Here is a 72089-nt window from a genome sequence, read left to right on the forward strand (position 1 = left end):
ATATTCATGTGCTTACAGCACATGAATAAAAATAGCATGCCCCTCCTCAGAATAAAATTCCTGATTTTTTGACACCAAATGTAAAAAACAAAACACTTTATTTTAAAAGTTCACATTCCACTTCACCATAAAAAGATAGCGATTGCTACTCGGTGAATCATGGCGAAAAAAACCTTGAAATGTATTCGCCATGTGGTCATTGAATAGGGTGATTCACCGTTTTTGTCAGAAATTCGCCAAACAGCACAAATTCGCCATAAAAACATGGCGAATCAGGCTCATTGAATACCGCCCATTGTGGTGGAAGTGGCACCTTTCATTACTATCTGCCGTTGGTATTCTCACAGCGCCAGCTGGAGCCATAGCTCTTGTCCTGAGAGAGAGTCATGGAGGTGGTAAGGGCACAGGCCCAATCACATGCTGACTTGTCTTGGTTATGTTTGTTGCTTGTCTCACGTCAGATGCTGGAGATATTGGTCTGGCATTGCGACAGTGTTGCTTAGGCGGATAGATTGCAAACCTATCCGCAATACCTTGGTTATAGTTCTTGTTTGTTTTTGCATTGGATTCGCATTATAGCAGTAAAGTCTGCAAATCCTGTGTTCAGTCCTTGTCTGCAAGGTTGCATATTCTAATCCATGTTCATGTGCAAAGCTTTGTTATCTCTGTGTTGTCTACTCAGTTACTCCTCTTACTAGTACCCTGACTCGTCTGGAAGTTTTCTGTCACTGCGAATGAGCAGGTGGCATCTGAGTACAGGGTGGAGCTAGTCTGCCCTGGAAAGGCAGCTATTAGGGGCAAAAACTAAGACCTGAGCAAGTGACAGCTGACAGGGTATAGTAATAGAGGCCCTTATTCTGAATCGTGCGGTACGGCCCGCGTGCGGCCGTACCGCCGATGTTTTCAGTCTGCACATGCGCAGAGGTCAATCTGCGCATGTGCAGCCCAATTCGCCGCAGACGTAGTTCGTCCGCCGCAAAGGGGGCGTATAGGGGCGTGAGGGGCTTCATACCCTCATTTCCCTATGCATACGCCCCGCGTTTCATGGGCGTTCCCATGCAAACGCGGGGCGTATGCATGCTAATGAGGGTATGACGCCAGTGATGGGGGCGGGAAGCTGACGTCGCCGGATGTCAGCTCTCAGCCCCCATACAAGCTATCACACGGACGATTGTCCGTGTGGTCTCAGCTTGCGGGACCTGGTGGGGCGTGCGGCCCTGCCTTCGATGGTCGCCGACCATCGAATGCAGGGGGCAGCTCCCACCATGGTGGAGGCGTACGCCCCACCATTTTCTTGCGGATCGCCAGCCGTCCGTGTACGGACGGCCGTGGCGATCCGTATCGTGGGCGGGGATTGGTTTGTGCGGCCGGAGCACCGTGTGCGGCTCCGGCCGCACAGATCTGAATAAGGGCCAGAGTCTGGATCAGGCTCATGTGCTGCTGTGGCTTCACCATCTCGGCCACAGAAGAAAAATTCAGGCTGCAGTCAACTTGCAAACCCAATGTAAAATAAAGTTTTAATTAAAAAAAATTCATTATATACTAAGAAATGGACTCAAGAATGATTCTATAGGAGCATGCGGTGAAACATGCTAGCTTTGGGGGAAATTTACCAATATGAAAAACATAGTTTTTCATATTGGTATTTCCCCTACGGCTGCATATGACTGTTTCAGTCGTATGCAAAGTCGTGTTCCGGAGGGGGATTTACAAAGCAGTCATATACGACTGCTTTGTAACCCTCCGATGGTGTAACCATTCGTATTAGCTGGCCATATATACGGCCGCTAATATGAATGTTTCTAGCAGTCTGCACGGATCAGTCAGATCCGTGCAGGCTGCAGAGTGTAAAAAAAAATAGACAAAAAAATAAATTAAAAAAAAAATCGGCGTGGGGTCCCCCCCACAGCCGAAACCAGCACCAGGCTGACGGAGCCTGGAGCCGGTAATTAAAAATCAGGGAACCCGACAAATAGGGGTTCCCCGATTTTTAACAACCAGCCCCAGGCTCCTGCTCTGGGGCTGGTTCCCAAAATACGGGGGACAAAATGACTAGGGGTCCCCCGTATTTTGAGAACCAGCCCCAGGCAAAACCAGCCATCAGGGTAATGCCACAGCCGGGGGGAGACTTTTTATACAAGTCCCCCCGGCCAAAGCATTCATCCCTACTGACCAGTCAGCCTGGCCAGGGGCCCTGGGGGAGTGGGGACCCCCCCAATGAAGGGGTCCCCCCCCTCCAGGACTTACCTGACCAGGCTGAAGCCTGGTACTGTCCCCGATGCCCCTGGGCGGTGGGCATCGGGCTGATTCAAGTGTAAAAAAAAAGATGAAACTATTGTTTTTTACTGTGGCACTACAAGTGCCAGCAAGCCTCCCCAGCAAGCTGGGACTTGGAGAACCACAAGTCCCAGCCTGCTGGGCATTAAAGGGTCCGCTGGCACTTGTAGTTCCACAGTTAAAAAAATAGTACAATAAACACACACTGACACAATGAAAATAAAAGTTTAATACATACATTACACACATACTGATACTTACCTTTCTTGATCCCGTAGGTAGCCTTGGTCCTGATGTCCTGTGTCGTCCTCCAGGTCCATGTCGGCGGTCCGTTTCGTCCTCCAGGTCCATGGCGGTGTCCGGGTCCGAAGAAATCAATGTTGGAGCTGTGGAAGGAAATCCTACTCACCTGGTCCTGCGCTGAAGAAGTCTTCTCTTGGTCCGCCGTAATCCAGGTAATGTTCAAGCTGTCGCCGATCCCCGCAGTCTCCGCATCGCACTGAGGAGAGATGCTGAGATATTTCATACTCGGCGCCTCTCCTCAGAATGAATTCTATTGGCCGCCTAGCGGCCAATCAGGAGCCAAGAAAGTCGGCTCCTGATTGGTCGCTAGGCGGCCAATAGAATTCATTTTGAGGAGAGGCACCGAGTATGAAATATCTCAGCATCTCTCCTCAGTGCGATGCGGACAGTGCGGGGACCGGCGACAGCTTGAACATTACCTGGATTACGGCGGACCAAGACAAGACTTCTTCAGCGCAGGACCAGGTGAGTAGGATTTCCTTCCACAGCTCCAACATTGATTTCTTCGGACCCGGACACCGCCATGGACCTGGAGGACGACACGGACCGCCGACATGGACCTGGAGGACGACACAGGACATCAGGACCAGGGCTACCTACGGGATCAAGAAAGGTAAGTATCAGTATGTATGTAATGTATGTATTAAACTTTTATTTTCATTGTGTCAGTGTGTGTTTATTGTACTATTTTTTTAACTGTGGAACTACAAGTGCCAGCAGGCCCTTTAATGCCCAGTAGGCTGGGACTTGTGGTTCTCCAAGTCCCAGCTTGCTGGGGAGGCTTGCTGGCACTTGTAGTGCCACAGTAAAAAACAATAGTTTCATCTTTTTTTTTACACTTGAATCAGCCCGATGCCCACCGCCCAGGGGCATCGGGGACAGTACCAGGCTTCAGCCTGGTCAGGTAAGTCCTGGAGGGGGGGGACCCCTTCATTGGGGGGGTCCCCACTCCCCCAGGGCCCCTGGCCAGGCTGACTGGTCAGTAGGGATGAATGCTTTGGCCGGGGGGACTTGTATAAAAAGTCTCCACCCGGCTGTGGCATTACCCTGCTGGCTGGTTTTGCCTGGGGCTGGTTCTTGAAATACGGGGGACCCCTAGTCATTTTGTCCCTCGTATTTTGGGAACCAGCCCCAGAGCAGGAGCCTGGGGCTGGTTGTTAAAAATCGGGGAACCCCTATTTGTCGGGTTCCCTGATTTTTAATTACCGGCTCCAGGCTCCGTCAGCCTGGTGCTGGTTTCGGCTGTGGGGGGGACCTTACGCCGATTTTTCTTTTAATTTATTTAATTTTTCTATTTTTCTACACTGAAGCCTGCACGGATCTGACTGATCCGTGCAGGCTTAAAGCAAATACGACAGGGAAAGCAAGGTGTATTTTCCTGTCGTATTTGCGTGGGTGTTTTACACCACTTAGCAGCCGTATTATCAGTACGGCTGCTTAGTAAATCAGGAGTCACCATTCTTTTGAATGGTGATTTCTGTCGTATCCTATCGATGGTGTAGCATTCGTATTTGTAAATACAAATACAAATGTTCCATCTTTAGGAATATGAATTGTTGCATTTTCGGGATTGTAAATCCCGAAAATACAAATTCGTTAAAAAAAGGTGTATTTCTGCCTACGAATACACCTTTTTTCTACGAATCCATTTTGGTAAATGTCCCCCTTTATGTCAACGTAATACATCATGAATGCATTCTGGTTTGGCCTCAAGTTCCTAACAGTCAGTGCAACATCAGAATCACAGGAGCCATAAAACGCAAGTATGGCTCGACCTGGATTGGGTCTTAGCTGTAACCGAGGTGAACTGCTGTTTGATATTCTGATGGAAATAGAAAATAGATCATATACCATAAGTGGACAGGCCGGTAACACTTTGTTTTGTATGCATGCAGCACATGTATCTCTTTCAATATATTGGGGCTTATGCATCTGAGTTAATCAAGTTCATGGCTGAGAATAAAGCAATGGAATGATCATATTTACAGGAGCATTTCCTACCTAGTGTAGACCAGCAGCATCTCCTTCTCGTACAATAGAACTGGTTCCTAGCAGAATTTCGGAGCCAGCAGAGAGCATTCCAGGAATGTTGTGTATATTATGAAAGCACAAGTCTAGAATCATTTCTCTCAATTTAGACATATATTGTTACGCGTTATTATCATGTGGAGGCAACGAGGTCATATGCTGCCGGCACCTGCTCCGAAGGGGGCACCTCTCCTTCCTTGCAAGTTTGTAGCAGTTAATTGAAAGCCATCAATATCACTTCTGTGGCTGACTCCCCCTCTTAGCAGGACCATTAAACAATCTTTATTTTAAATATACTATACATAGCATACATACTTATATATAAGGTGGTGTGTGTGGGGGGACACCATTATTGCCTCTGGGCAACCGGGATGAACTTACGCCACTGATTAGCCTTACAGTGGACAATCACATGGCCCAGAGTGGGTGTGACATGCAGTGTAGGGACCTCCAGTATCAGAGAAGCCTTAACGAATGCCTGGGGGCTCACCATATCTTTGCAAATGTATGTAACTAAGATCTCTGAGTTACCTACTACCATGTGGATATTTAAATCTTATAACTAATGCCACTTGTTGTGCTGGAGGAAAACATGTTTTGTGTCTTTCTAGTCTAGAACTAATGCCCCCCCCTTTGAGCACCTGAGGTACATTTACCAGTCTGTTTTTTTAAAAGCATTTCTTACCAACTTATTTATAACTGGTCTGACCCCCCCCCCCCCCCCATGCCATTGATAAACGATTACATAAAAGTACAGCAATTTTCAGCCAATCACAATGACATGAGCTGCATTGTGACATTTCTAACTTCATAAATGACTCCCAACGGGGGAGCTTTAAGAGAGAAGGGGGCCCGTGTGCATGCTCCGATTGGGCCCCTTCTACAGCAGCGGTGCCCCGTACCAAGAGGTCAATTTCTCTAGTGCCCTTCTATGGGTATACTGCCCACTACATAGAGAAATCAAACAAAGATGGCACTTGAAGAGGAACTTTACTAAAATGGGATTTCTATTTCACTTAGGATGTTGCTATGGGAAACCAATCAGATACTGCCTATGCTAAATAAAAATGAAAAACATCACAAGGGAAGTAGAACTCCCATCTTAGTCAATTTCTCCCTTAATATCAATGAAATAATGTAATCGAGAAACCACAGTAATCCCGATGAAGGGGGCAAGTTCCCTTGCAGATGTGGTAATCGTGGCACACACTCAGTCTCATGAAAAAAGAAGCTGAGTACACGGAGGTACAATGTCAACGTTTCGGGTTTAATTCTGTTCTCAGCCTTGACAACGGAATTAAACCCGAAACGTTGACATTGTACCTCCGTGTACTCAGCATCTTTTTTCATGAGACCGAGTGTGTGCCACGATTACCACATCTATATATATATATATATATATATATATATATATAGATACAGAAGTACCAACACACTCGCCATTCCTAGGAATGGGGTGCAAACAGCACCCACATCCCAGGGTGGGGTGCGGTGGCCTGTGACCACACACTCTAGTAAATACAAACACAGGGGGCCCAGCACTCACTACAACAAACTAACTCACCTTAACATTCAAATAATCAATTAAATAAATAATGGGGTTTTAGTTCATGAATTGATTAATGCATTTAAGCTTGCAGCCCTTGCTAGCTTAAATGCATTGATCAATTCATGAACTAAAACCCCATTATTTATTTGATTAATTGTATACTAAGGTGAGTTAGTTCATTATGGAGAGTGTTGAGTCCCTGTATTTGTATATATATATATATATATATATATATATATATATATATATATATATATATATATATACATATATATATATATATATATATATATATATATATATATATACATGCTGCACAACATATGCTGAAATCTAACTTTTAAGTGCCACATAATTTATATAATAAAAAAAAAAAAAAAAAAACATTTTGATGAAAAAATTATAAAATGTTTTAACTCCTGTCGTTGCTAAGTCTGTAGAATTTTCTACCGTTCTCCATGACTGTGCTCCATATCCACCAGCATTTATATAAAAGAACCTCATGATAAAGTTCCTTTAATCAGGAGAGAATAATTGCCTCTTGTGCGACTGTGACAGTAAAAGAAAGATTACAGGAATGGCGAATGCAAGATGAAAAAATAAAGAAGAATTTCTTCTTGAATTAAGATTCCAGATTAATGATTTCAAATCTATTTTGTTTGTTTTTATTTATTTATTTTAAACAAAGAGCAGATCTCCGTACTTCTGTTCCTAACGCTCATCCCTGTTTAATTGCCCGTAAGCCTCGGCGTCGTATCTTTCACGGGCCATTATCACAGTCTCTCCACCCTCGTCGGCCTTTTAATCACCAGAGATGTATCTGCCTGTAAATTATGGAGGATTTCTTTCTCTGAATGAGGTTAGCACGCTTCTAGGTCTCCCTCTTGAGGATTTCATTCCTCGGTCTCTCTGAAACATTCAGTATCAAGTATATAAATCCCCCCCAGAGTAGTATCACTGGCTGGCGGAATACATTTATTTTTATTCCTGGAAAATAAAAACTCTAGTCTATTTACTATGTGTGAGCCGTAACGATGCCTGAAATATTTACATGTTTCATTCTATAGGAATGGAAGGAATACATTTTATTCCTCATTTCTTTTTATATCCCGAGACTTTGTAGTGATTCCTTTGGTGTTTATAGAAAGGGAATCGGTAACGCCATAATTAAAATGTATAATGCGGTACGGCGATACATTCCAGGATTGTTACGACGGACACATTTCACGTAGAATTCCTGTTTCCGTCAAGGTACATTTCCTGGAGAACACATTCTATCATCGAGTTGTTGCCTTTTATTATTTTTATTTTTATTGGATTTGAAGCTTGCAAATTCTATGTATGGATGATATATTTGCACCTTTTTTTTTTCTTTTTTTTTTTTCAACAGTGAGGTGTAAGTTCGGGGAGCAATGGATGACCCAGTCGTTAGGCATTCAACTATGACATTGCATTCTACATGGTGCTACTATGTACAATGCAATGTCATCTATCAGTGGTGTACAAATTTTGAGCCTCCCTGCCAAAAAAGTCCCCCCCCCCAAAAAAAAGAAAAAAAAACTTTTAGTTTTTTCACCTACAGGCTCATTGCCATAGGTTTTATGCTCATTGACAGAAGATACGTGGTCATTAACAGGGGTTTCATGCTCGTTGCCAGGGGTTACATGCTTGTTGCTAGGGGTTTCCTGCTTGTTTTCAGTGTTTTCTTTATTCATTGCCAGTGGTGTTTTGCTTGTTACCAGTGGATCCCTCTCCAGTATTCTCCGGTAACCCATGCACAATCTATAGATCATGCCTGTATAGTAAGGGCCTGATTCAGACCTGTTCAATAAGCTGCGTATACTCGCTCCCTAGTAAACAGGCCAGTGCAGCCCGCCACTCTGCAGAACACCTGCCACCCCCCATTATCACCCGCATCGTCTGCACCCCCTTGCTAGCATGCAAGGGGATGTGTACGAGAAAAGGGGGCGGGCGCTGGTGTCATGTGATGTCAGAAGCCGCCCGCAGCAGGCTGTGGCCCGCCTGCGTTCCCCCACCCACTCTGGAGCTAACAGCCCGGCGAGTGTAAAATTCCTCAAAGTCGTTGGTTCCTGGGGTTTGAACATGCGCATACCTCCTCACCATTGTACATGGGGTGGAATCCGGCCCGCTACAAGTGTGTCCGAATTGGCCCCTAAGTTCAGAAGGCTATTAAGTGTTCTTTATTCTGCTTAAAAATATGTATCTATATGTATTTATTATTTTGTCCTTTTCTTTCATTAATCCCTGAATAAGCCTACATTGCAGTTTTACTCTCAGTCACCGTTCTATACTCTTGTGTCCATAGTAACTATGTACATACCATGGCATCCCTTATAACTGTTTAATCAGGTTAATTTAGTTTTCACCTTGTGTCGTGTTTCATGTTTATATCTTGTGTCGTGTTTCATGTTTATATCACAATCACGTAATACATTATAGCTAGGGTAGCATTGTAAAAGCGTAGTCAACACCATAGTCCTGTGCAGTAAAATGTAATATATGTATAATATATCATTCAGGTGCACAGTCTGGAACATGATCCCTTGAGATTGGAGTGAAGCCTCAGGCAGAGGGAGCAGCCAGGGATTTCCCCCTGTACCTCTGTGGGCCTGTCCGGCCCTATCTGGCTGTAAGGGAAAGGTTTGCAGAGAGGAAGAACTGTACATGTGTTCCTGTATCCAAAGGAAAAAAAAAAAAAAAATTCCATACATGGTTGGTTTTGGGTGGTGTGACATTTGACCTTATTCTGGTCCTCCTGCAATGCTGTGAAATTTGCAGCGTTGCATGTGTACTAAACGCCACCAGCAGCCCAACCCCTCCCCTCACATGCCGCGATCCCCCGCATAGCTGCAAATGGATGATTTGCATAATTAATCATTCACAGATGTTTGACGACTATTGAATGATTTCGCCAGCGCTCACAGATCAGAGACACCTCTATGGTGTCTCTGATCTGTGACAGCTAGGGCGGAGTGAAAAAGTTGAAATTAAGATATTCAATATTGGCTAGTGTGGAAAAGTTGTGACTTGACCTGAATAAGAAACGTGCAAAAGTGTTTTGCTCTAAGTCAGGGATGTCCAAACTTTTTGCGACGAGGGCCAGATTTGGTGAAGTGTAAATGTGTGGGGGCCGACCATTCAGCCTGACATTCCTTGAATCATTAATCACATCAGAATGGTCCCCCAGCCTGCCCCCATTCACTCTATGTCCCCCAGCCTGCCCCTTCACTGTATATTCCCTAGACTGCCCCCCCTTCTCTGTATTTCCTCCAGCCTGCTCCCATTCACTGTATGTCCCCCACTCTGCCCCCGTTCACTCTATGTCCCCCAGCCTGCCCCTTCACTGTATATTCCCTAGACTGCCCCCCCTTCTCTGTATTTCCTCCAGCCTGCTCCCATTCACTGTATGTCCCTCACTCTGCCCCCGTTCACTCTATGTCCCCCAGCCTGCCCCTCCTTCACTGTATGTCCCCCATTTACTGTATGTTCTCCACTCTGCACCCATTCACTCTGTCCTCCAGCCTGATTCTCTTCATGTCCATCAGTGCCTCCATTCATTGTATGTCCCCAAGCCTGACCCTCCTTCACTGTATGACTCCCATTCACTGTATGACCCCCATTCATTATGCACCCCACTCTGCCCCCATTCACTGTATGTAACCCACTCTGCCCCATTCACTGTATGTCCCCCAGCCTGACCCTCCTTCACTGTATGTCCCCCACTCTGCCCCCTCCCTTCTCTGTATGTGTCCCAGCCCCGCCCCTTGTGTGAGCCAGAGGAAGGAGAGGCAAAGCAGGCACTGCAAGGACAGGAGATGCTTGGGCTCCTGCTGCTGTCCTCTTCCGCTCTGCATGTTACGGGAGCAAGCTTCCCCCTTGCTGCCCCCTCCCCAAACACTGCTCTCACTGTGATTGTGGAGTAGGGTGATATACAAGTGCAGCAGCAGGGGTAGGACACCAAACACATCTGACTGTGGCAGCCGGCACCTCCTCACTGCAGCAGACAGCAAGGTAAAGGTGCGCTCGCTGGGGCCCCACCTTTAGTGTCCTGTGCTGTGCTTCCCACATCTGATGCTCTGCCCGCTTCCAGCTGGAGGCAGCGGGCCGCTTGAAATGACACCACGGGCCGCAATTGGCCCCCAGGCCTGACTTTGGACATGCCTGCACTAAGTCAATATCTTCTGTTCCGACAAGACACCTGAAGTTTCACTTTTTAGATGAAAATATCAAAACGTATGGAGAAGCTCCGATCTAGTTAAAATGATGTCAGGATGTCTTAGAGTGGTTCATTAATATACTTTAGCATAGTAAAAAAGAGTACAAGCTTGTCCTAATGCAAAGTGACTGACTTTGTCGGGAGAAAAAGATCCCTGATAACTGACACGCTTTCATGGTCACAATTGTGAATATTGTGTGTATTCACCCAAAATGTTTTTTTTTTTTTTTTGGAGAGGATGCTCTGCAATTGAAGTGACCAAGAAAAATAAACTTGGGTCAAAAAATCAGGGAGCATGTGCCAGAAGAGCAAGGTGGGCAATGTGGCACTGGGGGAGAGATACTAGTTGGAATGCAAGAGTATTACAGGTCTTCTGTGAAGCTGGAGCTTCCAATGAGAAATGGTAAGAGACGTTATTCAACCAGGGATGATTTGTTGACAGTTCATCATGTCAACATATGACGACTTACTGAATGTAAACATGGTCACTGTCGACAAGTCATATCATACCCATATGCTATGCAAAGATTTGACACCGCAACTTTCAAGCCAGAATTCTAAAAACAGATATATTGTGTGTATTGAAAATAATAACAAAGTCTACTAGATGCTATTAAGTTATTCATTCTATCAGTGGTGTCCAGCAGTACATACAGTATGTGCCAATCACTGTGTTAATTACTAGGCAGGATTGATCAGCAATACTTTATTTCCTTTTCATGTGCTTACTGACCCAATTTAACAGTCTAGAAATAGTTGACATCAATCACAAGTGTATAATACTGAACTGAAAACACAACATAAAAAAAACCCTATAAAATGTGCCCTTACACGGTGCGATGAACTCCGTGCTTTTAGTACTAGATTGCATTGTATCTAGTACAAAACGCATACAATGTGCTACAGAACCATTCTTTTTGTACTAGATACGATGCAATCTGGGCTGGGCTGCACAGACTTTATGTGCTGTGCAATGGGATGTTCACGGGAGTGCGCATCTCATCGCACTGCCCTGTCGCACCGTGTATGGGCACCTTAAAAAGGCAATACTGTAAGTGCAACATCTTTGAAACTTGGTATTTTTTAATCAATGTTCTTGGTTTTATTTTCCTAAACATTGCATTTATTTGTTTATTACAGCATGCCCTTCAATGTATATAACTGTTAATATATTGGCTTACCTTTTGCATAATTATATGCTCTAATGTAGCCCAATCATTTTCCCAGCACAGGGGATGCAAAACCGTTTTTCAGACTAATCCATGTTTAGAATAAATTGCCACAATTAAAGACAATAAACATAAGTGTTTAAACTACTGCACCTAAACAACAGAGTGTAATGCATTGTTTACTGAACTTACTGTAGCATTCAGTATAGAGTTGGACATTAGAATACACAGGGTGCACTATTCTATTAAGGGCAAACAAAAGGAATAAACCCTGATTTTTTGCCCCAAGTTTTTTTTTTTTTGTTGGTCACTTAGAATACAGAGCACCCCCCCCCCCCAACCAAAAAAAAACCACATTTGCACTAGGACAAGCTCAGACTCTTGTTACTATGATAAAGTATATTAATGAACCATTCTAAGACATCCTGACATAATTGTAACTAGATCGGAGCTGCTTCATACGTTTCATTATTTTCATCTAAAAAGCGAAACTTCAGGTGTCTTGCTGGAACAGAAGATAATGCCTTAGAGCAAAACTCTTTTGCACGTTTCGGTACTTATGTAATATCTGGGCTCCCGTTTTTCTTATGAGACCACGTCCCCTCGCGGGGCTCGCTGCGCTCGCCACGCTTCGGGCACGGTGGCTCGCTGCGCTCGCCACACTATATAAAATCAACTCCATGCGTAGTTGGATAGTAGAGGTATAAAAAAATGGGGTGCATTTAACATGGGAGCCCAGATAATACATAAGTACCCACGTTTCTTATTCAGGTCAAGTCACAACTTTTCCACACTAGCCGATTTTGAATATCGCAATCTCAACTTTTTCACTCTGCCCTAGTGAGTGCCCTGTGAGTAAAGCAGGCTGGCAGCTGACATCTGCTGACAACAGCTGCGTCACCGGACGATTACCATGGGAACTCCCAGCATTTTAATGGGGCCTGTACTGTAGCTTGCAGTGCCCGCTCGCACCCTTTGTCTGCAGAAATATGCCTGCTCATGCACAGACGCAAAACATGCAAACGCGCGGGGGACCGTTCAAATGAGAATAAACCCCATTATCCGATAGAATTATTCTGAGCCCGCTAGGGAGATCATCAGTGTATATCAGTGTCCTCTAGCTGATAGTGTTGTGCTGCTGATGCAGCATTGGAAACGTGTTCAGTACTGCAGATATAATGCCATCATACACGTGGGTAGTATGTGTAATATGCCTGAAGTAATCCACAGCACTCATATACATAGGTGAGAATAGAACTGATAAGATACATTCATCGCTCCCAGCTTCAAGAAAACCTGTCACTAGGTATGAAAATGGTATTTAACGGCAATTTTATATATATATTGCTTTTTAAAATCGAATTATTTTCTAAACAAACCAAAACAGAAACATTTGCGTGTTCCCTGGCAGGTCCTCCTAATCCCGCCATGGTTCCATGAGTTGGACATAAATGAAAGAGTATGAAGGCTGCTGGATTAGTTATAGTAACTTGGCGATTGGAACACTGGACAACTCCTTGAGTAAACTCACTATCAATTTTTATGCCAATCGGCAGGCATTGAATCCCGCCTGCCGAATAACAGGCGAGCAAAATGAAAACGGGTCAGAGTCCTGACTGTTGGGACAAACCGTTAGTCGGGACCTGGAATTGAACCCCCCCCCCCCTCAAGTGTTAAAATTACTAAAGCTTTTAAAAATAAAAAGAGATGATGTTGCCCATAGCAACCAATCAATTTATGTATTTCAATTCTCTATTGCATCCTAGAAAATGATAGACAGAATCTCATTGGTTGCTATGCATCACGTCTTTTCATTTTTAGAAGCCTTATTAGATTTACCCGTAAAACATGAAGATTGGAGACTTTGGGCCCAATTCAGACCTACTCGCTAGGCTGCTTATTTTCGCAGGTAATAGCCGCCTCACCGTATGCATGGCCCCCACCACCCGAATCCCTGAATTGCGCTGTGAACGGACGTGTACGCTTACACATACGCTTGGCTGCACCCGCATAGAAAACAACCATCGAATGATTTTTACTCACCGAAGGCAATTCACCGAAAAATTCACCAAAGGCGATCGCTGCTCGTCCCACTCCCCACTGGGGACGAGGATGAATCGGCCCCTTTGTTTGAGTCTAGATTATATTTAGGTGGCCTGATTTCCTCTTCCTTATTATCCCCATTTACAGTTTTGTTGTGTTGTTTACGTTAGCAGTTTTGCTTTCAAAGGCATTTTATTGTTGTAGGGATTTACAGGAGTGGTTGTATAAAGAGTAATACAATTTAAATCGGTTAGATCTGTGTGATTGGTGGATAAATCTCATTGCCATTAATGGGTTTCTTATTAGGTCTACGTACTGTTGATGTTTTTCTGCTTGAGTTAGCCGTGCGCGATAGGATATTTTCAGATTAATTACTAATTATTTTTTGCTTTAACCCAGTTTGTGTTTGGAGTGTTTGGTTAGGTTTCCAACGTTTGCTTGGTTTTAGTTTATGCTTCCTTGGAGTTATTTTTTTTAATAAAAATATGTTGACTTGGTTTTGTATTATGACTTTGTGTTGATAATTCTTGATTGATTTTTTTCAATTTGTAGATACTTACTAAAATGAATTGGGCTGTCCCATTGTTCTGTTATTGGGGTATGTTCAATGGATGCCAGATGCATTCCGAAATTCTTTTGATGGAATGGATCCGTCATCCATTATTCAATACTGTGTATATTTACAGTATGTCTAAAGCAAGTAGTATGTGCTTACGCATGTACTTACAGTATATGTACGCATGTACTTACAGTATATGTATCTTTCGCCCTCTAAAGTACTAGAATATTGGACTTGATTCCCCCCTCCCTACTCCAGTCTCTTCTCTTTTGCTGTTCTGCTCCCCCATACTGCTCCATCCTATTTTACATACGTGTACATATGTGGATCCCCCTACCCAAAATGACCCTAATTCACTCCTCTAGTGCCTAAACCTGAACCTCCCACTGTGCAATGAAATCCTAACCCCCCTTGTAAGTGCCTAAACATACCCCCCTCCCTGCAGCTTTACCCTAAACTTTCACCTCCACATAGCTTAACCTAATTCCCCCCAACTTGTGCCTAACACTACAGCCTAACCTTCTCCGGTATACTTACAATCGTGATGTCTACTGTCGATATTCCAGCATCTGCATCCTAATGTGTTTCAAAGTTCTGCCCCAAGTGGTCGGTATACTAAACACCAGCATTCTGACACCCGGGATGCTGACCTCATCCCATATATAACTGACATTATGATGTGCAGAAAAATATGCAAGGGACTAAGGGACATTACGGTGTGGTATAATGTGTAAGGGGCATTACAGTGTGGCAAATGTGTAAGGGGCATCACAGTGTGTGGCATAGTGTGTAATGGCCTTTACAGTGAGTGGCATAATGTGTAATGTACATTATAGTTTATGACATATTCTGTTATGGGCATAATGGTGTGTTGAATAATGTGTAATGGGCATTAAGGTGTGTGGAATTATGTGTTATGGGCATTTCGATATGGCATAATGTGTAATGGACATTACCGTGTGGGCATAACGTGCAATGGACATTACAATGTGGTACATAATTAATAATGGACATTATAGTGTGGTATAATGCAGAATTTCAATAAAAAAATTCTCTCCTAGCGTCTGGGCAGTAACCCACCTCCCCCCTTTCTCCCTCCCTCCCTCTCTATTCCCTGCACCGAGGCGCACGATAACTCTTCAGCGAACACCACTGCTCTACAGAGCAGAGCAGCAGCAATCTCCTGCTTCCACCAAATGTCCCCCAACCACCCCCCCCCCCCCCCCCCAGAAACACACACACGCCCAGGGGACATTGTTACCCACGGGAGGGACACCGGGAAAGTCCCCAAATAGTGGGACTGTTCCGTGGTAATTGGGACAGTTGGGACATATGCTCTATCACTATAGTAGTATAGTATCACTATAGTATTTCCTGTTACAGGTCCTTAAATCCTTCATGTACTGGACCTTTATTTGTGGGCACAGTGAGTAAATCTTTCAGCACACGCTTTTCTAGCTCATGTACATGTAATTTATCAGTCATTGAATAAATAAACTAACTCTGTAATATAATGGTGTTTTACAGGTTGAATACTTGTTCTTTGCTGTATTGATTCTCTGTAAAATATTGGTGAGACTATAGATATTACACTCAAATTTACTAAAGATCAATTTCAAATCTGAAATGAATCAACAGCGTGTTTCGGGTGTAAATGACATATTTACTAAAAGACAATTTTGAAATTGGTTTTAAAAAAAAGCCTACTGTACTGTACGTCAATGTTGGTTGAATGTTTTAAGTCTAAGGGAATACATTTATGTAATTGTACATAACAGGGCAGCATTGCATAAAGACACGTCTGTAGACATCATAATGTAGGTTTAGGCGACATTAATATTTGTATATAGTTTGGTTGATTTTGTGTTCAATTTTCGAGGATTATACAAACCGACTTTTAGTGAATCTCTGATTAGCATTGACTTCTATGAGAAATCAATGATTGATTGTTTTTCTGATGTTCAGTTGTCTTAGGTAAATCTTCAGTTTGCAAACTTGACTCAAAAATTGGAGGAAATACAAAAAATTGACCTTCAGTAATTATACCCCGAGATGTTTTCTACAATCTTGATTGGATATGTGTGCATCATTTTGTGCATCAATTTGTTAGTGTTTAAATGCACAAATAGTCCTTCAGTATTTTCCACAGAGCTCTTGTCTGCATTCGGGGAAAGATGGGCCTAGTAATGCACGGATCGCTATTCTGATCACAGATGGAACAAAAAAGAGAGAATTTGTGAATGGATCCCTAATCTCCATAAACTCACAAATCCACAATTCCCGAGCGCGGGGGGGGTTGATTACGCTACAGCCCGGGGGGGGGAGGGGGGAGCTGACACTACAGCCCGGGGGGGGAAGCTATGGCCAGGGGAAGGGGGGGCTGCTACCCTGGGGGGGCCGTGCTAATGCTATGGCCTGGGGATGGGGGGGTGTGTGTGGACACTACTCACAAGGCACCGCCGCGCTTCTGTCCGCTGGTGACGCCATCCGACAGCGGCTGCAGCCTGGTCACAAAGTGCAGCATAGCCCAAAACATATATGTGGTGTCCATAATTGTTTTGGGCTATGCTGCTGTTTGTGACCAGGCTGCGGCAGCCCTGGAAGCACGGTCGGCGGCCCAGCCAGAGGGAAATCTCCCGGTTTTCCAGTGGGCCAATCCGTCTCTGGTTGACACCCCAACGGTCGGCCTTGTGTCAGTCAAACTGCTAAGAGATTGCATTTTTATATCTTATATTTTATACCATTTAAAGGACTGGATACCCATGTCCAGCACTAGCTAGAGTATGGGAAGTTACTAAATGGTGCATCCCCAACTTTAGAGCTTATCTTCCCAAACAAGTTGTGGATGATCCTCTACTCCTGATAGAAGCCTAACGTTACCCCTCTGGTCCATGCAGATTGAGATATAGTTCTCATATGGACACTGTTTTAGACTTGGAATGGTGAATACCAGACCGGGAATTGGCTTGACCTGACTCAGGGGTGGGGAGTCTAACCGTTCCGGTGGATTTCGCCAGTGACCCCTCTGAGCAGGATTTGGGCTTCGCTGCACATAGTACACCGGTCGTGGTCACCTGATCAGGTTTCCCACGTGGTGCTGGTAAACACTGGGCGTAAGGCAGAGTAAGCTCTGGAATGCTCATGGTCAGACTAGCCGGGCCAGGAACTTGCGGACAGAACCAGGTAATGAAGGAGCAGGCTTGAGCAAGAGTCCAAGTACTAGCCGGGTCATGCACTGGGAGTCACAGGATTCAATACACAGGGAGCAGGCAAGAGAATTGTCACAGAACAAGCTGAGGTCATACACAGGATGTCATGGATGCAGTACACAAGGAGCAGGCAAGAGAATGGTCACTAGGATAGCCAAAGTCAGGAACTGGCAGTCACAGGGCATGGTACACAAGGATTTAGGCAAGAGAGTGGTCACTAGGATAGCCAAAGTCAGGAGCTAGTAGTCAATGGGCAGCGTACACAAGGATTTAGCAGGAGAATGGTCAGGAGAACAGATGGAATCATGCACTGGATGCTGCCATTGATGGCCACTTGTACTATCACCAATGCTGACAACCACACAGATTGCCATCCCTTATATGCGCATTGCCACAGTCAGATGATGCTAGGTTTCAAGTGCTGCACATGAAACCTAACGACATTGGTGGCAATCGCAGTGTGTACAGCAAACCGGACGACAACCGTCATGTTTGACCGATATGACGTCATGCCACTCCCTACAGTTACAGAATACACTGGTACACACATTTCAACATGAGCAGTTCTATATAGGACACTATAGAACGCCATAGGGAACGCTAATGGAATACTCAGCAAGCCCACTGCTTGTCACCTCTCAAACCTTATAGCAAAGCCGTGAAACATTCTACACAACTTGCTCACAATAATAAAAGAAGATGCAAACAGTCAGCACAATGTAACCTGCCCAGAGTCACGTCTATGTCTTCATAGTCCCATTCATTATTACCAAGGACAGATTTCCCCTGACACCAGCATGGTAATATAGATGCATATAGCATACCCTACCCTGAATACTAATATCGTACATCTGTATGCATCGCTCAGCTGCCATTTATTACCAGTGAGAAGTAATGGCATACAGTATCATCTTATCCTTTTATCACATGACAAACACTAACAGACGCTGGATGGAATGCCTAGGATATGCCGTCCATGTAAAGGGGCAGACTAGATGGGCCAAGTGGTTCTTATCTGCCATCAAATTCCATGTTTCTATCAATATACATTGTGTTGCAGGAGGTGACATGCTCATTGATTTCTATGCTTGTTGCCGAAGGGTATATGCTCGTTGCCAGGGGTTACTTGATCAGTGTGCTAACAGAATCTGGCACTGCGCTCCCCTGACAGACATTATTTCTCGAACAAGTTGGCAGACATTTTTGTAGAACCGTTTTACCATATTCTATGTGGTGGATTACTGAACATGGTCAGGAAACTGCTAGGCACATTATTGGCCTCTGCCCCCCCCCCCCCCCCCCCCCCCATCGTGTCACTGCCTCTTTCATTTTGCAGCCAATCCTCAAGCCATTCCAGAACCACAATTTGCTGCCGATTGTCACAATACTAAGTGTTCTAAAAGAAAATATTCTAAAAAGTAAGTCATAATGACATAAAAAATAATCACAATTATCAGCCTGATGTAATGCGCCCCAGCAAGTGAGACCGCTACAGTCTAGGTGCAGGTTTGGCGTCAATTATGATAAAACTGTCCTGCAATATATTGATCAATGCACACAGTCCCCACTCTCTCTGTTCTCCAGGTAAGCTTCATGTACTGTTCCCAGGAGGGCACTGTGATCTCTACTGAGAAAATGCAGCGACCGTCTTGTCTTTTACTGAGTGAGACTGTTATAGAGCATCAAAGTGGAAGATATAAGAGTCCCACCTAGCACCAAAGTGTCCCGAAAATACATACTGATATGTTCCAGCATCCCTGCACCACTACCCGTTTGCAGTACACACTCACCTGCTAGTAAACTATATTAGTCCTCACTCCGCACAGGGTTCACAACATCACCACCAGTGTACATGCAACAGTGAGTACAGCTGTGTCTATCAATAGCACCACTAGTTAAGAAACTCTGCAGGTCTGATAAAGGACATTTTTACTGTATTCTTCCAGCCAACTGAACATAGCCCATAATTGCATCGGCATGTCTACTGTGAGTACTGAATATGTTAGAACAGGGGTCTTCAAACTAATTTTCTCTGGGGCACTATCAGACAATAAAACTAATGACAGGACCCCAGCAATTTATTGGAATTGCACATGAAACGCATGTACCTTTGCTCTGACCGCACTTGGGTGTGCTTGGTTCTGAATCACGGGCTGCCTGAAAGATTGCAGGACAAAGTCCACACCCAAGGGGCAATTCAGACCTGTTTCTTCAGGTCCGAATTCACTCCGCTGGCTGTTGGTGTGGGTTTGTGCAAAGCCCAGGAGCGAACGCCTTTGGCGAGTTTCACACTTATTGGGGCATTCACAACAGGATGGGCAGGAAGGGGGCGGACATAGGAAAGACACAGGGGACCACCCAGTGTTTTATGGGCTTGACCATGAAAACTCTGGGCATACCTTTGCGAACGCAGGTGTGCCCATGCATCCTCGGGGTGGGCGGCTGACATCACATGGCGTCAAGGCCCGCCCCCCAATTTAGCGGATAGTGGGCATCTGAAATCTAAGTATAGACTTACTTTTCAGAGCAAAGGCTGGAGAAATCATTCAATAGTAAGCGAATGATTTCTCCTCCGTGCGTCCGCATGCGAGTGAATGTGTAAGCGTACACACCCGCTCGCATGCTAGTGCGGGGATTCGCTTGGCGGGGGGGGGGAGTGCATTTGATGGGGCAGCGTTTTCCTGCTCGCTGGGCAGCGGATATACCTGCCTAGCGAGCAGGTTTGAATAAGGCCGACAGTCACCAGCTCATCTATCCATCAGCCCTAAAATAAATCCCTTCACTAATTATCTCCAATGAAAAGAAGCATTCATCCCTAAGAGTAATTACACTCATTAATTATTTCCCTATGTTTAATTCTTTCTGCAGCGAAAATGAAATAATTGGGACTCTAAATGGGAAATTAAATGATCAAAATGTGTTTCCCTTTATTTTTCTTTAACTTAGTAGTAGTAGTAGTACGTTTATTTATAAGGCGCCGCAAAGTGTCCGCAGCGCCGTACATAGCAAACAAAAAACTAATTACAAGGTAACGTACAGGGTGTGTTGAAAAATACAGTATGAATAGGGGTATAGCTGGTAGAACTATAATCAGCATCAGTTCTGAAGTAGGTGTGGAAATTGTCGAGGAGACTGAAGATGAAGTAGAGGAAGGGAAGAACAGGACAGGAGCACAGGTGAGGTAAAGAGGTAGGGTGAGTACGTGAGGAAGGCGGGCCCTACTCATAAGAGTTAACATACTAAAAATAGGTGGGTGGACGAATGAAAAACAATAGGAGAAGTAGGAACGGAGGGGAACGGAGGCAGGATAGGAGGATCAAAAGAGGTTAGGAGGAGGGATAGGCTAGTAAAAAAGTGGGTTTTGAGGGAGCGCTTGAAGGAGGTAAGGGAATCAGAAAGCCTGATGGGTGGCGGGAGGTTGTTCCAGTGCAGGGGGGCAGCGCGAGAGAAGTCTTGGACACGGGAGTGGGAGGAGGTGATTAGGGGCCAGATGTATCAAGCTTCAAAAGTGATAAAATAGAGAGTGATAAACAGCCAGCCAATCAGCTCCTACCTGCCATACCACAGGCTGGGTTTGAAAAATAACAGGTAGGAGCTGATTGGCTGCTTGTATATCACTGTCCACTTCATCACTTTTTGAAGCTTGATACATCTGGCCCTAGGTGAGAGGTCAGTCGGCGGTCAGCGATGGAGCGAAGAGGACGGGAGGGAGTGTGGATAGAGATCAGTGAAGAGAGGTAGGGAGCTGTGGAGGAGGAGAGAGCCTTGTAGGTGGTGGTGAGGAGTTTAAAGAGAACTCGGAAAGGAATGGGGAGCCAGTGAAGAGATAGACAGAGGGGGGAGGCGGAGGTACAAGAAAGAGTTAAAAAGGTAAAAATTGGTTCAACTGAATGGAGGCGCTTAGTGAATCCGGTGCTAGAACAGAATAGATAAATAAGAATAAGGCACGTGTCAATATTAATCGCACGTCAGTCTTATGAAAGCAAGGTAATCATCTGAAGTCTCCAGTCAGCAACGCTGCTCCGGAGACCCACAATTCTCTGAAATTAAATGATGCAGAGAGACTGAGGAATGAAACTCAATAGACAGCCCTAAAAGTAATCTTCCCCGCACACAGAGGGAGCCTTATATAATTCACAGGTGATTACAGCGAGGGCTGATAAGGGTCCTGAAGCCGTGATAATGGACCATAACAAATAGGGCCCACTGTGATGCAAAGATCATTAGCAGCCGATCAATGTGAAGGATTGTGCGCCATCATAAAATTGATTTAAAGGTCTTTGCGATTTTAGCAGCCGCTTGTCAGCCGTACAAGCTGAGGATCAACCGCAGATTTTTACTGATAAACAATAGTTAATAATTAGAAGATGAACTAACGAATAATATAACTTGTTCAATACCGAACCGAGGTGCTATTGCAGAGTAGGAAGTAATTCAGGTGTCCATTGCTCATTGCATATGTAATGAGTTACTGTATATGCACCTGGGCATGGTCCCGCCTCTGAATGGGTAGCATATTCCCCTGGTTTCAATCAGCATCATTATTGAGGATTTGCTTCTGCCCAATGCTAGTGGCCCAGTTCATTGCACGGCTGCGAATTCGTACAGCACCTGATACTCGCCTGCATACTGGTTGCAATGAAATCCTGCAAATATTTCTATATGCACGCTGTTCGATATGTGATTGACAGGAAGTTGGCGTCTGGGGGTGGTAACCGGCTGTGTGTTCGACCATAGGACAGGGGAGCAAATTGGGCCCACAGCGAGCGAGTCTGAATTAGTAAAGCCACGAAGAGCTGAAGGAAGATTTTGGATGATGATTTTCCGTTATTGGGGTTTCCATGGATAAAATCTGTCTGTGGTGAGTGTGATCCCCACACCTGTGCTGCGGATGCATTTTGATTCCAGAGAATCTTTATCTAAACGTGCTTACACACGGGGGCAATTTTGTATAATATCGCGGGAAATATGGTCGCTAAGCGACCATATTGCCCACGATGGGAGTGTGCACCGTTTTTACCCCTGTAGTGATCGCCGGTCGTAGGAACATGCTCCTGCGACCAGCTGATTACCACTGCCGAGCTCCCCCCGGCAGTTCCTTTTTCATCAGCGACCATCTCTGGTGGCTGATGAAAAGGAGAAACTGAGCAATATATCTCCCCCGTGTGTACGGGGCTTAAGTGAATATGGGGGGGTGTCATTTAAGTCATCATTTTATTTTATTTTTAAGATGGAAAAATAATTTGTCATTTGCAATGTTCCTTAACCACTTACTGACCTGAAATTTTTTTCTTTCAAATTTTTTATTTTATTTTTGTATTAGATTAAGAGCTTTTTTTTATCGTATATACCCTTTTTTATTAAAAAAAAAACATATTTTTTTACAAACATCAGTATAAATATTTATGGTCGGAACATTGGGCCTAATTCAGACTTGATCGTTCTCATAATGGGCAAATATGTTCTTCAAATGGACAAAACCATGGTGTACTGCAGGTGGGGCAGATGTAACGTGCAGAAAGAGTTAGATTTGGGTGGATTTTATTGTTTCTGTGCAGGGTAAATACTGCTGCTTAATTTTCACACGGCAATTTAGATTTCAGTGTGAACACACCCCACCCAAATCTAATGGTGTGTACACGGTGAGATTCCCTTGCTATTCAACTTAAGATTCGAGTGCTATGCAATCTTTGATATCTCTGTACTTTTTACATACAATTCATACAATCAGCTTTAGATTTGCACTATATAGTCATTGCTGCCCTGTCTACCTGGGTTTCGATTTGTGCTGTCACGGGAGCGTGCATCAGGATCACAAGGTAAAAAACCTGTGCGATTTGCATACAATTTGCAGACGATCTGCATATGATCAGCATGCGATTTTGACTATATAGTCAAACTCTAATATCAAATCTCAAGGTGTGTCAGGGACGAGCAGTCAGGGGAGGCAGGGGAGGCAGTGCCTCCCCTGTCATTAATGATTAAAATAATACAAAGAAGATACTTATGACACATATTCTGCGTTATAAGTACCTGCTTTATATTAATCTATTCATTCTAATTGTTTAAATGGATTTCAGAGGCACCTAAAGCCGTGCCTCCAGCTGCCCCTTACAAAAAGCTGGAAGCAGGAGGTGGTCAGGGGGCGGCGACATTCAGATGGCTGTAATAGCCCATTTAAAAAACGAGTCAAATCGGCACCACTACAATTGCCGCAGTGACAGGGGCATGCTTTCAGCCAATCTGAAAGCATGCCCTGTCACTGAAGCCATCAGAAAGGCCGATCCTCCCACCCACCCCAGCCACCAGCGCCCGCCCTGCACTGCAACATCACCCACCTCCAGAAGCCGGCGGCACCAGAAGCTGAATCCCAGCCGTTAAAGGGGGGAGCAAAGCGGTATCAGCAGGCCTGGAGAGTCGGGGCCCGGGAATGACTACCTTCCCCCGGAGACCCGATGCCTTCCTGACGAGCGCCGGGTTCCTGAGAGCCGGGAAGATGCGCAGCTGCTGATGCGCGTCCTCTCCTTCCTGGACGTGCTCACTGAGGAGGATCCGCTGACTGGAGCACTGCTTCCTGCAGGCTGAGGCTGTTCCAGCATATGCGGAGCTCCCGGCGTATGGAGGTGGAGGAGAGGAGTCTGCGGGCCGGGAGCAGCGTTGTTCTGAAGCACTTCCACCCTCCTAGCATGGCTGCCCTGCAGGACATATCTGACATGCTGGAGAGACCGCATTCCCTATCAACCTGTGTATCAGCACCATGTCAGAGGATCTGCAGGCCTGAGGAGGACAGGGTGAGTAAGAACTTGTGTCCCTTGTCATCATACTCTACTCAGCCAGCCATTACTCACTTGACGACAAGCATGTAAACCCCATGGCAACAAGAATGTAACCACCATGGCAATGAGCATGTAAACCCCATGGCAATGAGCATGTAAACCCCATGGCAATGAGCATGTAACCCCGATAGCAAGGTGCATGTAAACCCCATAGCAATGAGCATGTAACCCCCATGGCAACGAGCATGTATCCCCCATGGTAACTAGCATTTAAACCCCATGTAAACAAGCATTTAGGACGATAAGTCCTACTAGAGGCATTCTTTTTAAGCAACAATAGTGGCGGCATTATGCTTTTACACCGCACTGCAGGGAGCATTTTGGTTTTAGCGTCACTAAAATTCCATGAAGGGGCCCAAAATGTATTATTGCACAGCCACTGGGAGAAGCTGCATCATTTGCCAAGACGAATCTGCTCTGCAAAGCTCATATTGGCTAGCGGTGTGCGAGCAGTGCACTGACTGATTGTGTGATTGTTACTTTGTATTGTTTTACCTAGCGTATCTCCCCTGCAGCCCTTGTGAGGGTAGCAGAAGACTAATGGGGCATACACACGGGGTGATTTCAGCCCCTTTTCTAAACAATATAACTAGATCGCTAATGGTGTGTACACACGGGGGCGATTGCCGTGGTATGCGAGTCCCGATGTGATCAGATCGCATTGGGACTCGCATCGCACGGCATGCATGGAGGGGTACAATTTACTCTAAGTAGTGCAGATCTGCACTATATAGTCTTGGCTGCCCTCTCTATCTGGCTGCCGATTTGTGCTCACACGGGAGCGCGCATCGGGCTCGCAAGCCCTAAAAAAGCATGCGATCAGCATGCAATATGTCTTTCGATGTTGACGATATCGTCAACATCGAAAGCCATATTGCATGCTGATCGCATGCTTTTTTAGGGCTTGCGAGCCCGATGCGCGCTCCCGTGTGAGCACAAATCGGCAGCCAGATAGAGAGGGCAGCCAAGACTATATAGTGCAGATCTGCACTACTTAGAGTAAATTGTACCCCTCCATGCATGCCGTGCGATGCGAGTCCCGATGCGATCTGATCACATCGGGACTCGCATAGCACGGCAATCGCCCCCGTGTGTACACACCATTAGAAAAGGAGCACGGATTGCTCCATGTGTATGCCCTGCAGCGATGGCGATGCGCAGTCCCACACATCATTATCACCCGAAAGGTAAGCGAGTGTTTGCACTGGCTTTCCTACATCAAGTGGGGCTTTGCCTATAAAAACAATAGGCAAAGCCCCACTCAGCACAGAGCATTGCGGGTGTACTGCGATGTGTGCTGAGCGATCATGCTGAAGATTGTTGCTCAGCGTCCTGGCACCATCGGCCCATGTGTTTGGGGCTTGTTACCAGACGTTTACTGCACAGTGCCTATACTTATATAGTGTGTGCGTATTACAACATCTAGTCCCAGCTGCCTGCTTGATAAACACGTGGTTGTCAGGCACTTACTATATGAAAACAGTTATCCCTCTATGACCGCAGCTCTCCACTATAGTGGGATTTTTTCAGGAGAAGATGGTGTTTCTATATTATCTGACATATCTGATTCTGTATTATCTGACAGTATAAATAACCTAAAAAAATATATCAGGTATATAAATTATAATATTGTGCCACAACCGGGTCATATATAAAAAATCTGTCTGGTATTAGGACCACATGAATCCATAATATACCAATTGTGGCTCCACAACCCTATTATGTTCATCAGTTCCCACACATAGGTGGTACTGTTACCATTTTAATAAGATACAAACTATGAATCGATCTGAGGTGAAATTTTATAACTGACGACTGCAACAAAGTTTCCTGTGATAAGCCTGTGTAGTGCTCTATATGCCTGTCTTTCTGTGAGACTTCTGACACATTAATAATAACAATTACTAATAATTAAAGTACAGTATATAACGTCATAGCAGAATAAGATGATAGTGTCAGCCTTTATTAGAATAAGTGCATAGACACCGATTACAGTGCACTGCCTATTTGCCACGTATTTTTAATACAACTTATTTATTTTTCCATTTCTATTTCTAAGTCCCTATTGTTTTCTTTTATATACAGTACTTCACAGTTTTATTCTATTGTAATAGGTGCACCATGCACAGGACAGCTTTTCTTCTTTTATACTTTCTCTGAATAATTTTTGCCTAGTGGTATCACACCTCTGCATTACAATGGCCTTATAGGCATGTACAACAAATAGGACGTCCTCTGTAATGACATACCATGTCTTGTGCAATTGGCACCACCCCTCTGCCCACTGGCAGCATGTAATTAGAATCCTTACTGTGGGGCATAATTTGCAAGGGGCATTTTTGTGTGTGGGACATAAAAAGGTGTCAGTGGCATAACTGTGTGTGGCATAATGTGCAAATAGGCATTCCGGTGTGGTGTCATTGGCATTACAGTGTGTAGCATATTGTGTCATTGGCATTATAGTATATACTATGCAATGGGCATTACAGTGTGTGGTGTAATATTTAATGGGCAATACGTAGCATGGTATAATATGTAATGGACATTACGGGTTGTGGCATAATGTGGCATGCCTCTATTGTTATGTACCCACTCCCTCAGTTGCGTGTGATGACACCCTCTCATGACACTTGACCACGACCATTTTTGGTACCACATAAGAAAAAAATTCTGCTTGCACCACTGCTTACAAACCAGTGCCTCACCAGCCACTGACCTCACTGCACGTCACTGCCGTGTGTACACAGCATAAGTCTCTCTGCGCATGTTACATCTGCCCCACTGCCCCAGCATGGTTTTGCACATTTTGAAAACAAATTTGTCCAGCGATCAGGTCTGACTTAATTGTTACAATCAATGGTCAGAATATCACATCTTTGGTTTCCTGTCATCTGATCCTCTCTGCAAATTCTGGGGGCTCCAAAGGGGCTGCTGATGTCGACAGCCCCTGGTTGCAGGAGGCTGCATGGTTGCCCATTCACCAGTGACCGGCACCACAGCTGACTCTGGTGGGAGAGGGAACTAGGAAGCAGGAGGACCAGAGGTTCCTCTGAGAGCAGCAGCAGCAAGAAGAGTCTCTTCCCAGTTGTTTTGTTCATATGTTTGTAAATCCAGTCATAAGGACACAGAGATATGTGAGTTCACTGCTGTGCTGTTTTATTCCATCCAACTCCAGACACGCTGCCTCAGGACCACCCACTTGCCAGCATTCCCCTGGTCCTAGGGACCATCACTGAAGATTCAGGCTTACACATATTAGTAAGGGAGTGTCTACAAATATTAAGCATTCTAATACACTAACATCACATCCTCTTTTCTTTAAAAATAAGCCCTGTACGCTTCAATGTAACAATTAACAACGTCATATTAAGAACATCATCTAACACGTTTCAATAAGTCTCTCAGGTCTGCGTATTTCCCTTTTGGGTCTTTCATACACAGTCTGTGTTTCATCGACCATGTTGGACCTTTCTAGATTCGTGGTTTGTTCACCATTATCAGGATCATCATACACGCCAGATGAAGGGTATTCTTCAGTCATGTTTTGTTCAAAGCACAAGAAAGTGTATCAGCGATGTACATGTATTTACTGGGACAGTACAGCAAGTGTACATCATATTTCTGTAGTCTGATAAGCATTTGTTGAATTCTCATGGGACAGTCATGTAATGATTTAGTCATGATATCTACCAATGGCTTGTGGTCAGTTTCCACTGTAAATGCTTGACCATACAAATTGATGAAATCGCTCACATGCATATGTGATTGCTAGAAGTTCTTTTTCTATCTAAGCATACCTTGTTTCTGCACTTGTCAGTGCTCTTGATGCATAGATTACTGGATGCCATGTATCCTCATGTTCTTGTGACATCACTCAGCCTAGGCCAAATTGTGAAGCATCTGCTGAAATTCTTATTCTTTTTGCAGGATCAAAGAAGTTTAGCACTGGTTTCTCTGTAATGATGTTTCAAGTTTTGCCAACTTTCTTCTTGTTCATGTGACCACATCCACTCATTATCTTCGTCCAACAACCATCTTAGAGAGGCTGTTCCTTCAGAGAGTTGAGAAATAAACTTTCCTAAGTAAGTAATCATTCCTAGGAATCTTCTGACGTCATCTTTGTTGTTAGGACGTTTCATGTTCACTATGGCTCATGAATTTTAGGTTTCAATCTAAAAGTCTTATAGTCTTGAAACAATATTAAATTCACCTGCGCGCCAGTATCAAGCTTAAATGGAATTACAATCTCGTTCACTATTAAGGGGACAATCCATTCTTTCTTATCTGCACTGGAAAGTTCAATGCAATCCACAAAAAACTCCTCTGTTTGTTTAACAGCATGCACTTTGGTTGTTTCACTTTTCATTTTACAGCATTTGGGAAAGTGATTAAGTCTACCACATTTCATGCAGGTTTTCCCATAAGTAGGGTACATTTTAGGATTGTGAGCATTTCCACATCTACTACAAATTCCTTATTAGACTGTGGCTTAGACTGCTTCATTCTTGAGAATGGAGGTTTGCTTGGTTCAGTTTTCTGCACTACATGTACGGCACCATCAGCTTCCTTGTGTAACTTTTTGGCTTGAAATCAAGGTATTTCTGCAGATCTGCACATAGGGCCTTATTCAGATCTGAGCTTAGTACAAATGTGTTTGGAAAATGGGCAAAACCATGTGCACTGCAGGTGGGGCAGATGTAACATGTATAGAGAGAGTTAGATTTGTGTGACTTATTTTGTTTCTGTGCAGGGTAAATACTGGCTGCATTATTTTTACACTGCAATTTAGATTTCAGTTTCAGCACACCCCACCCAAATTTAACTCTCTCTGCACATATTACATCTGCCCCACCTGCAGTGCACATGGTTTTGCCCATTTTCCAAACACATTTGTCCTGAGCTCAGATCTGAATAAGGCCCATAGTCACTGCCTTGTCTAGTGTTAGGTCTTGCTCTCTCAGCAGTCTCTCTCTGAGTCCATTATCAGGTATTCCACAGACAATATGATCTCTAATTAGTGAATCCTTTAAATCACCAAACTCACAGGTTTTACTGAGTGACTGCAGTTCTGTAACTTACTGACCAAATCCATGTCCAGACTTCTGATCACATGTGAAAAACTTTTATCTTTCATATGCAGGGCCGTCTTTTCGTATGGGCTTAATGGGCACTTGCCCAGGGGCCCCAGGTGTATAAGGGCCCTTTTCTGATAGCTGAGGATCCCCTTTTTCCAGGGATACCAGAATTTTGAAAATCGGCCCTGGGGAACTGGAGATATCCAACTTCAAAGCAGCAGTCCACATTAACTTCTGCTAATTACTCATTTACTTCCCAGTCATATTTCTCAGGTTCTCTCTGACTTGGTTTTTCTGAGAGTATAGTCCAAAAGCTGGGACTCTCCCCTTTCTGTCAACACTAGCGGCTTGTCTCCACCTGTGCAGTAAAGGAGTAACTAGCAGAAGTTACTGCTCCAGGTCCTACATGTTGAATGGAAGATATAGCACCCCCTGCCACCCGTGGGACATCAAAGCTGCTGCTAATAGCACCCCCCACCCCTAGGAGGGGAGAATGGGTAAGGGCGCCAGTGCATTGCTTTACCCAGGGGCCCACACTACTGTTAAGACGGCCCTGATGGTGCCCCCCTGTCATTTTCTCCTGGATCCGCCCCTGTATGAACATATACATATATATACACACATACATACAGTACAGCGGCACTCACAAGGTTGTGTAGGGAGGGGCCCCGCTGGACTGCTTTGCCCGGGGGCCCATAATGCTGTTAAGATGGCCCTGTTCATATGTCACATTTTTCCTTGCACAAAGTAATCTTCAAACTTTTGCATTATAGAAGATAGCACCATATTCTACTCTTCAGCAAACTGGAAACTATTATAAATGTCCAGCACATCCTCTTCTATTCCATGTAGGAAAATGGATGCCTTTGTTTTGTCAGCCTCTGTATCAGCTCCACATGCAGCAAGATATATATTAAACCTTTACTTAAATCTTTTCCAGTTCTCAGACATCAGCATGCCGGTTGGAGGAGCCAGTTTATCCATGGTTACTCACTGTTTAAAGAGAGGAGCACACGGCAGGCTTTGCAGACACTGAGTATCACAGCCTTACAGACTGCTGCAGGATCTTTCACACTCTGAGAGCACTAGCAGTCCAAGTTAAACTTCTTCTGACACCATGTTTTGTTTATACAGTATGTTTGTAAATCCAGTCATAAGGACACAGAGATATGTGAGTTCACTGCTGTGCTGTTTTATTCCATCCAACTAGAGACACACTGTCTCAGCACCAGCCACTTCCCAGCATTCCCTTGGTCCTAGGGACCATCACCGAAGATTCAGGCTTACACATATTAGTAAGGGAGTGTCTACAAATATTAAGCATTCTAATACACTTACATCACACCAGCTGCACAGTGAACCCTCTGACAGGTCCCATCAGATGTGACCATGTCAGGGCGGTGTGGATGAATCTGATGCAACCATGCCAGGCAAGTGACTATTGAAGAGAGCTGAAATCAAGATTTCTCTTCTGATGGACTCCCAGTGATAACTTAGGTATCCCATTCCCAATAGAGAGAGAGGGAGGTGCAACTTATTTTTTTCTTCAACTGGTGGGCGGCAGCCTTCAAGTTTTATTGCATCCCCGTCCCAGGACTTCCAGTCCTTCTTTGTATTCAGGAGTCTTGCTTTGGCTAATATTAGCCAATACAAGGGGGCAGAATGATGACGCAGTGAGGTTGGTTCATTTGGTCATCTTAGATTTTAAAAAATGGTGCTCACCGCGTCATAACCACCCTTTTGCATTGAGTAATATTAGCCTGAGCATGTTTGGGGAGGTATTCCATCAGCGTAGGAGGAGCTATGAAAAGTTCCTGATGACATAAGATGTCCGGAAGTTCCAGATGGGCAGTGGCCATGCAAAAGATCTTGAAGGCTGCCCCCACCAAGTAAAGAAAGAAGACAATGACTGGAAGTCCCAGGTGGGTGGCAGCCATGCAAAAGAGCTCAAAGACTGTCGCCCACTGGGTGAAGAAATAAGACAATGCCTGGAAGTCTCGGATGGGCGGATGCCATGCAAAACAACTTAAATGCCCAATGAGGGAAGAATGAAGAAGATGCCATGGAGGCGATAACCATGCAGGAGTTTTAGCTGCTCTGATACCCGCAGTAGGTGCTGCCCTTAGGCCCATGAGTAATTTGGTGCTGAATACAGGGATAATCTCATGCTCCTCTGGCTCTATGGGGGTAATTTAGACCTGATCACTATGGTGTGAATTAGAACCACCCTGCAATCACCCTGCTTTTAGATAGCCACTAAATTCCGCCCTTTACAAGCCTTCTATTTGCTTAGCACAGCTTAAAATACTAGCTGTATTGGCGATTAACTGCAAATCCATAGGCAAGCTGCTCCCCATCAAATGATTTTTCCAGTGTGTGCAGTCTGTGTGTAGCACGGGACTTACCTGGGGGGCTGTGATAGATACAGGCAGTGGCGTAACTAAGCCACCGCAGCCCCCGCGGTCGCGGGGGGGAGCCGACGCCACCGGGGCGCAGCCAAAGGCAACAATCCTCCTCTCAGTGACCCCACAATTATACACAACAAGCCGCATCTTGACCGCTGGCTTCCTGCTGCCGTCGTGCTGTCGCGTGCATGATGGATGCTGCACTGCTGAACATCGCGCCCCCTTCCTCCGCCATCGTACACTATGCAAATGAACTAACCCCTGGTCTGAGATGGATGTGAGGGAGTCCAGTGGCGTCACTAGGGACAGATCCGCACTACACCCGCATCTACAGTCCCGACTCCCCCGGCATTCAGCATGACAACATGGCCGGAGCCCATGGCTCCCTCAGCAGCCAGTCAGTCACTTGGTGCAGGGGGAGCATTTCTAAAGTACCCCCTCCCCAGCGGTGGTCGGCTACACGCAGCGCCGCTGATCGGCTCCCTTATACATACTAGACAGTTGATAGCTAGGCTAGACTCACTCCTCCTCAGGCGGTGATCGGCTCTCCCCCCCAAACACTGATCGGCTCCCTTATACATACTAGACAGTTGATAGCTAGGCTAGACTCACTCCTCCTCAGGCGGTGATCGGCTCTCCCCCCCAAACACTGATCGGCTCTCTGCAAAAGTGTCTGAGAGCAAGGGAGAAGTCCAGCCTGCTGAGATCTTTGTTTGAGCTGAGGCTGAGCTGACGCTGGGGCTGGCAACATTCACGGGCCTCACACCATGGAGAAGCATGACTGTGGAATCACACCAGCACCCTGATCCTAGTAGCTGCATCTGGCACTGAGGGGCTGCTGACTGAGTGTACATGCAGAGCTGCAAAGTATGTAAACCAGGCAATCAATCTTCAGGTCAGTGTAACAATCTCTTTTCCCCAGAATAATACCTAACTACCAGCCCACTTTTCCAGCCCAGTAGTTCCCCACCACCCCAGTGTCTATCAATCTGCTACCTTGCCCCCTTCCCTCCCCAATCAGCCAACTTACCCCATCCCACTGCCCCCCCCCCTCCACTTAACCCCCAGCCTGCACCAATCACTGCCCCTCAGACATGATTCCGCATAGTGCCTCCCCCCTTTTCTAAATTAGTGTTTGCCCTGTCCCACACATTGAAATATATAAATATAATATAGCAGTGGGGATGTCGGCAGTCAGATAACTGAAGCCGGCATCCCAATGGAGGGAATCCTGTCCAGGGAGTGCCGGCATTTCATGCAGTTACACACATAGGGAGGCACTGTGCTGTATATATATATATATATAATATATATACAATTTTGTGAGGATGCACTCCTAAACAATCCCAATGAATGAAGAAAAAACACTCTGTAGCTCCGGTGCCCTCCTGGGTGTAAGTCAGCCTGAGCCGATGGTATACAAGGGGGGTTGGTGGCACTCGGAATAATAGAAACCACACAGGGGTTGACCAACAATTCTGTGCCCAGCGGCACTTTTGCCCGACGTTCCTGAAACTTGATAAAAGTGCCGCTGGGCACAGGATTGTTGGTCAACCCCTGTGTGGTTTCTATTATTCCGAGTGCCGCCAACCCCCCATATATATATTTTACTTTGGGGGGGGGAGCCAATTTTTTTTTGGCTGGGGGGAGCAAAATTTCTAGTTACGCCACTGGATACAGGCTGATCATGGCTAGAGCTGACACCACATGACTTCCCCTTAAACACCTGGGCCCACCTGGGTTCTCCAACACACTCCTAGAAAATGATGGGTTACCACCCTAAAACACCAGCTTTGTGTTAATCAGCTTGCGCTAAAAAAATGACCAAGATTTTATCGCAGGGCAGCCTAGCGCATGCGTACTACCATCCACACGTATGTGCAGTCTATGGATTACAATCCCTTCTGCATTCCTAGGGGCCCAGCGTTTTCATGGGGACACGCATAAAACACTGGGGGATGTGGTCAATTTCCCGGCAGTCGGAATCCCGGCGGTCAAAATCCCGACGACGGAATCCCGACCGCCGAAATCCCGAAACTTTCTCCCTCCGTGGGTGTCCACGACACCCATAGAGGGAGAATAAATTAGCGTGCCGAATGTAGCGAGGCACCGGGCCCGCTGCGTGGCGAGCACAGCGAGCCCGCACGGGGGGGGATTTCGGCAGTCGGGATTCCGGCATCGGGATTTTGACCGCCGGGATTCCGACCGCCGGGTTTCCATACTGAATCCACACTGGGTATTCAACTGCTCCGGACTGGTGTACATTCATGCACACACCTGCGCCATCGAGATGGCGCCGAATTCGAACTGAATCGGGCCCTAAATTCACTACAAAGTAATTTGTAGCATAAATATTTCTTATACCATCTCTCTTGCTTCTACACATAACCAAACACATCGCTTATCTGTTAACCATCAATGTTTTAAAGAGTGCAAGTGCAAACAGCAGAGTAAATGGGTATTTAAATCCCGTAGGAACGATGAATCTACTTAAGCTTTGGAAATTGGTAAATTGAAAATATTCTGATTTATTTTCTACAATCCCCAGTTCTTTGATACCTGGTGCCACAGATCTTCATAGGGAAATAATGCAGAATGCAGTGAGATACTATTAAATAAATATTCTTACAACAGAATAGACCTCCTTTACAGAATATTATCTTTCTACTTTAAATTGCAAATTTGCAACCATGAACTTTAATCAAAGTTAATAATACAATATTTACAGAAGTAATAATATAAAACCCACATAAAATGTTATTGCGGTTTCAGGAATCTGTAATTACTGCATCAAATATTGCACAGAAGCAAAAAAAAAAAATCCTCATTTTAACAACAGACTTGAGAACAGTTTGTCATGGGCAGCTGTGATATAATTAAATAGATGATTTACTGATCTCCTTGCAAATGAAAATAAAAAAGAATGAGTGTTGGTAATGAATAGCGGAATCGGGGACCACCAAGAGCTATTTGAGTGCCATTAATGAAATGGAAATCTCTCTAATGAAAAAAAGCACCAAAATAATGAATTTAGAGGTTGCATGTGCAGAATTGGAAAACAATACATTTTATTTTCTAGTAGCTGGTAACATTTCTAATTTTCAGGGTGATTAACTTCTTAAAAGCATTGTCCTCAAACATCTCTTATGCGATTATTTTGAATTAAGGCTTGAAAACGCAACACTTTTCTAATAGGATAAACAATTAACAAGGTGTGAGGTTCAGTGTGTTAGTTTAGGCCACTCTGCACAAAAACAGCCTAAAATGCAACATTGTGTAAAAGAAAAGACAGTGTAAATGAATAAAGAGAAACATGTTTGAATTGTTGAGGCGAGATGAAAAATGTGACAGCAGTACTCTTAAGGCAGCTCAACTAAAACCACAAACCAAAATTTGGATTGGTTCTGTAGAAATTCTAATCAACCCGAATTTTTTGCAGATCCGAACCGAGTCCCGGTTTTGATCTCCCTAGAAGATCAGAACTGAACGGAATCCCATTCTGATCTTCCTGCAGTACGGAATTCAGATACTGGGCGAAATGTAATAGGGTGCAATTTTTTTAGACAGAGTCAGAAATCACTTGCGATTCCTGGAGATTTTTTAGAAAATGTAATGTGTGATTTTTAGAAATGGGAAAGTGTGATTTTTTGGTAATGGGAGTGTGTGTTTTTTGGGTAAAATAAAAAAAAAAACGATGTGGGTCCCCCCTCCCAATCATAACCAGCCCCGGGCTCATTAAGCCAGTCATAGTTTTCCAAAATGCAGGGGGGGAAAGTCATGTGGTTCCAACATACAAGGAGAGGCTTGCTGGGACTTGTAGTTCACCAGCACAACCCAAGGTTTTATTTTAATTTAAATTTCAGCACGCCACCCACCACCCAGGGGACAGTCCTGGATGGATGAAGCCTGGGGGGGACCCATTTGTTGGGGTGGTCTCCACTCCCCCAGGGACTCCATCCTTGGCTGACCAGTAAGGTTGTGATGTGATGGCCAGGGGACCTGGTATAAAAAGTGTCCCCAGCTGTGGCATTACCCTGGTTCCAAAATATGGGGGACCCCTTTTTTTTACCCCTGTATTTTTGGAGCCAGTACCGGTCCAAGAGCCTGGTGCTGGTTTCCAAAATATGAGGGACCCCATCACTTTTCCCTTCGGTGTTTGGGAAACCAGGACCAGCTCAATTATGCTGGTGGTGGGGACCCATACACCATTTTTCTTTTAATTTTTATTTTTACACACTTTTTTGGACAGAACCATGCACAGACCTGCAAAGACCTACTTTATTTTTTGGGGCAATTTTTTTTTCCAATTTTGGGTGTGATTTGAAAAATCGCATCCTATTAAATTTGCGATTTTGATCTGGACGCGATTATGAATGTGCGATTTTTGGGTCACATGTGCCAGTTTTCGACCATATGCCAAAAATTGCAAAAATAGCATACTTTTTGATGTTTAATCCATTTTCAAGAAATCCAAAACCCAAGAATCGGATTCTAAATATGCACCAAAACCCTGGAGGGTGTGTTTTTGCAAAACCAAGACAAGATTATGAAATTAGATCCAAAATCAAAACGCGAGACTCTGCGAGCATTCTTAATTTTTAGTAATCTGCATAAATATAAATCGCCGGACACTTTTTGCGGTATACCGCTATCCGCAATAACAAATAAGGTTATGACCTAAAACAAAACAAAACCTTATCCCATTTTTCAAACAGTGATAACGGGTGACCTTTGATGAGTCAACCAGTACATGTACAAATCAACCTGTACACCCCAAAATGTCAAAGTAACAGGATAATAGTATAGAACTATATTAGAGAGAATAATAATAATAAGATTTTGAGGACAGAAAATGTGTTAAATAGCTGCAATGTGCATTTAAAAAAGAACACTGAAAAAATAATTAAAGCAAGCTTTTTGGGTAAAATGTGTGTATACTGGGGTGTAACTAGGAGCCAGTGGGCCCTATAGCAAAATCTCGAAAGTGACCCATATCTTTTGTCACTACAATGCCCCTTAGGGACAGGAGGAGAGAGCAAGAAGAAGAGGGTGTCAGGGAGAGAAAGAGAGGATCGAGTTAGAGAGGGAGGGAGGGAGAGAGAGAGAGAGAGAAAAAGAGAAGGAGCGAGAAGGAGAGGGTGTCAGGGAGAGATAGAGAGGAGCGAGTTAGAGATGGAGGGAGAGAGCCTGCATGGATCTGACTGATTCATGCAGGCTAAAGTCAAATACGCATGAAAATTGAGTGGTATTTTCATGCCAATTAGCTGACGTACAGTATATTACATAAATAATAATTAGGAAACACCATTCGGCCCATATTCTTTTGATGGCGTATGCATTCAGAAATACAAATACAAATTTTAAATGATGTCATCAAGGTAAGTTTAATGGTACAAAGTAGGCCCTACTGTGTACCATTAAACTTGGGCTATTCCCCCAGGGGAGTAGTCTGTATCTATATACTGTAGTACTGTCTTTACAACACTATCTATACGGCACTCCAGCGGCTATCTAATGTGAGGGTGAGAGTGCAGGTCCTCTGTGTATACATACATACATACATACAAACTTACCTATAGGGTCCACCTCTTCTCCAGTAGAATCCATTGGGGTACCTGTAAAAAGAGATTATAATCACCATCCTCTACGGCGGAGATCGCTTCCTCTTCGTTCCATGTAGCATTCAGGGTTTAAAAAAATAAACTGACAACCTGGCTCAAGCGGACTGAGGAGCCACAAGTGTGTTGACATTTGCAGCCCCTCCCTGAGAATGAGGGAATCCCCGGTGACATCAGTCACTGACTCTTCCCTCAGCCAATCAGCAGCAGACTCCAGGGGAGCTCTGCGCCTGATTGGCTCTGTGCGGCTCCATAGAGCCCATGTTATGTATTAAACATGGGTTTCTTGGTGGGAACCGGAAACTCAGCCTGGGGTCACCTTGTGGTCAGGAAGAACCAGCAGGCCCATTATTGACCTGCAGAACCCAGTACTTTCTTTTAATTTTTTCACTTTTAACTTCATCAGCCCACCACGCATAGCTCTAGGGTGGAGAGGACAGCCCCTGGCTTCAGACAGGCCTGAGATTTCCCTGGAATGGTCTGACTGGCCAGGACAACTCAACAGCTACTGTAAATACGAATTACTTTACATCAGAAAATACAAGTCCGGAGAATATGGCAGCTTTGTAACTGTACTGTATTCTCAGTTCGTATTTTCATCTGAATACCATTGATCCTAGTCGTACCTGTACATGGGATCGACCTTCTTAGTAAAATTCCCCCTTTCTCTCTTACAGTTCAGTAATCTCCTGAATCCAGTCTGGTTCTAGTACCAATATTAGTCTGGTTTCAGTACCTGTCCCAATATAGTCGTATGTTTCTGTCTTCTGCTTTTACCTGCTCTGCATAACTACAACTCCCATCATCCCAGTTCAAACCTGGTTCTTCTGGCTTGTAGTGTTGACTTGTTATGCACCCCAACAGTTCTCAGCAAACCCAGTTCAAGTCTGCTTAACACTGATTCCAGCATTAGTTTTCCTGGCCAGGTACTAGAGCATAACCAGTACCAGCAATTTGCCTGAGCTAGTATAGCCAGTCTGAACCAGACATCTTTGTCTATTAGCTGGTCCCAGGCTGAGCTCAGCTGGTTCTAGCCTGGCATCTGTGCCTCTTCCAAAGGATCAGGGAGCCTCTTTGGCTCCCTGAGCCTTTGTCTTTTCCAATTTAGACATCTCCTAGTTTCAGTCTGGCCCTTGTACCAGTTTCACTCTGGTTCCAGTACCTGTTACATTTCCTGGTTCTAGTGGGGATAACATAGAGGCCTTATGGGTGGAGATCTCTTGCAGTAGTAAGAGTTTAAATAAATTAGTGATAGGAGAATGATACAAATCACTCAGGAGGGAGAGTGGAGGCTGTGTTTGAAATGTGACAGTTAGGAGCTGGTTGGGCAGTAGTTCACCTCTCTCCAAGTTTCAATACATCTCCCCCATACAGAAGATCATTATATGTACAGTCGACGTTGATTATTACTAATGTATGAGTTGTATATGGGTAAACTGGTGTCTCTCACATATAGGCCCTCTTTCTGATCGTCTTAGTCCCCCACGTGTTTGCCTGGGGGCCGAAGTTGAAACTATGCGGATGTGCATATTTGCTTATGCAGGGCTTCTGTTCGGGCGCCTTCGTAGACTTGTATAGTCTTCATGGCACTCGCACAGGGGAGGGGGCATGATAGAGGTGGGCAGGTGGGTGTACCTACAAAAACGCTTGGTGTGCCCAAGTGGCCCCATGCAAACCTCGACAGGAACCTGAATATTGGGGGCGGGCTGTTGATATCATAGGATGCCAGCCAACTGCCCAGTTCTTGGACCAGGATGCCACAAATCTAAGTAAGCCAAGACTGATTTATATTTGCGAGCACTCTAGAAATCATTCAATGGTTAGCGACCATCGAATAATTCCGGGCCCGCATGTTACCCTGCGGATGGATCTTTATGCAAAACATCCATTTATATGGGATATTCGAAGGGCGGCAGGGGCAGGCATTCGCATGCCCGGCAGGTGGTGTTAGAAGGCTCGCTTAGCAGCGAACTACCGCTCCTTGAGGAGCAAACTACAATCGGGCCCATAATGTAGAACTGAAATAATTATTTGCATTGATGGACACAGATCATTTCAATTACTTAAGAGCACAAGATGATAAAATACTAAACCATAGCAATTATTGTTTTAATTTCTTTATAACAAAGTTAATTTATATAATATATTTTTACAGTATTGTCTTTGCCGTGAGTGACATTCTCTATATTGGATCCTCATACCTCACATCTATGACTAACGTTTAATTCATGCCATCTGCCAGAAATGTAACTTGTCTGAGACATTTAAGGATACGTGCTAATCATATACAAGAGCCGTTCCTGCTATGTGCCGCACATACAACATCATCAGATGAGCGAGCGCGGATGTCAGATGTTGTTTACAGAAAAATCATCTATTTTGAATTATGCTGTTTACCAACCCATCGGAATACATTTGCGGAGAAATCACAATGGGAACCCTGTGGCACCGCGGCATTGCTGAATATAAAAAAAAAAACGAAAACTTTTGAAAATTATATTTGTTCACTGGTTAAAGTTAATATCTGAATCGTTCTTGGGTAAAAACAAAAACAAACAAAAACAAATGTTACTGTACATATTTTAAATGACATTAGTTACAGTGTTATGCTGAACGAGCGCTGATTGTTTTAAACAGAAGAAACAGGGTGGATGGCCTGGTTCACAGATACACAAATTCCGCCACAGCTGTCGTCCCGTACACAGCGGCCGGGTGAAATAATTCAAAAATTATTTGTATTGAAACTCGCCTTAGATCCGACGATTGCGTACAAAGGGCCTGATTCAGATTTGTCCACCCCAAACCTGCTGCATGATTGACATGATGTTGCATTTAGGGGGCAGGGGCCAGCAACTGGCACCCCTGGTCAAAACAGAGGATGGTCATTTCCGTTTTGCAGGCATGCTGGCCCAGTGTCTGTATTGTTGAACGCAAACTTACCGTCCTGGCTGTCCAGACTGTACAGCCTTTCTGAGTAATCTTCGTTTTACACAATGTAATTTAAGGCTGCTATCTGAATGATATAGAGGGCTTAAAGTGGTCCCAGGCTGACTGGTCAGTAGGGATGAATGCTTTGGCTGGGGGGACTTGTATGAAAAGTCTCCCCCCGGCTGTGGCATTACCCTGCTGGCTGGTTGGGTCTGGGGCTGGTTTTCAAAATACAGGGGACCCCTACTCGTTTTGTCCCCCCTTTTTTGGGAACCAGGACTGACCCTGGGGCCTGGTGCTGGTTTAAAAAAATACAGGGGAACCCAACTTCATTGCTTCCCTGATTTTTTAAAACCAGGACCGGCTGTTTGAGCCTGTGCTGGTTACGGCCTGTTTTTTATTTTAATTATTTATTAATTTATTTTTTACACTGAAGCCTGCACGGATCTGACTGATCCGTGCAGGCTTCTGCCAAATATGCCAGGAAAATGAAGTTTATTTTCCTGGCGTATTTGGCCACCAATTAGCGGCCATATCCCGCTAATTGCCGGTAATTAGCACTCGTATAGAAAATATGGCCGCTTAGCAAATTAGGAATCACTATTCTTTTGAACGGTGATTCCTATTCTTATTCTTCCGATGGTGAATACATTCATATTTGTAAATATGAATGTGCCATGAATACTAATATGAATTCTCGTATTTTCGGGATAGTAAATCCTGAAAATAGAAATACACCTAAAAAAATCGTATTTTGCAGTGCTAATACGATTTTTTTAGACGTATTTCCCTTAGTAAATTTCCCCCAAAGTGTCCAAAGTTGTGCTGCTAATACACATCTGTCTCTGTCCCTCCAGCAGCTCTCTGTCCATGTCCCTCAGCAGCTCCATGCCCTGTGTCCCTCCAGCAGCTCTCTGTCCATGTCCCTCAGCAGCTCCATGCCCTGTGTCCCTCCAGCAGCTCTCTGTCCATGTCCCTCAGCAGCTTCATGCCCTGTGTTCCTCCAGCAGCTCTCTGTCCATGTCCCTCAGCAGCTTCATGCCCCGTGTTCCTCCAGCAGCTCTCTGTCCATGTCCCTCAGCAGCTTCATGCCCTGTGTCCCTCCAGCAGCTCTCTGTCCATGTCCCTCAGCAGCACCATGCCCTGTGTCCCTCCAGCAGCTCACTGTCCATGTCCCTCAGCAGCTTCATGCCCCGTGTTCCTCCAGCAGCTCTCTGTCCATGTCCCTCAGCAGCACCATGCCCTGTGTCCCTCCAGCAGCTCCCTGTCCATGTTCCTCAGCAGCTCCATGCCCTGTCTATCCAGCAGCTCCCTGTCCATCTTCCTCAGCAGCTTCATGCCCTGTGTCCCTCCAGCAGCGTCCCCACCTCTAAGTTCCTCCGGCCCCCTCTCACCCTGTCTCCAGCAAGCACAGAGCCTGCTCCTCTTAGTGACTCTTCTTCACTTCAGTGGCTATGATGGCATGACATCTCATACGCCGTGCCAGAAGAAGAAGCCGCTGGGACAGGTTTTTATGTTGGAATTACTGTTCAGGGCTGTGGTAGAGGTGGAATTTGGTTAGCCCTAAATTTAGAGGTGGTGGAACTCAGTCTCACCTATTCCCTCTCGTTTGCACTGATGATATAACACATACACACTGACCAGTATCGTTAACGATATTGATCATTGACATCACAAGGACACAGCTCAATAAATACATCTTTAACTAGATAGTTATCAATGCCCTTCATGTACAGATGAAGAGAGGGGGGGTCATTATTGAGGTTCGGGAGCATGCATTGTTAATGACATTTAGCATAAACACTAAGAGATTTTCTCTATATATTGTTAATAATATTGATATTGTCTATATTGTTAGCAATTTATTAGTGGCGAATGCAGGATTTCTAGAGGGGGGTCTCCAAATGCAGTCCATAATCTCCCACTTTGCAGCATTAGCAGGTGTGGGAGTCTGGGGGAGCGGTAGGAGAACCTGGTATTGACCCTGGATATTAATCTACACATTGGTCTCTTTATACACTGGATACTGTATGTAATACAGCATTAATATAGAACAATATAGATGGTCTACAGCGTATGCTTCCATTCTCCTACCTCATGGTAAGGCTCCTGTCTCTTCTTCCTGGTTGCTGCCGTTTGGTTCAGTGCACTGACTGAGGACTCAGATCCACACACACCAAGCTTGGTAGAAGAAGCTGCTACCACTGGGCATGTGTAGTAGCTCCGCTCTGTACCTTAGCCTGCATTATACGGTAACAGTTCTAGTAATTGTATTATATACTATTGCTATTGTCATCATTTAAGCCTCTTGCCAAGAGGAGGGGTTTACCAGCCCCCACCCCTTGTGTTTGACTATGCTCATTGTGCACCAAGCATAAGAGAAATACTTTTACACTGTAGAAAAAAATAGATATTAGGAAAAAAAATGTGGTAAGTTGTGATAAAGATAGATTTATACAGTAGATATCAGTAATATAGACAGACAGATATATCTGTACTTAACCTATATGCCAAGTATTGTTTGTTTTTAAATTGGCTTCAGAATAAATCATTAGAAAGACTTTTAGAACTAGATGGTCACTTTAACTCCGGGTTGGTTTGCTATATAGCGTCGAGGATAATTGGCTTTCAAGATAAGAGCTGAGCTTGATCCAAAACAATCTGGAACAGATGGAGAATGCAGGTGTTGTTAATTCAGATAACACTGGTAGCGTGTTGCCTCTGGTGAACATCAAATTGGAGAAAATTCATAAATTTGACAGAGCGAGATCTCAGAAACTGGATGGGGTGTGAGGAATACAACCATGTTTCTGTGCTGAGTGACAAGCTCCTTGGAGCTGCGCCAGCCGTGACAGGTAAATAATACATTTGTTCAAATAAACAAAAATATCAAAGGAAAATAAGTACTAATCATGCTTAATTTGACAGTTATCTGGAATTTAAAAAATTCTAAAAAGCGTATGACAGATTTTATGTGAAGCGATTAAAGAGTGTTCATAATACTAGTAACAGTAATGGTTTATTATCCAAATCACTGCATACAAAAACCCTAAATACCATTGGACGGAGCCAAACATTATCCCAATGATACTGTAGGTCAACAGTGTCTTGTCTAGGTCGAGACCATATGGTCCACAGTCATTAGATACAGTATACAGGTATAAACGGTCAACAGATACAAAAGGTTGACAGGTAAAAGGTCAACATACATTAAGGTAATTAAGGTAGACAGGTTCAAAAGGCCCACATGACAATGATTGACACACATCCACGGATAACACAACATTTTTAAGTATTTTTTTTACATGTTTTTCCAAATGTTAATTGATTTACTATCCTTGTGGACTGCGACAGGGAAAAGTAACCTAGCATGAAGCATGGAGAGTGAAGCAAGAGTGACCATTGTCATGTTAATCTTATGACTCGGTCAACCTTGTCTACCTGTTGACTTTACCCGCTGTTGACCTGTCTACCTTTTTTGGTTGCGGTATAGCGAGTCAACAGGGTTTAGATCGACCACCCTTAGTCGACCCAGCTTAGTTAGACGTGTAAAGATAGTCGGCAGCCGCTGGAGTGGCCATAACGCTAGTTAGACACTGGCGGGTGATCTGCGAGACCATGGTCAACGGACATATGGTCCCTGGGACTTTTAAATGATTTCTTGGTGCCAAATGACACAGGAGTCCTCATATACACTGTATATGTGCACTGTGTATGTGCTCGGTATGCTTCGTGCACTATTCTATTTTAACTCTATGTCCACTGTTATAGTAAAGAATGATCCAGGTGGACCAGCACCAAAAAATCCTGAAAAAGTCCCATCGACCATGTGTCCATCGACCATGGTCCCACCGATCAACCGCCATGGTCCCACTGATCAACCGCCAATGTCTAACAAGTGTTACTGCTGTTCTAGCGTATCAAACTAAGCTGGGTCGACTAAGGGTGGTCAACAATACCATGGTTAACCTAAACCTCGCCAACCAGGTGTCCGGGCTACCCTTTTGTTATTTTTACCTTTTGACCCTGTCAACCTAATGCATGTAGACCATGTGGAGTCAATCTAATGACACTGTAGATCTTCTTTACTATGATGATGAGGCCAATAAGGTTATATTTACTAAAGCTTCTAGGAATGAAAAGTGCTGCTGTTGCTCATAGCAATCAATCAGATAACAGTATAACACACCGACAGTCGGAATCCCGACTGCACAGCGGGGGGAGTGTAATGAGTGTAATGAAGCCCCTTGCAGGTTCAATGCACTTGCCATCTATTTTATTCTCCCTCTATGGGGGTTGTGGACCCCCACAAGGGAGCAGTCGGAATTCCGATGTTGGGGTAATGACTGTCGGAATCCCGACTGTCGGTGAGTCATCCGGCACCCTTGGTTGCTATGGGCAGTTTCACCTCTATTATTTTTTTAAGCTTCAGTAAGTTTACCCCTAAATGTCAATTTTAAGATAGTTTTAGAATAGAGATGAGCAAATGTTTTTACACTTTTTGGGATTTTTCTAAATATTTTTTTTTAATTGTGATAAAAAATGTTGTGAATATTGGGAAAGATGCATTTTCATATACTGTATAAACCCATTTATATTACTGTTAAATGGTACAGACGGAGCCGGCTTTAACTTTGCAGGGGCTGGCGTTTCTATCAGCAGCCCAGCCAGCGGCCGGCTACCTCCAGGGGCGTGCGTGCACGAGACGCTCGTGCGTGCCATGGCAATGGAGCCTGCTGGGGGACCCCTCCACCTCCCCCGCCATCACCGCCGGTCCCCTTCACTGCCCTTACTCCCCCCACAAACTGGCAGAGCGTCTCCCTGAAGTGGAGACAGGCAAGGAGACGCCGCCCCACTGCCGTGATACTGGGACGCACATGCGCGTGAGACACATGTGAGTCCCAGTCCCTATAGCTGGACCCGGTATTTTTAAATGTTAATAAAAACAGGTCAGACTGCTCTTAACCACTTTCATACCGCATAACTGAAACAGTATTTTACTGTTTCTATGCCTTTTTGTGGTATGCAGGCATTTCCAAACCTGCCCCCCCCCAGGCATTTCCAGCTCCCCCCTCCCACTGAGGCATCCTCGACCCCCCCCCCACCCCCCACGGAGGCATTTCCAGCCCCCCCCACCTGGGCAGCGCAGGGAATGCTGGTGGGCATGGGGTCCCTGCGGCATGTGTGATATCAGCAGCGGGGTCCCTGCGTCGTATGGGAACTACTAGTTCCCATCTGCCACAGGGACCCCTATGCTAATCTCACACTTCCGTAAAAGCACCTTTTCCTGCAGCTCCTGCTCCAGGCATATGGTAATGCTGTTCGGTGCTCCCGGGTTTCCCCCTCAGCCTGCAGATTATGGCCGCTGGGCTTCCCGTGCACTCTGCAGAGCCAGGCGGCGGGATGCAGGGAGCCCACCTGTTGCTCACCGGGATGCAGGGAGCCTCACATGGCGCCTGCGGCACCCAGCTCTGCAGGCTGTGTGCACGGCTGAGATTGCCCGGCATGCGGGCTCTGCATGCCATCTTCGTGCTGTGCCATACATGTAGCGGCTGGGCCATGCTGTGTGCGGGGTGGTTAGGAAGTAGGGGGGAGTATGCCTTGGTGGAGGGGTGGGGGAGAGAGAGGATGCCTCTCTCCTGTGCATATCTAATGAGCGCAGTGCATATTTAATCCCTTACCCGCTCATTAAATATGCACGCAGCACTGGGTCCCGCTCATTAGATATGCACAGAGCGGGACCACTATTGGCTGGGTCCTAAATACCATTTCAGACAGCAAAAAAAACCGAGTCTGAAATGGGTAGGACCCTGCTTATTTACCGTTTCCAAATACCAGATTTTTGGAAACGGTAAATTCACTCTCCACCTTTCAGACCGCACATACTGTATTACCGTTTTGAAACGGTAAAAAAATGGCAAAATACCGGGTAAAAAGTTTGGTCTGAAAGGGGCATTATGTGTGGGTGTATAGCTGTGATTCTATTTGTTCACATATTGCAGTGGCAGAAATGTGAGTGCTCATAGTTTCAAAGAGGTCCTCTTAGTTTTAACTCGGTTGCAGCAGCTAAGATTCTGGGCTCCCTAGGGTTCCGTTTCGTTACAGAGCAACTGAAACTCTTTCGGAAATCTTCAGGGGTGTCAATTCCCCTTGGGAAACCCGGTGCAACCAGCTGTGAAAAGAGGTGTGGCCATGTATACGGGAACATGGCTACTTGAGCAAGGCCTTTTAGGCACTCCAGAGGTCCAAGAAATGCAGGCTGCCCCCATCGACTAAGTTGACCATATGGTGGCAACTCTGTCGATCTTGTGACTTGTGACCTATCATCTGGATACCTGCTTTGTCGCAGGAGTAAAAAAAAAAAACAGCCCACCAATCAGTAGGAGGTAACGGATCTTTATAGGATCATTTATCTTCAGTACTATTGGTGGTAATCGCTTACATTGGCATTTTATGTACTTTACTATTGCATAGCTCAATTTTTTTTTACATTGACAAGATTGTCTTGTATTAGATCTGATTTAATTTATTTTATTTTATGTACATGCACTGTTTTATTCACTTTAAGCGCAAGCTGACAACTGCTTTATCCACCCAAATATTTAATTAGTTTTCTTGTACTTTCTTCCGTTTATGAAAGATGAAAGGATCCTAGGTATTGATGCATTTCAAAGTCAGTAAAGTAATATGGAATACTGTACATTCAGTGAAGAGAATATCTTCACAGGATTAACACACATAAAAACATAAAGGAAACCATGAGGGGTGCCACCAAATGTATTGAAGTAAATTGCTTTCTTTTGCCCGTGAATCGGAAATGTTTATACGAAGACAGTTTAAGGACCCTAAATTAATTAGATTACGAAATTGGGTACTGGTTATGCTGCCAAACAGATGCACTCAGATAAGTGGAAGAATGAATAGTACATTATCAATTTGTTAGTGGGCCGCTGTGCAAGGACACAGATATCTCTTTGAGATTTGCCGAGAGGATTTCAGGAAGAATGAAAAAAAAAGCTAATTCATCTTTAATTCTAAGCGCGGGTCAATGGAATTTATTCTAATGTTTATATTTATTTTATTTTCAAATTTACATTTTTTATCTATTGTTTTAAAAAATATCAACCTATAAGTAACGGAAGGAGAAAAGAGAAATTTGTTATATGAAATCCTTAAGTATATTTTAAGGACCCTTCCACTAGTACCTAAATCTATTTCATCACCGGCAGCGTAACCCTAGCCCCCCCTCCAGGGTCTGATTCCGGGGAAAAAAATGACAGGGGGGCATCATGATTGGTTAGCACAGGGGTTCCCAATCTTTTTTGATTCACGGCATCCTAGAGAATCAGAATTTTTTTTCACGGCACCCCTAGGTCCCCAAAAAATTAAGTAGATTGGGTTTATATGCGATTCTTAGCGGCAGTTATGTGGTAAAGGGCAGGATTTACTTCCGTTTGTACACATTCTATGATTGGCAGCCACCAGCACTGGTTTTGCTCGTAAATAATTAACCATTAATAATTTGAGTTGGTCCTGGACCACCAAACGGCGGCACCCCTGCATGTGTCCCGAGGCACCCCAGGGAGCCGCGGCACACAGTTTGAGAACCACTGGGTTAGCATTAAAAGGTGCACTCCCGATAAGGGGTGTGGCCTTGTTACAAGAGGTTGACATCTTTACGAGGTGCATTGCCTCACAGGATATACCGTCCTTGTGAGACAAATCCCTCACACTGGGGGCATAGGGTACCTAAATTAATAAAGCCAAGATCCTGACTTGTCGTGCCATGTATGTGGTCCTCCAGAGGAACCCTCTCAGGGCTAGCTGAGTGCTGCATTACCCACAGTTTACTCCGTGTAGTTGTTGGGACCAATTTTCAGAAGTTGGTAAAGCTGGCAGCATTGCATTCCCCATAGAAATCTGTGGGGTTGCGGCTGCAGGCAGGAATAGAGGGATAGCTCTGATGCATGGTGTGGTCATTCATTGATACATCAAGGTGATAATGAATATATTTGGTTTTCCAGGATTAAACCACAAATATTGAATTATAAATAGGGCCTTACAATAGTAACCACAAATTACAGCAGACAGTAGTGTCTCTTATACATAGTACACCACACGGTAGTGCCTAATGCATGGTATGCCACAAAGCAGTGGTTCTCCTTGCACATTATGCACACACAATAGTGCTAGGGCCCCTTACACGTAGTAGTAGCAGTAGTAGTAGTAGTAGTAGTAGTAGTGCAGTTTACACAAAGTGCTACACAGTAGTAGTGCAACATTTTACATAATGCTACAGAGTAGTAGTAGTAGTAGTGCACCTTACACAAAGTGCTACAGAGTAGTAGTAGTTGTAGTGCCACATTTTACAAAATGCTACAGAGTAGGAGCTACTATTCCCCTCTCCCTCCCTGTTATCTATGTGCAGCTGGGCTGGTAAGAGATTACACAGTCCACATTCTGCCATAGGACTGAAAATGTATGAGGTTGCAACACACTGCCATAATTAAAGCCTCCTTCTCATTTGCTTCTGCCACCGTGGTACTATCTCCTTCCTCTTGATTAGCAGCAGTTACAACACGGTATACAGGGCACATGGTTGTCCTCGTACCATGGCTGGTGGAGATTGTCACTCTGAGAGATATGAAGGGGAGAACAGCACCAGATACATTACAGCCAAGTGTTTGTATCAGCTGACAGTGCTGCTGTTCTTTGTTTACATTGTTTTCCAAACATTACAGGGGGCACCCCCCCCTCCACCCTGCAGACTAACTCTAAGTATATTTTGCACATTGGGGCCTATTAATGTTAGAATGTTAAGGTTTATCTTATCTCCAAATATCGCATTCTGATATTGTGATTTTTTTTTCTTTCCATTTTTCTTATCGCAATTCATGAAAAATTTAGTTTTTCCCCAAAACGATATGGTGTTCGCCATTTCTTCTTCATTTGTCCTTATCACACATTTCTATTCAGGAAAGAGCCTCTGCAGCAGCAATGGTGGTGGGGCATATGAGGGAGAGGTTGAAAGAACTTGCAGCAGGCAGAGGGGGGTGGGGGCGAGCAATAGGACAATCTGAGGTGACCCACCAGCCTATGTTAGGTCATCTTGCAGTGGCGGAGCAAGAGCACAGCAAGAGGGCACTGGGGCAGCAGGCAATCTGGAGGAGAATACCTGGCATATGCATATAATCTGAGCTCCTGTGATAGTCCAGCAACAGAAATGGGGGCATCGCCAGACTGTCACCGCTGGTGATCCGCCAGCAGCCCGGCTCTTCATCTGACTGCGTCTCAGTTTCCGTGCGGCGGGGCGGCGGGAACCTTTCCGTCTCCATTTTAGGGAGACGGACAGGGTAAGGGGGGTGCGGGGAGGCGGTGGGGACCCGGGAGAAGCTGTCGGAAGGAGACGCTTGCGCATCTCGTGCGCGCGCGTCCCCTTTCACAGATACAGATAGCGGGTGGCGGGGGATGGCGGCTGGCATCGCCATCCCCTGCAAAGACAAGCCAGGCTCCATCTGTACATTTGAATTGCACATACAGATGGAGCCTCTTCAGCTAGCCTTCTCTGGAGAGCCATGGTGAGGTACAATACATAGAACAATACTGTAGTGCATTCGCAGAGGATTAGGTCCCACAGCTCTTGCTCGCTGAATCCTATTAAAAGGCTGGATGAGTAAGGCTCTATCTGTACTTGTCTACTCTTCTGGAATGGCCAGGAGGCTCCCGAAAATCAGGTTCACCTCCCGGTCCCCCAGAAAAGTGGACAATTACCCTGTAATGGCAGCAGCCTCTGACAGCCCCCCTCAGCACGGGATCAGTGGAGACCACATTACATAATCTTGGCCCCGCCCCCACTGTGTAATGCCTGTAATAACAGCATTACACAGTGGCAGACATGACCACGGCGATGCAATAGCAATGGCTACTCACACCTCTGCACTTATTTGAATAGCCCCAACCCTGTCTCCATCCCCTTTTACAGCTTGACCCAGAGGCGGAACTACCGCCGGTGCAGCCGGTGCAGTGCACCGGGGCCCAATGAGACCATGGGGCCCGCGGCCGTCTGCACCGTATGCTGCTGCCGCTAGTTTCCTTTTTTTTTCCTTTAAGGGACACAGCGGCAGCGTGGATGTGAGGGGCGGGCCCGCGGACGGGAGGTAGCAGGCCTGACAGGATGTCCTGGGATCACGTGACCCAGACACTGCAGGCCTGCCGCGGGACTCCGAGTGTCTCTCCCTCACTCTGGAGCCTGCACAGCGCGCGTGTCTGCTCCGTGCGTGTCAGGAGTCACGCCGTCGGGGCTGCTGGAGGGGAGAGAGCCAGAAGAGGAGAGCAGCGTGGACGCGGTGCTGCCAGTGCCAGCCGCAGGACCAGAGGAAAGCGGGTCCCAGCTTCAGGGAGCTCAGGAGGGTGCCGTGCGGAGTGGAGGAAGGAGAAGAAAGCTGTCGGCATCCTGGAACCGGAGGTCCCCATGACTGAAGAGCTGCAGTGTAGGCAACTGGTCCGGAGTGCCCCCCAAAAGCAGCCTCCTTTGAAGCACAGAGGGTCAGGTTAGTAACTACAGCACACCCCCTGAAGCCTAACAATATCCCCTCCCTCAGCCTAACTCTAACCATGCACCCCCCTTCCCCACAGCCTAACTATGCACCACCCTCCCCCTCAGCCTAACTCTAACCATACACCTGACCCTCCTCCCCCGCAGCCTAACCTTAATCATACACCCCCTCCCCCACAGGCTAACCTTAACTATACACCCCCTCACCTGCAGCCTAACACTAACTACAGTATACACCCCCCATCGCTTAATCCTAACTGTACATGCCCCATAGCCTTACCTTAATTAAACACTCCCATGTAGCCTAACCCTAACTATACATCCCCCCATAGACTAACCCTATCTATACACCCCCTCCCCCACAGCCCAACCATTCACCACCCTCCTGCAGCCTAACCCCACCCATCCCCCTCCCCACAGCCCAAACCTTACACTCCTCTCCGCAGCCTAACTATACACCCCCCTGAAACCTATAACACAAACCAAACAGGCACACACCACAGCTTATAACACTAACCATACAGGTACACACCCACAGCCTTACACACACCCTGCAGCCTATAACCCTAACTGTATACACACCCTGCAGCCTATAACTCTAACCATACACACACACACCCTGCAGCCTATAACTCTAACCATACACACACACCCCGCAGCCTATAACTCTAACAACACACACACACCCGCAGCCTATAACCCTAACCATACATTCGTACACCCTGCATCCTATAACCCTTACCATACACACTGCGCAGCCTATAACCCTAACCATACACACTGCGCAGCCTATAATCCTAACCATACACACACCACGCAGCCTATAATCCTAACCATACACACACTCTGCAACCTATAGCCCCAACCACACACACTCTGCAGCCTATAGCCCCACCCATCCCCCTCCCCACAGCCCAAACCATACACTCCCCTCCGCAGCCTAACTATACACCCCCCAGAAACCTATAACACAAACCAAACAGGCACACACCACAGCCTATAACACTAACCATACAGGCACACACCCACAGCCTATAGCCTTAACATATACCCCCCACCACAGCCTATAACACTAACCTAACCCTATGCTTAATACACACACACACACACACACACACACCAAAGCTTATTATGTGGCCATGACCCTTCCCCAGGAAGTCATGCCCTTTTTGTCGCCCGCCTTTGGCGCACGCAGTTTCTATTTTGAGTATGGGGTGGGGGGCCCAAAGCATATTTTTGCACCTGGGCCCATAACTCACTAGTTCCGCCTCTGGCCTGACCTAAAGCCCCACCCCATACCTGCTGTAGCTGGCTTCCGTATCCCAGACAGGGCAGCCTCAAAGTCGGCATTCATACTGTATATCTTCCCCAGGATCTTATGTCCAGGGAAAGAATATCCAGCTAATTTCTACATTTATCATAAGAATTATGTTTCCAAAATAGGTCTATTTTGCAGAAATATCTTGTAAAAACTCAAATCTATGTATCTTAAATGAAAATAAATTGTTGGAGGAGTAATTTAATGGTAATTTGCTCAATTATGTGTTTGTCAGAGCACCATTAACAACATAAAACATATATTTATTTCTTTTGCCCTGGAAGTACTTTAGATAATATGTTACTTATCAGTAATCATTGGTAAAATATCATTCCCTAGTAGAACGTACTAATGGCTTCTCATTTGCTAACAAATAGTTGCCATAGAAACCAATTACACATGCAGAATAATGGAACGTGTCTTTCTTAGAAATGGCAAATGAATCAATCTATAACCAGCACATCATCTTCCTTTTCTTCTTCTTCGTCATCATCTTCACCCTTCATTAATTTCTAATATGGCATTCGTAATTACAATAAGCATACTAACAAATGCAGCCATACAATACAGTTGAAAACAAACACTTGAAAACAGTTAGGCCCAGATGTGTCCTCATCAGTGGCGTAACTTCAAATATTGCACCCCCCCGCCAAAGGTTTCTGGTGCCGCCCGCCACCCGCCACATATATACTAACATACATACTAACATACTCAGGAGCCGGCATATCATCGGTGCGGGTGGGAGCTGGGATGCCTCTCAGCGCTGCGGTGGTCCCGGCTTCCGTCCTGGCTTCATTCTGATATGAAGAACGGACCATCACAAAATGTTCGCCCCCATACAGCAAACCGTTTCAGAGAACTGTCTGCTATATGGGGGCGGACATTTTATGATGGTCCATCTCCATAGGCTCAGAATGAAGCCAGAATGGGAGCCGGGACCACCGCAGTGAATACCGGTAAAACTGCGGGGGGGGGGGATTACAATATCCCCGCAGCCCCCAGGTGCCCACACTTCACTGCGCCTCCCCGCAACCACGGGGGCTGCAGTGCTATTGTTATGCCACTGGTCCTCATACACTGAGCCCCTTTATGCCACATGGCACAAGACACCCGGAATGATTGATCTCCAAGAGGAGTGACATACCATATTCCGGCCGTGCTTTAGCGTTGATTCGGAGTGGATCGCTGATTTGCTAAATTGCAGATTGCCGCCGCCCGGACAGGAAGAAAACCCTCCCTATGCAAATCTACAAGAGAATTGCAAATCGATTGTTATCCATACACAATACATGGACCATCTATTGATATTCCCAGTCTGGGCCAGTCTGCCTTTTTTCTGGCACTCCCGGTTACCACCCCCCATATGCCAAGTTCCTCTCAATCAACTTTCGTGATGTGTATGGTATGCATACACAATCATTCGGTAAAGGCTCGCTTTGGAAATTCGCTGATCAGCGATCAATTCTGAATCTGGCCCTTCTCTATAACTTTTCCATCTTACAGTAGTCATATCATAGATGCAGTGGAAATCCACGAGGGCCTGATTCTGGTTGACTCGCAAAGCTAGAAAGATCGCAGCTTACCGAGTCCCAGAGTGCCCGCCCCACTGAAAAATGCCCCCACACACACCCACCGCCGTATCCCCTCGCAACACATCCCCTCGCATGTGTCCGCAGCAGGACAAATCACTCGACCATCGAATGATTTCTCCTGGGCTCGCATATGTGAAGACTGACTTATATTTGTGGGCTCCAGGATGAAGACAGGGCTGGCGGCTGATGTCATGTCATGTCATTCAACCACCACCGGCACACTGCATCACGGCTGCATTTAACTGGGAACGCCCAGCATTTGCATGGGGACAACAATGAAATGCTGGACCTTTCCATGTCGGAGCAGAGAGCAGAAGTAATTTAATGGTTGCTCACCATCGAAAGATTTCTCCTCTGTTAGCAGCAGAAAAATAGCCCATGACTTACTTTTCTGCTGCATGGTTTTCACAAACCCAATCCTCCCTCTTGTGCCTAACCAACATCACCTGTATCTTAACCCAACTCTCCCACTAGTGCCTAACCATACTCACCTGTATCCTAACCCAAATCTCCCTCTAATGCCTAAACATCCTCACCTGTATCCTAACCCAACTCTCCCTCTAATGCCTAACCATCCTCACTTGTGTCCTAACCCAACTCTCCCTGTAATGCCTAACCATCCTCACCTGTATCCTAACCCAACTCTCCCTCTAATGCCTAACCATCCTCACTTGTATCCTAACTCAACTCTCCCTCTAATGACTAACCATCCTCACCTGCATCCTAACCCAACTCTCCCACTAGTGCCTAACCATCATCACCTGTATCCTAACCCAACTCTCCTACTAGTGCCTAACCATCATCACCTGTATCCTAACCCAACTCTCCCACTAGTGCCTAACCATCATCACCTCTATCCTAACCCAACTCTTCCTCTAATGCCTAACCATCCTCACCTGTATCCTAACCCAACTCTCCCTCTAATGCCTAATCATCCACTCCTGTATCCTAACCCAACTCTCCCTCTAATGCCTAACCGTCATCACCTCTATCCTAACCCAACTCTCCCTCTAATGCCTAACCATCCACTCCTGTATCCTAACCCAACTCTCTTTATAATGCCTAACCATCCACTCCTGTATCCTAACCCAACTCTCCCTCTAATGCCTAACCATCCACTCCTGTATCCTAACCCAACTCTCCCTCTAATGCCTAACCATCCTCACTTGTATCCTAACCCAACTCTTCTACTAGTGCCTAACCATCCTCACTTGTATCCTAACCCAACTCTCCCTCTAATGCCTAACCATCCTCACTTTTATCCTAACCCAACTCTCCTACTAGTGCCTAACCATCCACTCCTGTATCCTAACCCAACTCCCCCACTAATGCCTAACCATCCTCACTTGTATCCTAACCCAACTCTCCTACTAGTGCCTAACCATCCTCACCTGTATCCTAACCCAACTCTCCCACTAGTGCCTAACCATCATCACCTCTATCCTAATCCAACTCTCCCTCTAGTGCCTAACCATCCTCACCTGTATCCTAACCCAACTCTCCCACTAGTGCCTAACCATCCACTCCTGTATCCTAACCCAACTCCCCCACTAATGCCTAACCATCATCACCTCTATCCTAACCCAACTCTCCCTCTAATGCCTAACCATCCACTCCCATATCCTAACCCAACTCTCCCTATAATGCCTAACCATCATCACCTGTATCCTAACCCAACTCTCCCTCTAATGCCTAACCATCCACTCCTGTATCCTAACCAAACTCCCCCACTAATGCCTAACCATCATCACCTCTATCCTAACCCAACTCTCCCTCTAATGCCTAACCATCCACTCCTGTATCCTAACCCAACTCTCCCTATAATGCCTAACCATCATCACCTGTATCCTAACCCAACTCTCCCACTAGTGCCTAACCATCATCACCTCTATCCTAATCCAACTCTCCCTCTAGTGCCTAACCATCCTCACCTGTATCCTAACCCAACTCTCCCACTAGTGCCTAACCATCCACTCCTGTATCCTAACCCAACTCCCCCACTAATGCCTAACCATCATCACCTGTATCCTAACTCAACTCTCCCTTTAATGCCTAACCATACTCACCTGTATCCTAACCCAACTCTCCCACTAGTGCCTAACCTTCCTCACCTGTATCCTAACCCAACTCCCTTTCTAATGCCTAACCATCATCACCTGTATCCTAACCCAACTCTCCCTCTAATGCCTAACCATCCACTCCTGTATCCTAACCCAACTCTCCCACTAGTGCCTAACCATCCACTCCTGTATCCTAACCCAACTCCCCCACTAATGCCTAACCATCATCACCTCTATCCTAACCCAACTCTCCCTCTAATGCCTAACCATCTTCACCTGTATCCTAACCCAACTCTCCCTATAATGCCTAACCATCATCACCTGTATCCTAACCCAACTCTCCCTCTAATGCCTAACCATCCTCACCTGTATCCTAACCCAACTCTCCTACTAGTGCCTAACCATCTTCACCTGTATCCTAACCCAACTCTCCCTATAATGCCTAACCATCCTCACCTGTATCCTAACCCAACTCTCCCTCTAGTGCCTAACCATCCACTCCTGTATCCTAACCCAACTCTCCCTCTAATGCTTAACCATCCTCACCCGTATCCTAACCCAACTCTCCCTCTAATTACTAACCATACTCACCTGTATCCTAACCCAACTCTCCCTCTAATGCTTAACCATCCTCACCTGCATCCTAACCCAACTCCCCCTCTAATGCCTAACCATCCTCACCTGTATCCTAACCCAACTCTCCCTCTAATGCCTAACCATCCTCACCTGCATCCTAACCCAACTCTCCCACTAGTGCCTAACCCTAACCATCCACTGCTTTAGCCTAACCCTAACTCAAAATTTCCACCCACTGCTTAACCCTAATCCATAACACTCCCCTCCCATAGCTTTATCCTAACACACTTCTGCCACAGATTACCCATGCAGAATATTGACTTTTCACGTCAGCATATTCAAAATTTCAACATTCTGTAGATACCAACATGTTTAATGTCGAAATTAACAATGTTGTCTTCATAACTGTCAAAGTTGTGGTACTGACATTATTAATATTGTCATTGTAAATGTCAACATTGGACATCATTCATATTTGGATGTAGTTGCTCTAACTAATACTGACACAAAATCAGCAGTGATAGTATTATTATTATTATTATTATTATTATTATTATTATTATTATTATTATTATTATTATGGTAATTGTCACACCTGTCATCTAACTCTGGCTTTAAGAAAACCCTGGGTGCATTGATGAGGCAATTGTGCATTACAGAAACCCCATCTGGACCTTAATGCATTAGGTCAAATGGTTCATACATTACAATGCCAGTGGACATGGAGGTTTAATATAACAACTTGTGTAGAGCATTTTTTTAAGTTGACTTTTTCCAAGTCGACATTTTGATTGTGTCGATTTAACGCATGTCGGCCTTTTGGAGTGCTGAGCTGATGACTGTCAACTTTTTTTCTCTAGACCCATAGCCCATACAACGATGGGTATAATCCATTATTTGTGGCCTGGAGTGCAGTAACATCTGAAAGAGGTCCTTCATCATTGGTGGACTTAATGGGCCTAATTCAGAACTGCTCGCAAGGCGGCATATATTCGCAGCCTAGCAAGAAGGTGAACACCGCCTGCTGCACCGCTGAACGCTTGGGCCCCCACGCTGCCCGAATCCGCTCACTAGCATGCAAGCGGATGCATTCACATACAAATGCCCTCGCATGCGGCCGTACTGGAGAGAAATCATTTCATGGTCACTCACCACCAAATGATTTTTTTCGCTAATAAAAGTGACTTTTATTCTGGACAGAAATGGAGGAGGGGGGGGGGGCGCTGACGTCTCATGGTAAAATGTTTTTAGATTTACCACTATGTTTGTTTCTTTTGATGCTCAGAGGAAATAGCAGAATACTTAGAATGTTTGATCCGTTCCCCTTATTTATTGCTTTACAAATATTTTGCCTATGTCTTTTGTTTCTTTGTATTGTTGCTCGTTTATGAAATATTTGTTGTTCTAGCCAACTGCTCTTGGTGGTGGTATACATGCTTCCTTCCAGCCAAGTTTGTGAGGCTGTATTCGATATGTTACTCATTAAAATTATTCATGGTTGGAAAATCTATATTTCTCCATAACAAGATTATAATGATATTGATTAGAAATTCTGTAGACTATCTCAAAGACTAGCGGAGGAAAAGTTTTGCTATGTGCGAGACGATGCAGGATACAGGCCGAGGTCAGGGCAGACAGCTCATTTTATATCTCTATTATCTCCTAGTTTTATTCTGTCTACTGAGTATTTGGGGGAGATTTGCTACGCCTTGTGTATACTAGCAGCTTGCCGAGCGGTCAGACGTCACCCTTCCCCCGTGCGACCAGCTGCATTTGCATGCAGGTGAAAAATAATTTGATGGTCGGCGACTGATTGAATGATTATGCCATCCTAGACTGACTTTTATTTGCGAGTGCCTGTACGCCCCGAGCAGGTTTCGGCACACCTGCGTTCACATTTGGACGCCCAGTGTTTTTCTGGGCGCACACACAATTATTTTTGGGACCACCTGGGAAATGCTGGACATCCCCATGATCCAGTCCTTTGCACACCCCCTGTCCGCACCCCTGTGTGCAAATGTCTGGGGGAGTTTATCACTTGCCGTAGGTGTTTGCATTGCGAGTCTGCACGCGAACAGGGATAAATTGGCATTGGTGGATAAAGGGGCAGTACAGGCAGTGGGTGGATAAAGGGGCAGTGGAGGCAGTGGATAAATGGGCAGTACAGGCAGTTGGTGGATAAAGGGGCAGTGCAGGCAGTTGGTGGATAAAGGGGCAGTGCAGACAGTTGGTGGATAAAGGGGCAGTATAGGCAGTTGGTGGATAAAGGGCCAGTATAGGCAGTTGGTGGATAAAGGGCCAGTGCAGGCAGTTGGTGGATAAAGAGGCAGTGCAGGCAGTTGGAGGATAAAGGACATTGCAGGCAGTTGGTGGATAAAGGGGCAGTGCAGACAGTTGGTGGATGCAGAGAAAGTGCTAGTTATCTGATCTTTACTACCTATTATTGTAAATGAGTGTTTTGTAACCATACAGAAAAAAAGAGAGCATAAGGCAGTCAGCAGACCCTGTGGCTAAGCTGAAATGTTTTATCGCTATTTAAGGTAATTTACAATGGGTGGGATGTTGTTTAGTGAAAATGTGGGCTCATTTTCCATATGTACTAAGCCCCACATCACAGGGCAACTTTGTGGTGTGTCAAAGCAAGCCAAACGATGTCAAAGGAAGCCAAGTTCTAGTACTACACACAGAGAGCATCCTAGTATCCATACAAAACAAAGAGTATCCTACTGACAACATTTCAATACATACATCATCCAAGAAAACCGATGAGCATAGTAACCAGAAACAGGTAGCATTTTGTGACCCACATATAACTGACCATACAGAGAGGATCCTAGTTACATATATTTGAATCAGAAAGCATTTAAGTAATCAATATACACTACAGAGGTTATCCTAGTGACTACCATAAACTATAGAAGGCAGCACGGATGGTGTAATGGTTAGCATTACTCAGGGCCGGTGTAACCTCTTTGAGCTGCCCCAGGCGCCTGTCCCATCCCCCGCCCCCCTCCTCTCTGACCCGGTCCCGGAGGGTGGGGGGGATGCACCCGCCGTGTACCTTCTCCATGGCAGGGGGGGGGTACTCTCCAGCTTCTCCCCACAATCACCCCCTCCTCCCTGCAGCGCGTCCAGACCGGGTCACAGGCATTTGCAGTGATCCACGGGGGGACGCGGGTGCGGCACTCTCCAGTCTTCTCCCTACACTCCCCCCTCCTCCCTGCAGCATGTCCAGACCGGGTTAGAGACTGGAGAAGCTGCTTCCACTGTACAGCTTCTTCTGCCTCTGATCCGGTCTGGACAGGCGGGAGGGGGGGCGGAACGGGGGCCTTGGACCTTGGGTGTGATGCAGCGGCCGCCGCTTCGTACGGTACTACAAAGTACCGCCCTCCAGAGGCCGGCGCCCTAGGCAAATGCCTAGAGCTGCCTAGTGGTGGCGCCGGCCCTGGCATTACTGCCTCACAGCACTGAGGTCATGAGTTCGATCCCTACCAGGGCCCTAACTGTGCGGAGTTTGTATCTTCTCCCCGTGCTTGCGTGGGTTTACTCCGGGTACTCCGGTTTCCTCCCACAATCCAAAAATATACAGGTAGGTTAATTGGCTTCCAACAAAATTAACCCTAGGATGTCTGTGTGCGTGTACATGTGGTAGGGAATATAGATTGTAAGCTCCACTGGGGCAGGGACTGATGTGAATGTTTAAATATTCTCTGTACAGCGCTGCGGAATATGTATGTGCTATATAAGAAACTGTTAATAAATAATAAATAAATAATATAGAGGATATCCTAGTGACTACTATACAATAGAGAGGATATCCTAGTGACAACCATACAATAGAGAGGACATCCTAGTGACCTCCATACACTGCAGAGGTTATCCTAGTGACTGCCATGCACTACAGACTTTATTATAGTGACTACCATACACTATAGAGAATATCCTAGTGACTACCTTACAATAGAGAGGATATCCTAGTGACAACCATACAATAGAGAGGATATCCTAGTGACTACCATACAATAGAGAGGACATCCTAGTGACTTCCAAGCACTGCAGAGGTTATCCTAGTGACTGCCATACACTACAGACTTTATCATAGTGACTACCATACACTATAAAGGATATCCTAGTGACTACCATACACTATAGAGGATATCCCAGTGACTACCATACAATAGAGAGGATATCCTAGTGACTACCATACAATAGAGATGATATCCTAGTGACTACCATACACTGCAGAGGTTATCCTACAGTAGTGACTGCCATACACTACAGACTTTATCATAGTAACTACCATACACTACAGAGGTTACCCTAGTGACTGCCATACACTATAGAGGATATCCCAGTGACTACCATACAATAGAGATGATATCCTAGTAACTACCATACACTACAGAGGTTACCCTAGTGACTGCCATACACTACAGAGGTTATCCTCATGACTTCCTTACACTACAGAGGTTATCCTTGTGACTGCCATACACATCAAAGCTTATCCTATTAATAATTAATGTGTATAACCTCAAACTGACTGCTAAAAAGGGCATAGATCATCTTAGAGTCCAACGTGCAATGTAGAAAATGACCACTGCATAATACAGATTTCATGTAACTCAGAGCACAAAGACCATTCTTCTGACCACCATATGATGCATCAAACATCCTAATAACTGCCATGCAACACAAAGAACATTCTTACTGTCATACATTACAAATAGACTCCTAGAGGATACCAGACATCATAGAGAGCAATTAAGTGATCCCCGTACAATGCACATAGCATCCTAATGGTCACCATAAAATACACAGAGCATCCTAGTGTACTCCATACAATACAGGGAACATACAAGTTACACGAAAAAAATAGAGACAGCAGTAAAGTGACTTCATCGCAACAATGAAAGCATCCTTGCGTCCATCATACAATACAGAGTGCATAATTCGGACCACTATATGATATAATCATCATACAATCCAGAGGCATTCTAGGGACCTATATAAGTACAGAGAATGAGAATCCTTATGATGTCACGCTTTGTGATCCCTAACCATCCCAATGTTAAATATAGTCCCATTTTATGACCCCTTAGAGATTCTACCATATATCATTGCCCACCTGTTGTGATGCTTAAATCTGTAGTACCCTCTGTTATTGGGGGAATGTAATGCTGCCTGAGTTCGGCGGCAGTGCGGGATGCCGGCCGAATGCCGAATGCCCCTTTAATAAAACAGGATACGGTCATTAGCTTGACCCATATTATGTTGAGATGCATTGGTTCGACCACTGAAGGTCAACATGTCTTAGGTGACCATGGCTACGGTTGACCGTCAAAAGATCAACATTTTTCACTCTTTTTGAACCTACATGTGCCGACAGGCGGCATTTCATGCCCTACCATCCACCATGGCTTGGTGAGAGAATAAAATAGTGTGCTGAGCGTAGCCAGGCATGGCAAGCACAGCAAGCTATAAGTGGGGGACCCAGTACACTTTGACAGTGTCCATGACAACTATGACGACATGTGGGACAAAAAAAGTGAAAAACTCACGTCAACCTTCCCAATGTCAACCTAATGCTTGTGTCAACCTTCCAACCATGTAAACCTTAGCCAAGTTTACCTATTTCAGGTGTCGACCCAAGCCATGTCAACCTTAAGTGGTCGACCTAAAATGGGTTGACCTAGTTCGGCCGAGATCCCGCACTGCCGCCAAACTCAGCCACCCATAATGTCCAAAACAATCGCGCTGGAAGCCGACCCCTAGGAGTTATAAAACGTTTGATAGGACGGAATACAAATATATAAATGAACTTGTTTATGCTCATTTTCTGCAGACTTCTTAAGCTTTCTTCTTTTTCATATTTTCAAAGCTTGCCATATTTTCAAAGGAAATTGTCCTTTAAACTGGATTACAGCATAAAGCATAGGAAATTGCACACTCTTTCGCTTTGCCCAATTTTTCAACACCAGATATGTCAAAACATCAGACGTACATCTTTAGAACGCCAGATTTCCTTTTCAAGAAAGATCTAAATGTGCAAATGTCTACAATGTAATGCCTATTTAATGATATAATAAAAATCTAATGTGCTTAATAAAAAAAGAGGAATTCAAAATTGAGAAGGCTTAAAATGCACTTTATTTAAATTGCTAGCCAATTCATAATTACGTTAATACTGATTTATTTTTATTTATTTATTTATTTTTGCTAAAAATGAAATTTAAATTCTAATGCAGTAAGTTAAAAACTACAAAACACATCTTATTTCTGTATTACAAACAATGCACAATACACTATAACAAAATCCAACAATGATTTACATATTATTCACAAAAGGTTAGCAAGGTAAATCGGGCAACTTAATGCGGTCAAGCACATAACGCGAGGGAAGGTCAGTTCCAAAACAATAGTGCATACAAAGGAAAAAGAGAGTAGCGCTAATAATCAATCGGTACTTGTTTCCTAGCACGGCCACCCCGATTTCCATCGGGGTGGTCGTGTCTGAAAAATCACGTCGGTCGCATCGCATGCGATTTGGTCGCATGCGATCGACGCGACCGACCCGATTTTTTTATTGAATCAAATGTGAATAGGGTCCCTGAGATCCGATTTTACATTGGATTCAATGTAAAATATTCCCTAGACCCCCAATTTTACACCGTAAACCCCACCCCACCCCACGATTGACGTCAACGGCGGTGCGCGTCCTCCGACCTTTTCATACCCCTACTATCCACGTCGGCGTGGAGTTGAGAATATAAAGTGTGGCGAGCGCAGCGAGCCACCGCGCCCGAAGCGTGGCGAGCGTAGCGAGCCCCGCGAGGGGACGCGCATAACTTCACACCTTAACACTTTATATTCTCAACTCCACGCCGACGTGGATAGTAGGGGAATGAAAAGGTCGGAGGACGCGCACCGCCGCATTATAATGGCACAAGACCGACGCTCCCGATTTCAATGTTAAAAAATATTTTAACATTGAAGCCTATGGCAAAATCGGGGGCATCGCACCGGTCGCGTCGGGGCCAATGTTAATGGTCCCGACCGATCTTTGGTCCGGAGTTGGTCAGTAGCTACCGCTGAAGGGGTTTTAAGCTTTAGGAGGCAAGAGGTGGTATCCATATCCCAAGCAAGAGCTGTAGGCGGAGTCTTTCAGTAAGGAAGGTTAGTATCGGTTGAGCTGGTTCAAGCCTTTTGTTGTGCTGAGAAGTTTTCATTGTGCTGAGACATCTTTTTCACCTTTGAAAAATTTGTATCTGCACAACGAAATGCGTCAAGGCAAAGGAGCTATTATTGGGACATATTAGAGGACAACTACAGCACTTTTATCCCTGCTTGAAGAGGGCGGCGACGCAGCATTGGGTGGGCACAGTCCAAACAATGCATGCATATCCAGACTGTATTCAGTGCAGGTCGCAGTAGCTGTGCTTGCCTTTACACCTAGGCTGCGTAGACAGGGTTCTACCACACAGTTATAGCATTGAGGGTGGGTCAGGGTGGTCTTACACTATGCCGGGTGACCCCAGCAGGTCATGGCGCCCATACACATGAGATATGGTATGTGATTTTGATAAATTGCCACGACCAATCGCGTGGATCTCATGCCATTGCATGTGTCACCCAACACGACACGTGGGCCCGCCGGTCAAATGTTGCATCGATAAATATTATGTGTTGCACCATAATATTTATCGCATTGCATATTCGTTCATATTTTGTTTTTAACCACATGCAATTGCTCATAATGCGATTGAGGGCTGGTGACAGGTGCCAGGAGGGTAGATGTGTATCAGTGTAACGTAGCAGGCCGAAGGAGGGTTGGCGGGCAATGGGCCTCAGAATTAAAAAAAAATTCAAAACACTGGGTGGCCCTCTGATCAGATGCGATGGGACATCGCACAAGTGTATGGACACCTTTAGAGGAAGCAGGTAGGGGACATAAATCTTTCAAGCAAACAAGATAATGTAAGGGTGACCTATTCCCACCAATGTAAAGTCAATAAAGCATGAATTGCTTACAGGAAACAGAACAAACACTACACTTTCATTAGTGCATATGCCCCGGTGTCTGAAATGCCAAGAAGTAAATAAAGCCGTCATATTGTTGCAAAGGAAACAAATGGATTACTAGAAATCTCACTTTTAAGATCACATTCCTGAGAAGGAGAAAGGTTATGTGTATAAACTTTCTTTTGGGAAACCACAAGAGACACCTCGAGAGTCAGAGAAGCCAATTTGTGGCTTAACTCCGGCAACTTCTAAAGCTGTACGTTAGTACATGAAACAAAGATATCATCAAAGCGCTATGCCACATACATACATCAATAAATACGGGAAACAGAACAGATTTTACGTTCGACATAAATGTTCCAGACAGGATTATTAAATTAATATGTAGAAATTGGCTTCATTTACGATTCTGAATACCTCTATACTGAATGCCAACCAAAAAAAAAGGATCAAAGGAAACCTGTGAATGTTTATTTATTTATTTTCTAAATACTTCATTTACAGCAGGGTTTTCGCTATTTGTTTCATTATTTATGTTATAAATAGCTCAAAATAAGTAACGGAAATCCCCCCAAAAAAAACATTTTAAAACATGGGTCGTTGTGTTGACTTTATGTAGGTAGATATGCAGTTGGATGGTGCGCCGGCTCGCCAGCTGGGGCATTCTAGCGAGCCGCAGCGCTGGCTGAGAGGCACTCCATCTGTAGGTCAACATGGCTACGGTCAACATGGTTGGAAGGTCGTCACAAGTATTAGGTTGACAATGGCAAGGCCGACAGTCAAAAGGTCAACATGAGTTTTTTTATCCGGAATGTCGACAAGGACACCATCTTAGTGTACCATTTTGATCGTGGGCATTGTTAGTTAAAAATCGGGGCCATCGCGGGCATTGAATGCACTAAAAAATCGGGTGCGATGCGACCGACGCGATGCCCGCGATTTCCCATAGGGAACAATGTTAAATGTCCCAATTGACCCGATTTTCCTGTTCAATGTCTCAATTGACCCGATTTTTCCATAGGAAACAATGTTAAATGGGCCACAGAGGCCAAATAGCCACCCTGAAGTGTGAAATAGCCCCCACAATTGTTAATGCCACCCCACGATCAACGTCAACCCGAAGCGTGGTGAGCGCAGCGAGCCCGCGAGGGGCAGCGGTACGCGTCCTATGACCTTTTCATACCCCCACTATCCACGTCGGCGTGGAGTTGAGAATAGAAAGTGTGGCCCCCGAGCCCGAAGTGTGGCGAGCGGACGCGGATACCTTCACAGGTATCCGCGTCCCCTCACGGGCTTCACAGCTGTCCGCGTCCCCTCGCGGGGCTTGCTGCGCTCGCCACGCTTCGGGCTCGGTGGCTTGCTGTGCTCGCCACACTTTCTATTCTCAACTCCACCCCGACGTGGATAGTGGGGGTATAAAAAGGTCGTAGGACCACTTCAGGGTGCCTATTTGGCCTCTGTGGCCCATTTAACATTGTTTCCTATGGAAAAATCGGGTCAATTGAGACATTGAACAGGAAAATCGGGTCAATTGGGACATTTAACATTGTTCCCTATGGGAAATCGCGGGCATCATGTCGGTCGCATCGCACCCGATTTTTTAGTGCATTCAATGCCCGCGATGGCCCCGATTTTTAACTAACGATGCCCACGATCAAAATCGTGGGCGCCCTTCTAGGTAAAGAGTACCCTATTTTATTCTCCCACCATGTCCTTAAGGATCGCTAAACGCTATTATGTTGCAAATCCATTCGCAATTCCTGATCCTTCAAATAATTTTTCCATTCTGTGCAAATATGAATAAGCCTAACTCTCAACCCTTTCAGCTCCAATGTCTAGTCAGGCTCAACAGCCCTAGCGCTAGTAGCAGATCCAATGGCGAGCCATTAACATTAACATCGTTCAACATTTAATGCAGACCTTTTCTGAATAAAAAATATTAAAAAATGACAATTAATTTAAACATTTAAACCAGACTGAATGAATTGCAAAAAATAAAATAAAATTGGACTTCAAAGTGTTAAACAACTCTGCGACAGAGACAGGCTGATGGAGGCCGGCGCTGATGTCACAGACCCTCTCTGGAAGCATAGTTTCGAACACTCCCAGAAAATGTCTTGTTTCCACGGGCTTCCTGTCAGTCACATTGCGAGGGGACTGCTAATTATGTTGCCATTTTGCCTCAACAATTCGTACGCAGTCATTCGATAATGAAACGGATTTCTCATTTGCAAAATAGGGATAACATCTGTGATATCAGTGCCAGCCTCGATCACTTGGCCTCTGCGGCAGAGTTGTGGCCTGTTCAGATGTAATGTGCCCATACTCCTATATGATTTGGGCACTTTCCAACAGGTTCTGACGCATCAGTCCATGAGATCGGGTGACAAACTGTATGCACATCAGATCGGAGCCGGAGATCATAAGGACTGCACCCAAGGGGATGAATACGCTAACACAAACCCTCTTGCATGCGTCCACACTGCCGAAAAATTATTCAATGGTCACTCACCATCCAATGATTTTTCTGCCGTTTGCTAATAAAAGTCAGTCTAGACTGACTTTTATTATGCACTCAGATCGCAGATTATGGGGGGGCGCTGATATCATGTGACATCAGCCGCCCACCATCACAACAGGGGAGCGCACAATGTTTTAATGTACAGATGTAGCACCTCTCTTCTTTGCCCGGCGTCCGCTAGATCCCTTTCACTGGCGAGCGCCAGCTATAGGGTCTCACGCGCGTCCCAGTATCACGGCGGCTAGGCAGCATCTCCCTGCCGGTCTCCGCTTCAGGGAGATGCTGCCCAGTTCGGGGCGGGGGAGGCGGTGGGGACCCCTGGCAGGCTCCATTGCCAAGGAGCATGCGAGCACCTCGTGCGAGCGCGCCCCTGGCGGTAGCCGGCCGCGGGAATCGCCAGCCGCGGGAATTGCCAGCCCCTGCAAAGATGAAGAGAGCTACATCTGTAGTTACCCATAAAACTCTGAGTGTTCCCCATTGCCCGCCTGCTTTCCACCCCTTCTCGAACAAACGGTCCAACGAGTGTGAAACTCGCCAAAGCCATTCGCTCCTGGTGTTTGCACATGCGCATATTCACGCATACACTTGCACAAACACCGAACATCAGGGACAAGGCCGAATTCGGACTCAAAGGGGTCTGAATATGACAATGGGCTCAGTATCTATTCTTGATCCAGCTAGATAGAAGTGTTCCCAGCACAGTGTAATCCGTGTAACACTGACGCGTTTCATAGCTAGTCCAGTGACGTTTTCCAATGTATAACCTAGAACAATTCATTGGACACAAGTTTGAATCATACTAAATATTTTTTGTAAAAATACCAATTCCACGCCCGTGGCAGACCCTTTCCCCACCATAATCCGCTTCTACAGCTGGGTTACCAGTGTGTTCTATACTTTATGCATTTCACAAGCCAAGAAACTACATTTAGTTATTGCTGTCATGTTCATACAGGCATATAATATAGATGTTCAAAAGACACAAAGGAAACATACTGTGATTTACTGCCAATTAAAAGTAAGATAAACCCAATTTATAAATAGAGTATATTCCAAGAAATGAATTCAAGACATTAGCCACTTATAGTGTATTATTATTATTGATGTGCAAGTCCATATAATTAAGGTGATAACTAAGATCCATTGCACTGAAGTTCAGCAAGGAAGAATTAATTACTAATTCTACTTATTTTGCTAATTGACTGTTGCTATTATCTGTCTTTTGTCTTTTTTTGATGAAGTGTGCTAATTAAAGATATAAATATAATTACAGTGAAACCACTTGAAAAGTATGTGAGAGTGATACATTTTTATATTTTAATTTAGTTTACTTTATTTTTTTTTATATACAAACCTGGATGTGGGAACATAATAGTAATCTGCCTTCAAGCTAATGCAACTGAGTGTGAGCCAAACATTTTGATTAATAAATGGGCATCCCTACGACACCCCCCTGTAGCAATGGGCTTGTAGTGTCTGGAAGAGCTTCCCTTTGTCGTGGAGCCGGGTGCTTTCTAGTGAAGAAACAGAAAAGGAACTACAATTCACAGCAGCCCTTGCCGAACTGACTGCAGCCAAAGTACAAAAAGGGGCGGAGCTACACTGTACTGTGCAGTATACAGTAAGGATGTCATTGATGGCAAATAGTGCAACTGGTCATCGATAGTGGCATACTTTACAATAGTTGACCATAAATGTTTAACCTATCAATGGTCATCTATTTTCTTTGACTGATTGGCCTGTGGGCCAATCAAAACATGAGGTGGGGCATCATGGGTGTCGGGGCAGAGCTATACTGTGTCCCAGCCTCAGTGGCAAACGCAGGATTTTTAGAGGGGATTTCCAAATGTGATCCAAAACCTCCCACTCTGCAGTGCATTGGAGTAAGTACGGGAGTCTGAGGGAGCGGTAACAGCTCAGAAATTTGGTCTTTTGATTCACTGGATACTATATGGAATACAGTATTAATATATAACAGTACAGATGATCTATATAATAAGCTGTTTCAAATATTTAAATAAAATAAGTGGTCAGGAAACATTTTAACATCATGATAAATAAATAAATACACAAACATTTTAGAACCACTACTGCACTTTCTAAGCTCACAATCTCCCACTTCATGGTAAGGCTCCTGTCTTTTCCTCCTGGCAGCTACTCTCTGGTCCAGTGCGATGTTTGAGGGCTCAGATCCACACACACACACACACACACACACACACGGCAAACTTGGTAGAAGAGGCTGCTCCCACTGGGCATGTGCAGCAGCTCTGCTCTTTCCCTTACACTGCATGATGTGGTGGCAGCTCTAGTGAACATATTATATACCAGCTATTGTTGTCATAATTTAAGGCAAAGAGGAGGGGGGTTTCTGGGCAACCAGAACCCCCCTGCGTTTGGCTATGAGCCCCTTGGGGGAATTTTTTTTTATGCTTGACATTGATGGGGGGTAACTATCTGGTTCTCCCCCTATCAATGGCAAAACTATTCTATATTGACCATAAACCATCGATGATTTTGAATCAATAATGGTCGATTGCCATCCCTAGTCTAAAGCCAGTGCTAGGCCAGCAAGCAGCATGAACAGGGGAGGGCACATCTAACACCAGCCTGAGCCACCCTATATGATGACTCGTGGAAAAGGCACTGTGTGTGGTGTGTGTATGTGTGTTTGTAATTGCACATGTGTATAGGTGTGTGTGATTTTAACTCAGCCCTCCAACAGCCGTTTAACTCTAGCCTCACCTCCCACAGCTTAAACCTTATCTCCCCTAACCCTATCCTCCCCTTCCGCAGCCTAACCCTTACCTCCCCTAACACAGCCTTACCCTAAACTCCCGCAACCCTAACCTCCCCTCCCACAGCTTAACCTTCCCTCACACAGCCTAATCCTAACATCCCCTCCCGAAGCCTAACCCTAACTGTCCCTCCCGCAACATAACCCTAACCGCCCCTCCTGCAACATAACCCTAACCTCCCCTCCTGCAGCCTAACCCTAACCATCTCGTCCCACAGCATAACCCTAACCGCCCCTCCTGCAACATAACCCTAACCTCCCCTCCCGCAGCCTAACCCTAACCGCCCCTCCTGCAACATAACCCTAACCTCCCCTCCAACAGATTAACCCTAACTGCCCTTCCTGCAACATAACCCTAACCTCCCCTCCCGCAGCCTAACCCTAACCACACTTCCTGCAACATAACCCTAACCGCACCTCCTGCAACATAACCCTAACCTCCCCTCCCGCAGCCTAACCCTAACCTCCCCTCCCGCAGCCTAACCCTAACCACCCTTCCTGCAACGTAACCCTAACCTCCCCTCCCGAAGCCTAACCCTAACTTTCCCTCCCGCAACATAACCCTAAACTCCCCTCCCGCAGCCTAACCCTGACGCCCCTCCTGCAACATAACCCTAACCTCCCCTCCAACAGATTAACCCTAACCTCCACTAACACTAACATCCCATCCCGCAGCCTAACCCTATTCTCCCCTAACCCTATCCATACCCTCACAAAGCCTAACCCTAACCTCCCACAGCCTAACCCTAACATCCGCTAACCCTAACTTTGCCTCCCGCAGCCTAACTGTAACCTCCCCTATACATATCTTCCCATCTAAAAGCCAAACCCTGACCTCCAGTCCCTCAGCCTAACCCTAACCTCCCCTCCTGCAGCCTAACCCTATTCTCCCCTAACCCTATCCTTACCCTCACACAGCCTAACCCTAACCTCCACTAACCCTAACCTCCACTCCCGCAGCCTAACAGTAACCTCCCCTATACCTATCCTTCCGTCTAAAAGCCAAACCCTAACCTCCAGTCCCGCAGCCTAACCCTAACCTTCCCTAACGAAAACAAACACAGGGCCATAGAGATGACTGATGTTGTTGCTACATATACAGGTAGCGGGACAAAGCAGCCATATTGGCTATCTGCCAAACCCCCCACCCCCATACTCGTATTTCCCCCATTGGTCATGCACGCTTTAATCCGTAAATACAGGCTACCACCACTCCCTGGCCACTTCCTCCTCCTCCTCTCTCCTGCCGGTGCTGTTGCTGTATACGGAGCAGACGGGAGAGCAGGTACATGACCCCTGTCCTCTTACCCCTGTGCACGGTTGCGAATGCATATTCAGCCATGCATATGGGAAAATAACTCCCCCTGGAATGAGTCTAGACTCACTTAGCGCTGTCAAGGTTCATGTGGAGAAGGAGTTGTTGCCTGGCCATTGGGTGGGGAACTGATATCATTAGTGGCCCACCCTCCCAACGGCCACGCAACACCTGTGTTTTCTGGGGCAAAAGGAGGTGTCGCCCCAAACTTCCGACACCTGTCAATCACTTTGCATACAGCCAGCAAAGTCTAGCCTTCGCATGGTGCATACACTCCCCAGGCATGTGGACTGTGGGTCGTGCGCATGTGCTGGCTTTTGATTATCGGACAGCCTGCGAATTCGCAACCATTTGAATGGGTCTGAATAAGGCCCTCTGCGAGAAGACCTGGAATCATGCACTGTTGAGGGCCAATTGTGGGGGCCACCATTAAAGAGTATCTTTATGCATATGCAAATCATACGATGTGTAAAGTTGTATACGGTAAACTTCCAATAAACACACAAAAAAAATGTAATAAAGAAATTTCAGAATATTTTTTTATGGACAAAAAATGTGACACTGTAATTGTAATGGGTAACCCAAGGAGTATAATAAATAGTGATAATGCTCATAGCAACCAGGATTGGTTGCTATTGACAACATCATCTCTCTTCAGAATTTACCCCATATAACTTTTTTCCTTGTGCAAATCTTATATATTTGTTCTAAAACACGATGAAAAGCCATTGTACGCTCCATATAAATCAGTGTATTTTCTCATGTAAAGGGATTTACGTTCTTATTGCAGAATTGGAAAGCAGATTGCACAGTAACGTATAGACAGGATTTGGCAGCGGAGGGTCTGTCATTTCTGAGACACAATGACCAGCAGGTGCCCTGTAGGCCGCCCCGGAGCCGTCTCTCTGATGCACGAACAACATAAATATCGCCTTTACAACAAAACACAATATGCTTGGAGAATATATTCAGGGTTGCATATCTTACCAGCCCTGTCCAGTGCATTGCTGGATGTTGGGAAATCCATGACATCTATGCCTTACATGTCATACCTCCCAACATGACCCATTCCGGGAGGCACAAAATGCTCTGTTCCTGGA

This window comes from Crinia signifera, chromosome 5 (assembly GCF_055691185.1).
Source record: "Crinia signifera chromosome 5, ASM5569118v1, whole genome shotgun sequence".
Taxonomy (NCBI): domain Eukaryota; kingdom Metazoa; phylum Chordata; class Amphibia; order Anura; family Myobatrachidae; genus Crinia; species Crinia signifera.